We start from the raw sequence: 67,310 nt of genomic DNA on the forward strand, positions 1-67,310 counted from the left end.
AAATCCAACTGTACTAATGATAGATCGAACTGGTTTCCTAGGTAGTTTTATGGAAACTTATACAGTTTTTTAGTCGACTGCATATGTTCGTTCTGGCATTTATCAATACATACTTTCAATTTCAACAAAATATAATTGAGCTTTGCAATTTTCCTCTCTTTTTGGTCTTTTTTTAGCATTTACTAAACAACAGGTCAAAAGGTCTTTCTATTGGACAACAATTGAACTTTTTTAAAATCTTACGTTTTAAGAGATGGTTTTTCTGCTTCCATACTACAAAAGTTCAGAAAACAATTTTTGATGTTTGGAAAATTTTCCGTCTTTGATGTTCTATTTCTTGTCTTGTTGCATTTTTTACAAGTCGGAAATTGCAGAGAAAGTTGGGGCTTAAGTGAGCAGCTCGATTTTCAGTGAATAGATTTTGGTTTAACTGCTCCAACACTGTCTTCTAGCAGAATTTGATAGATCTTTTTGGTTTACCTCTATATATTTTTTTTGAAGTCCTATGTCAAATGAGTAAAGATTATCACGTTTTCGAAAGCAAACGTTTTCAAGAAAAACTAAACGTACCTTTTTCATATTTGCTTTTTTCTATACTCTTTGTCTACTTGATACCTAGTCTCATGACTCGCAGGCCACAAATCAAGCTATTGGTGATTGCAAAGAGCACAATTGAACATAGCAAATGCTATTAGTGCGTTGGTTATTGCTTTAAATTTTCAAAACTAGTTCTTCGCAAAAAATTAGTTTAACCTTTATGTCCTGTTTAACCAAAAGAATTGGAAATGAGTTTCCGATGTAAATGTATCTTGTCTGAACAACATTCTATTGGACAACTGTTGAAATTTTTTAAGGTCTTACGTTTTAAGAAATGGTTTTCCTGCTTCCATACTACAAAAGTTCACAAAACAATTTTTGATGTTTGGAAATTTTTCCGTCTTTGATGTTCTTTTTCTTGTCTGGTTGCATTTTTGACGAGTCGGAAATCGCAGAGAAAATTGGGGGCTTGATTGAGCAGCTCAATTTTCAGTGAAGAGATTTTATTTTAACTGCTCCAACACTGTCTTCTAGCAGAATTTGATAGATCTTTTTGGTTTACCTCTATATATTTTTTTGGAATACCTATGTCAAATTCTGGATACTTGTGGATGTTAGTGGCTTCCTATGGATCAACAAAGCAAAAGTTTTCAAAAAAAACTAAACGTACTTTTTTCATATTTGCTTTTTTCTATACTCTTTGTCTACTTGATACCTAGTATCATGACTTACAGGCCACAAATCAAACTATTGGGGATGGCAACGAGCACAATTGAACATAGCAAAATCTATTAGTGCGTTGGTCATTGCTTTAAAATGTCAAAACTGGTTGTTCGCAAAAAATTGATCTAACCTTTGAGTCCTGTTTGATAATCATTCTTTTTGTAGACGTAAAACAAATTCTGTATAATTAAAAAAATCAAAAGAATTCGCGAAACATAAGAATCTCTAAGAGATTTCAGTTGATAACAACCGTTTTTTTGTCTTTGAATTTTATGTTTTGGAAAACTAAAATTTATCTATTCAAAACTTGTTACCTGGTCTCAATTTTCAGAGGAGACTTATCTCGTCATTGTTGTTCAAAGAACTCGGAAATTAGTACAACTTAATTTTTTCTGATTATACCAGTGTTTTCAAGGCTTCGACAACGCTTTTCTTTCAAAATATAGTGCAGTTTTTGAGTTTCCTGTCTGACGTTGTCGTTTATTTTTGAGACTTACGATTTTTTCCTGATAATGACATGATTCGATGAATTAATACCATGGTGTGAGTGACCAGAAACCTAACTAAAGTTGATATCTAATTGTTGACTTTGCCGATTTTGACCCTTTTTTTGTCTACATGTTACTGAATCTGAGCAAGAACTGGTCCCATGTTCTTGCTAGTGAATAAAAAACAATATTATTTCGTTTATGTTTTGTTTGATCCTATTTTTACGCTACTATTAAGTAATTTTTTCAAAAGAATAAAAAATGAGTTTCCGATGTAAATGTATGTTGTCGCTGTTTCATTTTTTATTCTGTCGTGTCTCGTAGTCTTGAAAATTGCAGGTCTCATCGACACAAATATGTAGCTTTTTACTTTTCAAACTGATTTGAGTTGGTAGCAATTTTTTGTTTCTAGACGCCTCATTTTTGATCAGTACATGAGGTTTTTGAAAAATTTTCTATCTCTTCTACATTTGGTAGACCATAAAGCCAGAATTGTGGAAAAAGAGTTTTGGAATATAATGTGCGAACGGACATTACAGAGCCTATTTTCTTTAAAAAAATGCAAATGTGTCTTTTTATTAATCTATATTTTTACTAATAGCCACAGGTTTTCCCAAAACCCGGTTTAAAGATTTCAATTAAAAAATTATTATATAAAAAAATTTTTAACCTGATTGTAATTTGTATTTTGTTGTAGTAATTTTTGTTTTTTGCGTTCTATAGTCATATGCAAAGCGGAGGGACTGTATAACACAACGAACTTCAGGTTTTTTAGAGAAACATGTATATTTCTTCTGAGGGGGGTCCAAGATGTTACAGCTGAGTGATAAAAATGTAAAAACTTGAATATTAATAACCGTTTTGTTTTTGTGGGAGCTCAAGATGTTACAATTTGGTTACAAGGTGATTATAAAACTGATGTAAACAAAAATCCGATTTCGTAAGATAATACCTGCTGGGGAGTGTGTAGATTGAAAAATATTCACAACAGGAGAATTTACTTTCAAAAACGATAATCAGAGGTGTTTGTTTATCTCGATTGTTTTGCGGTTAAATTCCTTCAGGTTTTGGCTTGTAAACAAATGAAAGTTGATTTGAAAACTGAATTTTCCTCACTTAGATCCTCTGAGTCGTTATCATCAGTTGCCTAGTTAAATCCAAGGATCTTAAGATTTAATTTTTTCCATTTCTCAATTACAAAATTTACAAAAAATCTAACAGTTTTATTGCTCCACTTTGTTCTAATTAAAGTGGTAAAGATCGATTGTAAAAAATTTAAAGGATATACTATTTCATTTTTCTGTTGAATTTATTAGGACTTTCAGATACTTATTTAAATCGTTTACCTTTTGCATCTTTATTTGCACACGTTTGCGTGCATTGTTCACAAATTTCAATTTTCCTTTTATATTGAAAATATAAGAAACAGAGCGTTCTGAAAATCTGTTGCTTTAACTCCTTCACTGACTATATATTTTTGAGATGGAAAGAGATATGAGTGACTTCCGAAATGTTATAAGAAAAACGAGAAGGAACATTAGGTCTTTTTCATCAGTGAACTTGAGGAAATCGTGGTTGTGCAAGGAAAATTAAGTGGATGTGAAGATGGAAAGTGGGTAAAAATCGGATCACTTATAATTTCAACGGTTATTTTGGATAGATTTGGAACTCTGAAGGCCAGAGAAATTGAAATTGTTACAACAATTATGCAATATCGGGAGCAAACCCCTGAACGTTGAAACAGTTGGCTTTCAATGACGCGCAGTTAGGGGAATTCAAACACTATCAAAAGTAGCTCAAAAGGCATTCTGCAACTTTGAAATTATTAAAAAAGTTGTTTGGTTTGAAAGCCAGCTCGGAATGTATCGAGACCAAGAGTTCATTCGGGGGAGTTTGTGACTCATCTCTCTCGAAGAGGAAAACTTGGATGAATTATCTGAATTCGAAAACGAGGTTGAACCGGACGCAAACGATGAACAGGCGATTGATGGAAGCAGTGAAGACGAAACAATCAGAAGAACCGCAGTGAATGCAGCACCCTCTGCCAGCGTTTGCACACCTTCTTTGATTAAACGTCTCATGAATGCTCCCCAGAAAACGTTTAGATTTCGACTAGCGTTTCGGGATGTGATCGGTAAAGAGAACTGAGTGCCATCACCATCTACGACATCAAATGTGGTAAACATTTCTTGCTCGATCGAGAGGGATGACTCGGAAGACAGTAGCCACAATAGCATGCAGTTTTGGATTCCAGTTCAAAAAAGAGCGCACCGTCAACTATTTGAGAGTAGCTGCAGCAGTTGCAGTTCTACTACAATTGATGAAGAAATGAATATGCTGAGGCAGGCTAAAGAAAATAGACGCGTTCCAAATCGCGAAGCACTTTCAGACTGATTGATCTGTCTCAGACTATGGATGATTACTAACCAGTGATTTTCGTGAAGTGTTTGATTTTTCAAAAATTCATTTACAAGTATTCTGCAAAGAATCTCATTATTTTATTGTCATTAATTAAAAAAAGCCCGTGTTGCTCATCATAATTGTTTCTTAACAATCATACAAAGTCATATATGATTCTTAGTAATCATACAAAGTCATATATGACTTGTATGAATTCTTGACATTCATACTAAGATCATAAGAAAAATAAACTTATCCTAAAAAAACTGGCACAGCAACACTTCGTACCATAAGATCATATAGAAATTAAACAAAAGAGCAAAAAACGCCTACATTTACTAAAGCATCTTGGTAATCATACTAGGTCATATATGGTTTTATGAAATCTTGACAACCATACTAAGACCATCAAAAATGTTACCATTGCAGTATATACATGATGTTAACGTGTGGCTGACCTCCAAATACTACCTAAATTGAGGTTTTGGCCAGAGAAAGACATAGAGTCAAACTAAAAGGAATCAGCAACAAAGCAATTTATATTCTTACTATTTATTTTTATGAAAAGCAACATTTAGGCTCCGCTGGCCAGCTGGTAAAGGTCGGCATGGACTTTTATTATTGTCTGGCATGTAAGTGTACCCAATTGGACCTAATGGACTCAAATAAAACAGTCATATATAATATAATGCAAAAATGTCACCTCATATAAGGTTATCAGAGCTGTAAGTAGATAGAAAACCTCTTAAAAGCTGGTAGAGAAATTTCAATAGTCAAAATCGGTTTTTTCTTAGGTGCCCCTTTCCCTGTGCCCTTATGGGGATTTTCCCATTAGGTTGTTTGTCTTCCTTGCCTTTATATGTTATGGTGCTACATTTTGTTGTTATGGTGCTACATTTTGTTTTTTTAGGTTCTGGCTTATCCGTAACCTGTTTGTGTCTTTTTAGCTATGAGAGCCTCTGTTTTTTTCTTGGGCTGCAAAGGAAAACTCGCCTAAAGTGCGGACAGTTTTTCTTGCAGTTCGAGATAGTAAGAGGTATCACGAAAAAACTTGGACAGATTCATCATATTTCCTAAAAATCATACTAAGATCATATATGATTTCTTAAAAATCATACTAAGACCATATATTATTTCTTAATACTCATAGAAAAATCATATATGCTTGTTCGATGTTTCAGCGAACGCCATTGCTTATGGTTTCTGGGTTTTAATGCAAAGATCATTAATCATTTCTTAAAAATCATAGAAAGTCATATATGAAAAAATGGAAATCTTATTAAGATCATACTAAGATATAGTCTATGATTTGTATGGTATCATATATGATCTTAGTATGATTATTAAGAAGTGGCGACACGGGAGGTTTGGGTTAGAAAATATAGAATGAGCAAATTAAATTGAATATAGTGCATATAGGTCTTCCTCCTGCAGTTTTGGTTGCACAAATCGAACAGTAGGGTGAGAGAAGCTGATTTGTCTCTAGTTTCAGAGCTCAGAACCGAGCGAATCGCCAAACAAATGTTGCCAATTCTTTCGTGCTGGTAGAACCCCATTTGTGAACCAGCTTTATTGGAAGGGTCAGTATTAAAATTACAAAACATTTCGTTCGGTAGATTTTTTTGGTACATAGTCTGCCGGAAAATATCCCAAAAGTTTGAATTTCAGAATCGGTATTTGATAGAAAACTGTTTCAATTTGAGAACTGCATTTTTCGTCACCAATCCTTCTTTATCAATAAAAATAGTTGATAACAGTTCTCCAGCAACAATAACTTCAACTGTCTCCTCCAAATTCTCCTTGAAATATAGCTCAAGACGTTGACTTGCGGCTACAACATCCTGGTAGAACATCATAAGGTCTGACTGTTGAGTCGATGTCAAATCAAAAACTAGACAAAAATGGTTTTCATATTCAGAAATTTTTACATTGGGACGACCTTGGTGAAATTTCAAAGCTCTCATTGAAGTTATATAAGGAACGCAATTGTTCGAAGCGTCCATGTGTACAACGACCTGTTTCCTATGGAAATTTTAGTTTCTTAAAGACCAAATTTTTAATGGAAGAGGTTTGATTTTTTGTCTTTAGTGAAAGCACTATTTGTTTTCATGGCGATTGCTAATGTTAGAATAGATGCCTTGTTAAAAATGTTTTCATGGATGTGCTGATTTTGTCTTTTAGGTATAATAAACGTTTTTGGACACAATTCAGTCGAGTGAGTTATAGCGTACAGGTTCTTCCACCAACTGATTCCGTATATTTTTGAAGCTACTGTCATCAAGCGTAATGGTTCTTATTTTCAGATAGGTGCTGGTGATTTTTGCACTGATGTTTTCCGTACATTTGGTTCAAAATTAAAATTGAGGTCGAGATCGGATTAATTTAATGCGAACGTTTACATTAGGTAGCAATGATCCTTTGCAACTGAAAATTTTTATCGGGAGTTCTCCGAAATTTCAATCTCAATGAGAATGGCTGTTTGTCTGCTTAAAATTGCTGCATCAGTGGAATCTCCCGGATTAGTTCCATAGCTGTAACCCTGAAAACAGCTAATTGATTCTTTCGTGCCTTAGGTTCCAGTGAACTCAATTGTAATGAAAGTTTTATGTGCATAAATTCCATTAGTTGTATGAACCTGAATGTTGTTGCAGTGAACTTCACAGTTCGAGAAAATTGAATGTATCGAGTTGTTGACAAGAGAAACCTCATCTTTGGTCTCAACGTCTTTGTTTCCATCCTTTACTAATTTGACCTTCATACATAGATCAACTTTCCTCAAATCAATGAAAACATTCTGATGGGTTTGAATATGAAACTTGATGCTCGATTCGTTAAGGGAGTTTAATGGGAAAGTTTTTTGTTCGTCTCCTCGACTAATAGAATCTAGGAGTTAAATTTTTTCAAAGACATCTAGGCAGTCAGGGTAAACACATTTTGCAGTATTAAAGGAATTCATTTCGTTTGGTAAATTTTTGAAGAAATCTGAGCGACTGGTTTTTTGCGGCTTTTCATAGAAGTGACTTTCTTTTTTTTCTCAAAGATTTTTGACAATTTATTTGTATCTTATACGTATCTTTGACGGAGGTCCTCCTCCAAGTTGTTTTTAAAGGTTGGTTGAGGTCGTTCTCTTCAATGCTTTCTTACCGTTAGTTTTTTTACCTTTAATTACGTTTTCGAAATAATTTCAAGCGGGTTACACCTGCCATTTGAGATCAGCATTTTTGTACTGTTTTTATTTGTTACGGCCTCAATCATCGCTTGCAGTTTTTCGTTTAATGAAAATACAGTCCAGGTTCAATGAAGATTGGATCAAACTTACGACTAACTCCAGTGTCAGGGTTAACACTTGTAGAGTTTTCGCATAGTACTTCTATACTTACATCTTTTTTATCCTCAACGTACCCCAATTTTCCATCTGTAATCTTGTTGTACTAGCCTGGGTGCAAATTTTCAAGGAAAGAAACCTCCCAGTCTCCCTCGAACGCAAGTTGTTCCGGGAAGAAATACGTGAATGATGAAAGAGTATTCTGGGCAAAGATTTTTAAAGAAGCAGAGAATAGCAACTCAATGTTAAGACTATACATTTTCAAATGATGACTTTTCGTAACTCTTCTTCATAGTATTTTCTTTCCATTGTTTTTCTCTTTTTTTGTGTTTTAAGCAATAAGTCACGACAGGTTTTCTGGTAGCAAATTTAACCACTTGAAAAACTTCATCTGTGAACTGAGGCTCGTAACCTTTAGGAAAAGAGAAATTGTCAAAAAGTACGCATACATTGTCACTACCTTTCAGTCTAGGGGTTCTTTTTTGGAATTATTTTCAGTGATCGAGCAAAATGTTGGACTTTTTGAAAATCGCTGTTATTATTTTTTGGTGTTAAACCAATCGAGTTCTTTTTTCAACTGTTCCTTGTCCCCACAAAATCTTGCAGTTTGTTCACATATTTTCGCCTGTTGTTCTCTTCAATTTAACGATACATAATGTTGTTCAAAAATATATCGTTCAGCAAAAAAAACTTTCCTGTCAGTGTAAATGCTGTAGACGGTATTACCTGCATCTTCACAGAACCTTTTAAAGAGCCATGAATTCTTTGCCTGAATCAATCCAAAGTTTTCGGGGGAAAACGATCTAATTTTTTGTTGAACATAATTTAATGAAACAAGCTTTTGCAGTCTCCGCGCTCGTGTGTCTCATTTGAACAACGCTGCGTCACCCGTTCTATACAACTCCAAAAATTTTGCTCGCTCAGAAAGAGTAAGTGAACCAATCTTCTTTGTTCTTTAATGCATTCGGATTAAAGACCCAAATTGGTTCTGTATCAATGTGGTTCAATATAAGTTGATGAAAGTCCGTAAACGCTGAACTTCTTTAACCTCGAACAGTATCATTAAAAGACAAAACGTTTATGTTTGTGTCAATTTTATTCACATTAATTGTGTGGTGTATCGAAAACTTAATCCTACTTGAATCAAATAAAGCTTGTAATAGTTTTTTTCTTGCTGTTAGATTTTGAATGTGTCAAGAAAAAATTCCTTAAACATACAGTTTTATCAGCATAATCAGAGATTAATTTGTTTTCATCAACAGGTTTGGTTTTAACTTGGGTTAGTGTGATTGTATTTTCCAACTTCTTGTCAATTGATTGAGTTTCCCTATCAGCATTTTCTGTTGTAGTTTGTTTAAAGGAGCGTTCAGTAACGTTCTTTGTGTTTTTTCCAAGGTCAGATGATCTGTGGGGATATAAATTTTGTTGAAAACTTCTGTAGCACCAAGTTACACAAAAATTGGACAAATTCGAGTACTCTTGGTGATGCTAATAGGCAACATTTTTTGTGTCGGCGCTGTCTTTTTGTTTCAGGAAAATTCGTTTAAATTTCGTGAGAAAATTCGTTTCAGGAAACCTTCAAACGGTTTTACTTGATTCTTTTGAATGATTGCAAATTTCCTGCGACCAGATTTTGAGCACACTCGCAAAGAGATCTAAGGAACTCCTTGGAATAAATTTGAACGACAGCTTTCTGCAAGTTGAGAAAGAGCTTCGGTGTATAAAAATTCTGTGCGCTGATAATTAATTTCTGTTACTCGAGCGCGGCTGTTTGGGAGATGAAAAACGAAGGGAATGAGGCACTCTCTGAAACAAAGGGTAAGCTTTCTGGTGTGCACGGATTAAGATCAACCATTAAATGACCGTATTCATTCGAAGTGCATCTTTATTCCAATTAAGGAGTTGCTGTCCAAGACATAATTATTTACCTGGCACCCCAATCTGTTGAACATCTCTGGGGACTTGAACAGAACTATGCTAGCTCAGCATCCCGACATGTTGGACTATTGTGAAATAAATTATATTTAATGTATATGCAGCTCAACTTTTTATGACGATCAGCCGTCGCTATTAGATCAAATTTCTTTGATCCACATATCTCATCACATGAATCATCAAAAATAATCAGATAAGCTGTTCAATCGTTGGGTAAGTTTTCAATTAACTCAAAAATAAGGGTCTCTACGAATTAAATATTTGGAATATCTTCACCCATTTTTTTAAATAATGGTTGATAATATTTGTATAAAAAGATTTTGGTCAAGTGTTGGTTGAAAGAATCCATTGACAAGCATCTGATAAACATTTCCCTGATCCACTTGATCCAACAAGTGCCATGAAAATTTGATTTTTAGTGGAATTTTTTTTTCATCGTAGTTGTTTTGAAGCAACCTAATCTCAAAAAACCAAATGAAAGTGATTTTTGTTTCGTGTTTAAAAAATGTGTAATGAGTTTGCACTGGAAAAAATGATATTGCACTTTTGCTGCGATAGCAATAACTCAAGAGAAACCTTTTCCATCGATCGTGATTGCAATTTTGCAATACACCAATGACAAAAATTTTTCGAAAATTATGATGGCTTGTTCACTGTTGACGTTTCATTAAATTTTTCCGAGCGAGTTTTAATTTTACGTTTAAAAATTACCTTCAGTTAGGACGGGAAACGTCAGCATTTATCCTATAGAGCTTGTCAAAACCGCTACCCCGATTGTTACTTCCTGACAGGTGTTTGAGTAAGTTGTGCGAATTATGCTCATAATGTTTAAAATCAATAATGGAAGGCATTGATATAGAAAGAGGAGAAAAGGTCTCAAAAATTTTCACAAATTGTCCAAGGGTTTATTTTACCTTTTCACTATTAAAAACTAAATCTCTTGACCCTCCACTATCCACCTCATCCACAACAATACAGATTTTTGGTTCCTTACAGTTTTTAGTGTTTTCATCAAACTCTTGTGCTTTCTAGTAGAAGACTGGTTTGTATGTATATAAATTTATTTTTGAAATAACAAATACAGAGCTCAAAACTATTGTTGAAATTAAACAAACAAAAATTTTGAAAAAAAACACGTAACAAAAAAATTGTGAGAAATCTAAACTGCAGATTCGAGAACGAGTTTGAGTTCACGTTTGCATCCATGCTGTAACAAAATGCCGCACAACTTACCTTTTCTTTGAGCACAATATCTGTAGAAACTTTCATCGTGAGCTACTGGGTATGATGAACATTCAACTAAATTTTCTGATTCTTTGAACATGGAATTGAACTCTATTAGACCTCCACCAACGCAAATTTGTTAGGTCCAACTTCTAATTTTCCTATTTTTACAGCAGCAGCATCGCTGTTATTAGAGTCTTGTCTAAAAAGTTGATCAAAAGTATCAAAAACATTCGATCGAAGTGAGTTCTAAACAGATGATGATGGTAAATGTGCTGGGTTTTCTGTTTGCATTACAGCATTGTTGAACCGAATTCGAAATGGATTTCACGTAATTTGTTTTCTCGCAGATGCAAGGTTCTACTATCAAATCAATTACGTTCGGTTAGTAATGGTATTGAAAATCAGCGGAGTTCCATAATAAATTGCGAATGTTTTTTTAACCATTTGCACTGCTGTTGATCCCAGTGTTTAAAGAAGAACAATCTTAAGGTGATTGAAACGATAAGCTAATAACCGTTCCATTTCTGTTACACCATCGCGGCTGTTTGGGAGATAGAAAAACGAAGGGAATGAGGCACTATCCGAAACAAAGTGTAAGCTTTCTGGGGTGCACGGATTAAGATCAACCATTAAATGACCGTTTTCTTTCGAAGTGCATCTTTCTACCAATCAAGGAGTTGCTGTCCAAGACATAATTATTTACCTGGCACCCCAATCTGTTGAACATCTCTGGGGACTTGAACAGAACTATGTGAGTATTCTCTAGCTGAGAATCCCGACAATGTGGGCTCTCGTGAAATAAATTATATTTAATGTATATGCAGCTCAAATTTTATGACGATCAGCCGTGGCTATTAGATCAAATTTCTTTGATCGATATATCTCATCACATGAATCATCAAAAATAATCAGATAGGTTGTTCAATCGTTGGGTAAGTTCTCTATTAACTCAAAAATAGGGGTCTCTACGAATTAAAAATTTGGAATATATTCATTCATTTTATTAAACAATGGTTGATAATATTTGTATAAAAAGAATTTGGTCAAATGTTGGTTGAAAGACTCCATTGACAAGCATTTGATAAACTTTTCGCTGATCCACTTGATCCAACAAGTGCCATGAAGATTTCATTTTTAGTGGAAATTTTTTTTTCATCGTAGTTATTTTGAAGCAACCTTAACTCAAAAAACCAAATAAAAACTGATTTTTGTTTCGTGTTTAAGTAATGTGTAATGAGTTTGCACTGAAAAAAATGATATTGCACTTTTGCTGCGATAGCAATAACTCAATAGAAACCTTTTCCATCGATCGTGATTGCAATTTTGCAATACACCAATGACAAAAATTTTTCGAAAATTATGATGGCTTGTTCACTGTTGACGTTTCATTAAATTTTTCCGAGCGAGTTTTAATTTTACGTTTAATAATTGCCTTCAGTTAGGACGGGGAGTATTAGCATTTATCCCTTAGAGCTTGTCAAAACCGCTATCCCGATTAATACTTCGTCACAGGTGTTTGAGTAAGTTATGCGAATCATGCTTATAATGTTTAAAATCAATAATAGAAGGCATTGATATAGAAAGAGGAGAAAAGGTCTCAAAAATTTTCACAAATTGTCCAAGGGTTTCTTTTACCTTTTCACTATTAAAAACTAAATCTCTTGCCCCTCCACTATCCACCTCATCCACAACAATACAGATTTTTGGTTCCTTACAGTTTTTAGTGTTTTCATCAATTTCTTGTGCTTTGTAGTAGAAGACTGGTTTGTATGTATATAAATTTATTTTTGAAATAACAAATACAAAACACAAAACGGTTGTTGAAATTAAATAAACAAAAACATTGAAAAAAACACGTAATAAAAAATTTGTGAGAAATCTAAACTGCAGATTCGAGAACGAGTTTGAGTTCACGTTTGCATCCATGCTGTAACAAAATGCCGCACAACTGAGCTTTTCTCTGAGCACAAATTCTGTAGAAATTTTCATCGTGAGCTACTGGGTATGATGAACATTCAACTAAATTTTCCGACTCTCTGTACATGGAATTGATCTCTGATACGTCAGGGCAAGACAAAGCCTCCAGTTTGAAAGAGTGATACTTGAAAATAGTCGAAAGAAGGGTACACTTTTCAACACCTTTGGCATACAAAGTTAACTTCCGCTGAAATTGTTCTAGTAGACCTCCACCAGCACACATTTTTTAGGTCTAACTTCTAATTTTGCTATTTTTACAGCAGCAGCGTCGCTGTTAATAGAGTCTTGTCTAAAAAGTTGAACAAAATTATCGACAACATTCGATTGAAGTGAGTTCTGAACAGATGATGATGGTAAAGATGCTCGGGTTTTCTGTTTGCATTACAGCATTGTTGAACCGATTTCAAATGGATTTCACGTAATTTGTTTTCTCGCAGATGCAAGGTTCTACTATAAAATCAATTACGTTCGGTAAATAATGGTATTGAAAGTCAGCGGTGTTCCATAATAAATTCCGATCGTTTTTTTAACCATTTGCGCTGCTGTTGATCCCAGTGTTTAAGGAAGAACAATCGTAAGGTGATTGAAATGATGAGCTAATAACCGTTCCATTTCTGTTCAATCCATTTTTTTAACAATACCATTGGTAAAATATTTTACATCAACAGTAAGTTTCGTAGAATCCATTTTTGTACCTGATAATTAACAAGTTAAATGATCTGATCTAGTTGAAGAAAATTTGAGGTTTAGACGTTTTAATGTAAATGCAGTAATTGAAGACTGTAAAATGTCCGAGTAAACAACAATTCAAACAATCAGGTGCAAATGGGAACAAAAATGTTTATCCAGGTCCGATTTTAATTTTTGTTTTCATAAAGCCGCATGCATCATGAACCATTGCGTGCAATCGAAATACTTTAGACCACTTAAGCATCAGTTCTAGATATGAATCACCAACACCGATAAGCCCTCCATATGGACAAAGACTATCCACTTCCAGTAAATCAACAGAGGGACAAATAGTTAATCAGGTAGCCAGAAAAAATATTTTACGATTTGTATCGAACTCAAATCGTTGATAGTTTCTTAAAGTTTCACCAACATGAGTAATTTGCTCTAAATCCATTTGTTCTCTAAGTCACTGCGGCTTGAAAACATTCGGATGAAAATGATGAGACTGTATTAGGCACTGATTCCTTCCTAATGAATCCAGTTAATTTCTGGTATTCGTTTTCCTGTAGTTTGAGTGATTGCGAGTTCTCAAAAGGATATTTTTTGAAGACATTAAAGTCTATTATATAAAGAAAAGTCCGACATTTTTAGGACAGCATGTCTTTTACAATTGGATATTAGGACCTTTTCAAAGGGTGACACGCTTTCCGGAAGTAGCTTACCCTCTATTAGGCTGATTTGAAATTTTTTTGGAGAAGGAATTGATCTCAAAAATTTAATCATGAAAACTTCTAAATCTTGCTTCCCCTTCAACAACAAAGTTTATATCAACCTTGGTATTAATATTTATCATTGTAGCAACATGTTTCTACAAAAGAAATCTTAATAATGAGTCAAAATTATGTCATATGACAGACAAAATAGAATCATAACGCACAATTTTCCCCAAAGCTTCATAGAATGTAGTAAGATAAGAAATATTCGGTTTTTTCTTGCAAAATCTAGTTTTGTTTATTTTTTTGCAATGCTTTGAAGAGAGCAACTGTTATGTTTCAAACTATCTCTCATAATCTGCTCCATGATGTATTCAGAATCTGAGATAGTTTTTCTCATCTCCTATACTCGAATGCTTGTACATCACATCGTATTCTAATAAATACTTGAGTCGGATCGTGTCTGGTGAAAAATTTGAACGGGAAGAAAGTGCAATTGAAATCTTCTCTATCGTAGAATATCATAGAAATTCTTATTTTTTGTTTGTTGCTTTGAGACAGATCGCAGAAATTGTCACATTATAATAATCTTCTGTTTTCTGGAAGTTGAACTCACTATCTTTTTTTCGTGGCTCAATTCTAAATTTTTCGGTGCATGCAGCATGATCAACAAAAGAATCAAACTCCTTTTCAGTGTTTCTGAGTACGCTTGGTAAACGAGGTAATAGTTTTCTCATATCATGATTTGACAGAAGTAAAGTTTGACAAATAGTTAAGCAAGTACCCAGAGAAAATAATTTACGATCTGTATTGAACTCGAATCGTTGATGGTTTCTTAAAAATTACCAACATGAGTAATTTGCTTGGTAAATTACACCTCGTCAGAAACACCTCGTTTACCAAGCGTACTCAGTGTTTCTGAGTACGCTTGGTAAACGAGGTAATAGTTTTCTCATTTCATGAATTGACAGAAGTAAAAATTGATGAAGTTTCATTCGTTGTAGTCGAACGCGGAAAACTTTGTGGTGAACCCAATTCGATGTTTGATGGATTCCGTCTGCAGGTTTTGGAATTGAGATCCTAACAACGCGATTAGGGTAGGCAATAAAGTCCCACAATGAAATTCATTGAGTTGCATCTTTGAGAAACACAATTTCACAATATCTATTCAAAATGGATTTACCCAGTCTCTCCGGAGGTTCCTCACTGTTTTCGGATGCTGTTTTGTTGACAGTTTTGCGTTTCACTGTGGGTTCATAACACGATAAACTTGAGCACGCAGATTGAATAGTTGATCCAAAATTTTTAGAGTTATAAGTATAAAAATCATCCTGCATCACGAATTGAAAAAAAATTCCAAAGCTTAATTATGTAAATGAAGAGCCAAGTAAAGAAGGAGATAAAGGCTGAGAGATGTTGAACCGGGCGAAAAAATTTAACAAAGTAAGCTTTTGAATTTCTTGAGCTTTAGGTATAAATTGGTCAGCAATCTTTGGTACAAATTTTCTGGTTGGTTACCGATCACGCTGGTTTGCTATTGGTTGATACAAATCTTTCTGCAAAACAATCTACTATATTTCGCAACGCATCCACCTCATTGGACGAAAAGGGCGCTTAATTCCAACTCAACAAAACGTCATGTTGTGGAGAGATACATAAATTAATCTTATCATTACATTTGTGATCCGTTGATAATCCTCTATGCAAAATTATAAATGGCTTGTGGTAGTGCTGACTTACTGTAACAGCCCTACCCCATTATTATTCCTTAGGCAGTATAATGTTCCAGCTATTAATCTATTAATCTTATAGCGCCTTTCCGCTCAAGCTTTGTTTTACTTTCGTGCCACTGGACCATAGTGTATTTATTATTGATAACACAATTTGGCACGCAATTTATTTAGCTTTTGCGTGTTTCAAGAGCTAATTGAGAATTTGTTCCGTTGGCCATGTTCCTTCGCCCAAACGACACTTGATACTTTTCTGCTTACAATCCAGTTAGTTGAGCTTTTTCTCAACAAGCATTTATAAATAACCTATTCAGTTTAATTCAATATTCTGAAAACTTACTTTGTCGATTTTCCAAAGAAAAAGATAGAGCACAGAAAACAAGGTAAGATCAATTAAATTGAAGTTGTTAATTTCAACAAAAAAAAACTAAAACAACCCAATCTCGAATCCCGCATTCGCAATTCAAACGTTCGTTTTTTTTTTAATACCTACCGGGTTGTTATATTGTTGACAGGTTCGGGATTTTTTTTCCAAAATAAGCTATCCTGCAATTTTCAGGAACATCTGCTTTTTCTTTACCTTCTTTTCAAAAAAAAAAAAAAAAAGAGAAAAATAACTCAAATATTCGGTCGTTTTTGTGATCTGCTTGACAGATAACGGTTGTTCTTTTTCTTAGATGAGCAATAATTGCCTTTAACTTTAGAACGCTTTGACAAATAGGTACTGATTTCAGAGGCTTCTCAAGCGTTATCCGATTTATCGGAAAATAGACGCTCCTTGCTTCCGCAGCTTCTACATTCCCAGTGTTTGTAGGTCCCACGTAGTAAGACTAAGGGGCTTAGCAAGGGAGGTTTCGGCGGCTGCTACGGCAACCTCAACGATACATAACTTAAGACGAGAGACCTGAAATCCTAAGTTAAAAAAAGTCTCTGCGTTCTTTTCTGTTATCTCTTAGAGGCCAGCTTTTTCTGGTCCCCACAATTTTGAACAACCGATATCTGACTTGCCGGTCCAATCGCAAGGTTGGAACTTTGTGCAGCATTTTTTATTTCCATGTAATTAATAACAAATGGCTGACGCAGCTCTGGAAGCTAAACTTCTTCTACCGGAGCCTTTTAACGGAACAAGTGATATTCAGGCCTATATAACACAATTCGAACTCTTGAGTTCGTTACAAAATTGGCTAAAAAAAGCATTCAATAGTGATGGAACTCCGCAACACGACAGCGCTGGTCAACAGGTTTACATTGATAAGCGTCATACTATTTTTCCCTTGCGCTTACGAGGCAGTGCTATCGAATTTTATCAGTCATTAGATGACGCAACAAAAAATGATTATTCAGAGCTTAAAAAGCAATTTTTGCGCCAATATCAGGAACCTCCTGAATTTTTTCGGTCATCCCTTGCAAAACGTATTCAAGGCGAGTCCGAAAAAGTAAGTGAATTTTTAGCTGAGCTCAAACTTCTAGCTAATAAGGCTTATCCCCAAGACACGCAGGCAATCAGAGACCATATTGTGCTTCAATCTTTCATTGATGGCCTTCACAATATTCATGTAAGGGTAGAGTTAAGAAAGAACAAGCCGGCTGACATTAACGCGGCCTTAGAATCAGCACTCCACTTCGACGCAATTTACCGTCTTGAAGCAAATGCAAATGAGACTGCGCCTTCATCTACTTCTGTGAGTTCCATTGAAGCACTTTCGCGTAAAGTTGATAAACTCATGGCCGGACAAGTTAGTTACCAACCACGTTCTCGTCCGATGAACAAAAAATCGGGTCGCAGGAGCAACTCTCCTTACAGATTGTCTCCGTTTAACAAACGCAAGTCACCTACTTTCTCTCGTAGCCCATCGCAACACGGAGAACGTCGTCAATCTTCCTCTCCGCGAAAAACGTTTCTTGACAATTCACACAGTCGTTCAATCAGTAATGAAAGAAAAGTCAGGTTCACCGGACCAACTATTTGTTATGGTTGTAATCGTAAAGGTCATACTAAAAATAATTGCAAAAATTGTTGGAACTGTGGTTCTTCTCAACATCAGCGACGTAATTGCCCAGAGTCAAAACCATACTCTAACCGATAGCTTCTTCTATCGCCATAGTCCACCTTGAAAGAGTTTGTTCTCCATTTTTAATAACCCATGGCACAAAACAAGCGTATTTTTGGCATACAGTCGCTTCTTTCCAAAATAATAATCGCCGATAATATACTGCCTGCCCTGATTGATTCAGGTGCTTCAATTAGTGTAATTCGTGCCGATGTTTTTGGCAAGTTCAGCAACTTTGGCCCTTCGCTTACATTGGAAGCATCTGATATCCAAGCATCCGCCATAAATGGCTCTATGCTTCAATTTAAGGGTATGTGCTTGCTTCCATGTCGTTGGTTTAAAAATGGTCCCATGTTTTCTTTCAAATTTTACATTTGTGCCCACCTCAGTGTTCCTTGTGTGGTCGGTTTTGATCTCCTACACAAACAAAAATGTGCAGTAGACTTCTCTCGGGGTTTATTAGATGTAGGTGACGCAGTACTGGAATGTATCAGTCCGTTGTCTCAGTGGTTTGAGGATAATTCTCCGACAACTGAGACTTCGCTTTGTTCTGTAACTTCGCGTTTCCTTATTCCACCTCGAAGTGAAGCACTCGTAAAATGTAATCTAAAGTCACATCATGCGCATAAGTTTTCTTCAAGCAGTTCGCGTACTTCGTCTGACGCGACTGTGGGTTTGGTTGAGCCCCACGTAGGTTTCACCAGTTTAAACTCCCTTTTAGTGGCCTCGTCTCTTGTAACAGTTTCTCAAAATGAATTTTGGCTAAGAGTACTTAACCCTACTTGTAATTCCGTAACTTTATATCCTTCGCAAACTATTGCGCAAATCTTACCCTACAACGAGACTGTCCTTCAAACTGTTGGTTTCAATGCTGTTGACATCAATTCAGCTGAAACTTTGATGCAGTTGTTTAAATCAAAGTTCAGCACTCTCACTAAAAAACAACAAAAGGACGCTTTTAGTCTACTCAAGCAGTTTGCAGACGTGTTTGCTACCGACAAATGGGATCTAGGCTCATGTAATTTGCATAAACTGCGTATTCAGTTGAAAGATGACGCCCAGCCTAGCCGAGTGCCATACAGATCAATGAATCCTTCTAAAAGAAAAGATCTCAAGGATAAGATAACCAAACTCCAAGAAAAAGATCTCATATCTCCTACTCATTCCGAGTGGGCAGCTCCAACCGTGTTAGTTCCGAAACGTGACGGGTCATATCGTCTTGTTATTGACTATCGGAAACTAAATGCCCAAACAGTCAAAACATCGTGGCCTCTTCCGCGCATATCAGATATTCTAAATAATCTCGAGGGAAGCATTTTCTTCTCTAGCCTCGACCTTTGCAGTGGATTTCATCAAATGGAGATTGATGAAGAAGATCGACACCTTACTTCTTTCATTACGCCGTTTGGACTGTATCAGTGGAAACGGATGCCAATGGGTCTTTGCAATGCCCCTGGAGCATTTCAAAGACTAATGGAAATTGTTTTATCAGGGTTGACATATGAAATTGTCCTGGTTTATCTTGATGATATTATAGTCTTTGGTCGTTCTTTCGAGGAACACATACATCGTCTTCAACTTGTGTTCCAACGCATACGGGAAGCAAATTTGAAAATTTCACCTGCCAAATGTTCCTTATTCCAAACGAAGTTAGTATTTCTGGGTCATGTAGTCTCTGCTGACGGGATACACACTGATCCTGCTAAAATAGCAGCTGTGGAGAAATACCCAGTTCCACAAACTATTCGTCAGTTAAGATCGTTCATGGGCCTTGTTGGCTTCTATAGAAAGTTTGTTCTCAATTTTGGTTTGATTGCGAACCCTCTGTACCAATTGATGAATAAAACAACAACGTTCCATTGGACAGCAGACTGCCAAAAAGCTTTCGAGAAATTGAAAACAGCGCTAGTATCCGCTCCAATCTTAGGTTTTCCAAATGAAAAGGATCAATTCGTTCTTTGTACTGACGCATCGCTTACTGGAATTGGCGCAGTGCTATCTCAAAAACAGAAAAATGGTGAAAAGGTTATTGCATATGCTAGCAAAGTGCTGCAAAAAGGTCAAAGAAACTACTCGGCTACGAAACGTGAACTCTTTGCTGTGGTGTTCTTCACATCATACTTCAAAGAATTTCTTCTTGGGCAAAAATTTCAGATAATTACTGACCATCGCGCCCTCGTTTGGCTCTATTCGTTCAAAGAGCCTGATGCAATAGTAGCGCGTTGGCTAGAAAAATTAAGTATGTTCAATTTTGAAATTGTCCATCGGCCTGGAAAAACTATTGCAAATGCTGATGCTCTTTCCAGATTACCACCTTTGAATTTATCTGCTACTTCTGTCACATCTGTTTCTTCGTCTCCGCACTTTTCAGAAACGCAAGATCAGGATAAAACTCTGTCTGTAGTCAAATCATGGTGTCGAACAGGTGAGAAACCACCTCGATCCTTAATGTTTGGTAGACCATCTGCTTTGCAGTGTTACTGGCAGCAATTCGAGACATTGAAAATTATTGATGGTGTTTTGTACCGGCTATTTCAACAACTGGATGGATCTACACTTTTCCATCAGTGTTGCGTTCCACTTAACCAGGTTCAAAAAGTTCTCCTTCAGTTGCATGATTCACCTGCTTCAGGACATTTAGGCAATAAGAAAACTCTTGATCGGGTACGTCAGCGATTTTACTGGCCAGGATTGAAAAATGATGTGGACTCCTGGATCTCAGGTTGTGCAACTTGTCAAAAACGAAAGAATCCCAAACAATCACATCAGCAAGAAATGCAGCTCTGGGCATTCTATGAACCTTTTCTTTGCGTGTCAGTTGATATCCTTGGCCCTCTCCCAGAAAGTCGGTTGAATGAGAAATTTTATAAATACATCCTAATGATTGGAGACCATTTTACTCGCTGGTTCGAGGCTGCACCCCTACAGAACATCAAGGCTGAGACAATCTGTAGCACTTTCTTAGATCAATGGGTCACCCGATTTGGTGTACCTGAATATATTCACAGTGACAACGGTTCGCAGTTCACATCGCGCCTTTTCGCAGATATGTGCAATAAGCTGCAGTTAACCAGCTCAAGATCTACTCCTTACCACCCGCAAGGAAATGCAAAAGTGGAACGCATAAATCGCACTTTGGAAGATGGGTTGGCAAAGTACTGCGCAGAACGGCATGAAGTTTGGTCTGTTCATCTTCAATCTTTCATGATGGCCTATCGTTCTGCAGTTCATGAGTCGACAGGTCAATCGCCTTTCCGATTAGTTTTTGGGAAAGAAATGCGCATGCCTGTTGATATGCTATATCCAACATTGCCCACTCCAATTGTTGGTCATCGGGATTATGTTTTTCAACGTTTAGTTGAATCTTCCACCATTTTCGAGTCCGTAATTCAGAAAAACGGATGGGAAATGCGCCGACAAAAAGCTATCTTTGACAAAAAGAAGCATGGTCCTTCGTATAAGGAAGGAGACCTGGTGCTTCTTCATTCACCAGTGTGCTCACAGGGTCAAACTCCTAAATTAAAGAGCTTCTGGTCTGGACCTCATTGCGTGAAAAAGGTTATTAACCAAATTAATTTTGTTCTACAAGACGTCAAAACTCAAAAACAACAGATTGCTCATTACGATCGCATTAAACCTTTTACACCATCAGACCAGCGGTTGCGCAGAAATCGTTCCAACCAAACTGTAAGACCAAGTCCTCAACCCATCGTCCCTGAAGACGATGATCTTGTGTTGGTTGATTTATCTGAAAGACAGGCTTCTACCTCTGATAGGTTACAAAACACTACTAACCCTACAAGTTCCGCCATTCCGTCACCGCCAGTTTTTTTGTCAGAAAATCAAAGTGGTTCAGGTTCCACAACAGTTCCTCAACGACCGCGTAGAGCTGTTGCTGATCATGCACGGCATCCAGGATTTTTCCGTTTAGCTTATTTTGATTCAGACAGTGATGTTGAGTGATTTGTTTAGATGCTCTTTGTGCAGCAAGTGTTGCTGTTGTTCACTTGCCTAGTAGATTGCAGTTTCTCTACACTTGTAGGCTATGACATCGAGGAAGTTCTCACAACAAAAATTTACTCGCTTCTTCCGAGTGAACAGTGTACGCCTGATAAATTAAGCACCAAAAACATTACTTTTGGTGGTTTGGTTCTTCATGCGCCCGAAGTTGATATTCAAATGAGTTTTTGCATGTTTCAAGCTTCTTACGCTGTTACCGGATTAGCGCATTCTGCCCGATTTGATGATTCTGTGTATTTAAAAGAGTATTCTCGCCTAGTGCCTACTTTCTATGCATTAGAAACTTGGGTTTGCAGAGCAATTTGGAGTGGTCGCAATTTCAAACTTCCAGGTTTTGCAGATGAAAATTTTAAAATGACTGAGGGGGATCTTTTGTTTGATGGTAGACCATACAAACCTGGCAATTTCAAGCTATTTGACTATTCGTACTCTTTCATGCGTGGTGGCAAGAAAGCTGGAATTTACTTCACCTGGCCTGTGGATTGGATTACCCCAGGTGGATCGAAAATTCACGCATCTGGTGTTATAAACGCAAAATTAACCATCGGCAAAGTAGTCGCAACTTTGGACAAAACCAGCTCTCCATGGTCCTTAATCTTGACAGATCCCAATGAAAGATCCACGTCCTGCAGTTTTCCAGGTTCTGACTTTCAGCATGACTCAATCACCTATTTACCGCATTTCTACGGTCAGTGTGAGATTAAATCAATATTTGAGTTCTCTCCGGAGCATCCTGGCGTTCAGATCTCTTCTGCTGATTCAATGTATTTGAGTGGAAAAACTGCTTCCAGGGATGATTCCCGCGTCTTTTATATAGAACTTCTGAACACAACTGTTAGTGTTTGCTCATATAAGGTCCGACCAACAACCTACTCTGGTGTTTACTTTGTCATTGAACCTATAACGGAGCAACTTCCGGAAATAGATTACAACACAGATGCAATTCCAAACTTAGTCTATGGGACAAAAATTGAGTTTGTGCATGTCAACGCGCATCTTTCGCGTCAACGAATTGTAAATTTCATCAAAAATGAAATTTGCAATACGCGTCAGATGATCTTAAATGGACTCATTTCTTTAGCGTCAAACTTGGACAATCCTAATCTCTTCCTCGGATCCGGTTCCATGTTAGGCATACATGCTGAAAAAGCGGGAGCTGTTCTTTACGTCCACAAATGTGTTAAAGTCGAAGCTCGAATTGCAGACTTCCCCTACTGCACAGAGGAAGTTCCTGTTCTTTTGGGCAATGATACGCAAATTCGTTTCATGAATCCGATAACACAAGTTGTGTATCCAAACTATACTTTGACTGCTTGTGATCCCATAGCACCTTACATGTACCGCACGTCTGAAGGCATCTGGATGCACTATGGAGATGATTATTCGGTCGCACGTACGCCCGAATCTCTAAGTGTTTTCAGCCATCTAGATTTTAGTGATAACTTACCTTCATTACACACCGCTGGTCTCTTTTCTTATCAGAACTTGAGGCAGAGCGCAAAGGCTCGGGTTCTAAAATACTCGCGCCGAACAATTTCGGGACGAGAAGTATATCTTGGTCCTCGCAGCCAATATTCTCATCCTGGTTTAATGCATTTTAATCCAAGCGTTTCCGAAGAACTAGGAAATTTGGCGGCTTGGAAATATTTGATTGATTTGCAATCTGTTGCGAGTGGTGGTTGGTACTACGCCGAGAGGTGCACTGTAATTACGCTAACAACTTTAGCGCTTCTAGGGCTCTTTATCTATATATTGAAACTTGTATTTGCGCTTAGGCTCCTTTCTCATGGAGTTCCTTTCTGGACAGTTTTCCGGCTTCTTAACCCCCTTGCGCCTTTTACGCAGATGCTTCAAAATCACATAAATAATATACACGCATCTGCGCCTGTCAATCATGACCAACTTGTCAATGAAACTGATGGGAACCCTGATAATCGCACTGTAATAGTTGATTCAATTTATCCGTCAGCACAATTAAATTCTGCCCGCTACACAACAAAAATTTAAGCACAGGTTGACTCTTTATCGCCTATAGTGTTCTGTCTTAGAAAAAAAAAAAAAACTGCCGCTTTCTGATTTTTGTCTTTTGCTTCATTCAAAATTTTTTTTCTTTTCGTTCATCAATCACTAGCAGCCCTGATGCACTTCTGTACACAAATGATTGACATTGCTTGTTTTAGATGTCGACAAGCTCAGAGTCAATCAACACTATGCCTGCTTCTCCAGGCCCTGATATTCTTCTGGACACAGATCTTCTTTCAGGTGCTTCTTCGCCTGCAATTCCGTTGCTGGACGATAGTATGGACTCTCAAGCAGATACAGGAATAACTGGCAACTGGGCAAGTGATCAGTCGCTTGAGTTCCGTCAAAACCTCTCGCAAAATCGGGATCCTCAGCCGCACACGGATGTCTGCTCATCTGCTTCTTCGGATGAAATGACAATCATCTTTTGTCCGCCTTCCAAAAATATTCCAGTCGTTCAGACTGCTTCTGCAACAGCAGCTTCGGGTTCGAGAAGCAGCCCGCTCGAAGGAAGCAATTCACGCCAGGCTATGGGTCCACCTCGCAACGGTCCCTTACGCCTCAACGGTTTGGTGTATTCAGCAAATTTGCATGCCGTGTTGCGGGTTGTTGAATTTTACCGCAATGGGAAAGTTCGCCTTCAGGATCCTTACAATGCAAGGCGAAGGCCTCTGCTGGATCCTGCGGATCTAGTCGCTATCCCTGTTGACAACTCGGCTGAAAATCGCGACCTTCGAGATCAACTTATTCGACTTCGTCGATCTCGTGAGGCTCACGAGCGTGACCTTTACCAGGCTACCAATGAGATCGACAAACTAAAAGCTCGAATTTCCGAGCTGAATCAAATGCTAGATGATTCTCGGACGGCAAATCGTCTGCTCTCCGCGAAGGTTGTTACGCTGGAGAAAAAACAACCTAAAAAGCCAAAATCCTCTAAGGTCCGCAATGCAGGGGTGAATACGGACACTATGTCTGCCTCTGAGTCCTGTTCAACGACCTGTCGTCACCTCAGAGGTCTCCAAAACGAATTCCGCTCCCTGCGTTCTCAATTACTTCGGGGAAATCATAATCCACAAAACAAGAAAATAAAAAGGAAGCCTCGCTCGCGTTCTTCGAGCTCATCGTCCTCATCGGGTTCGGAGACAGAATAGTGGGACATGAGGACATGTCCTTCCTAAGCGGGGTGATGTAACAGCCCTACCCCATTATTATTCCTTAGGCAGTATAATGTTCCAGCTATTAATCTATTAATCTTATAGCGCCTTTCCGCTCAAGCTTTGTTTTACTTTCGTGCCACTGGACCATAGTGTATTTATTATTGATAACACAATTTGGCACGCAATTTATTTAGCTTTTGCGTGTTTCAAGAGCTAATTGAGAATTTGTTCCGTTGGCCATGTTCCTTCGCCCAAACGACACTTGATACTTTTCTGCTTACAATCCAGTTAGTTGAGCTTTTTCTCAACAAGCATTTATAAATAACCTATTCAGTTTAATTCAATATTCTGAAAACTTACTTTGTCGATTTTCCAAAGAAAAAGATAGAGCACAGAAAACAAGGTAAGATCAATTAAATTGAAGTTGTTAATTTCAACAAAAAAAAACTAAAACAACCCAATCTCGAATCCCGCATTCGCAATTCAAACGTTCGTTTTTTTTAATACCTACCGGGTTGTTATATTACATCCTCAATAATTTTTCAATTTTGCTAAAAACGTTGTTTTGATATGTTCATCGCTTGAGATTACTGAAAAAAGTCTTCTCAGTTTTGACAGTTTTAAAATTTCATGCTATAAGGATTCTTTTTGTAAGTTTAACGGATGCAACTTCTATTAACTGTTTTGTTGATAAAAATGAGGACAAGTTAAAGCCTAAACATTTAGAACTCAATGAGTTTTCCTACCAAAAAATGATAGTCCAACTAACACTTTCCTTTTTTCTTACAGACGTGTTACTCAAGTGAGCGGAAAGTTATTTAAAAAACTACAATCTGCCTCAAAATTTCATATTGGACTTTCAAAGCGTGCTTTCTGGAGACCTAGCATTGCAAAAACCGATTACTGAGAAAACTATTTAAGTTTTATCGAAGAATGTTAAGAACAACTTTATTCGAATCACCAGTAAACCTTCATCACTCTTCATCACCACCAATCTCTTCATCAGCACAACAACAAGATATCAATTCCACTGCCAACTTTCTGCAATCAGTTTCTACTATACTTAACTCTAGTATGGGTAACGATTTTCAGCAGTCTGTGTACGCTTATCATCGGACGCAACTGTTTTAATCTGAAAGCATTAATTGTTACATAAAATGGTAACTTCTAAGTCTGTTCAATGCGCAGTTTGCAAAAAAAACAATCCTGGTGGCAGGCAATTTATCAAGACACATAGAAACACACACATTTTGAAATGCACAACTTGTTCTGCTTCTTTAAAAACTAAACCAAAGTTACTCCGACACTCCCAAACGCCTCGATCCATTGTTAACTCGAAATCTCTTAACAAAATTTCTCATTCCGCTTCCTCTTCGACAACCTCAAATGCTGGGTTGGAAAAACTTAAATTCGTTTGCCTGATATGCCAATATTCTTGTCGCACCTATTATCAGCATCGACAACACAAAAAAGATCACAAAAAAGAGAACTCTACAAACAGCACCAATCTTGTTGATTTATCAGAGTTTGAACACAATGAAAAACTTCTCGAAGAAGTAACTAGCGTTCAACATTTTCTGAAGGATGAAAAAAATGAGCTTACGCGCATAAAAAATTACAATTTTTGTGTTTCTGGGATAAACACCAATTTTCTTAGGGAAAATTGATTTATGACAAGCTATAATGTTCCGCAAAGATTATTTTTTGCTTTTGGTTCAGTTCTTCAATGTGTAGATTAGGACGATGTGTTTAAACATTATAATCCTGCCAACTTCAACGGAGAAAACCTAATAATTAATGCAAAATCTTCGATGACGTTTTAATATTACAAATTGATGGTATCAGTTTTATTATGGACGTGAACATTCCACACTGAGCAAGTTTAAATATAGGGAAGAGCACTTGCCAGTACTTGCTTATCTCTGTATCTAAATCTTGTTTGGGTGCGCGTTCTCTTTTTTTGTTTTTTTTTGGTTTTTTTTTAAAAAAATTGTTTTACTGTTCTTAATTAGAAATTGGGATCCTATATAAGACCAGCGGTCTTGAGCTTCATCGTTTGCAGTCTGGAGACAATTTTTGCCGATCTTATAGGGCGTTGTTGAGACTTGTCAACAACTGTTGTTTGGCTTAGTACCCAAATGGGAACTTTGGGACGCTCCTCAATTAGACCGTGTCTAAGCAACGGCCTTCTTCCGGTTCTCTTAGTCATTTGAGGAATAGAGAACATAGGGGTCGGTTGTGACCAATTTCCTTCACTTAAATAAGAATTGATTGAGGGTATTCTCCGTAGTGTTACTTTTGTTAAACAGAAGCCATTTGTTGAACCATCAGAAGGGGTCACTTCAAAGTTAGTAGAAAAATGAATAGAATGATTGAATAATTTAAATATCTTACGCGCCTTTTTACCTTATCCGGCTTGACAACCTGCTACCTGCTTTTTCTCAGCAGTCATGTTGCGTTCACGGTTTGAGGATATCACGATCTCTGACAGACGGTTCATTTTCTCACATCATTTATCATCCTTACACTCTACACAGTTGAGAAAGTAAACAGTGTAATACGAACATTTAATTGATCCAAACTGTCAATCAATTCGTGTCCGTTTAAACCCCTTCAAGTAATTGTTTTAAACAGTTAGAGTGATCTGAGTATGTGTAAACATTACTCTGGTGACGTTTTGCTAAAAAAAAAGCAATGCAAGCGGAGATCATTTTTACACCTCCTTGGAACTTGAATCCCACAAAGATTGTTTAAAACAGTGAGAGTGATCTAAATATAAGTAAACGTTACTCGATCAATATTTCTTACTAAGCAAACAAACATAGGCAGTGCTCATCTTCATCCCCCCTTATATATTGAGTCCTGCAAAGATTGACTTTGAGTCCTGCAAAAATTGTTTAAAACAGTGAGGGTTATGTGAATATGTGTAAACATTTCTCTGGCAGCATCTGTTACCATGTTACTAAGTAATGAAACACAAGCAGCAATCAATTTTACGCCCCATTCAAATAAAGTTCATCTACAATGTTTACTACACTAAACGTATCGACCAATCAGAATGCCCTCCTAAAATACCGACACATATGCTCGCTATTTACTAATTATGAGCTTTAACATTATTTTGACACTAAATTTTAGCTTAATCATGGCGAAAAAAACTAATGAGCTGTATAAAAAGCCAAACGATAATATTCGTATATCAAATATATCGAACAAATACCTGTGTACAGTTTAAAGAAAAACAAAAAAGAGTGTTTCTCATGAGAAGAGGTATGGTCTCAAAAAAACTTTTAAGAAATTCATTATTAGATAGATGAAAATCTCGAAGTTCGTTGTGTTATACAGTCCCTCCGCTTTGCATATGACTACTCGCTGTATACTACTCTCAAATCTGAGAAATTTTTAATCAATGCAACCTGAATACGTTCCAAGCACAATAATTGTTTTTATTTGCTCTTGTTTTGATTGCGATTAAAAATATTTATGAGTACCTTATGATTTGTTTTAGACTTGAAGAGTTTCAATTTTTCTTATATTTTGTTTTGAAAAGGCGAATGTTAACAGTACCTTTCCAAAAAAAATCAAAAAGTATTGTCGTCAAGGAACAAATTGCTCGTCCTCAAGCTTTTCTTTTCATCCAACATTTAAATGCAGTCTGCAATAATTTTTGAACCAAAAATAGTCAAAGAAAAAATTTTCAAATTCACGTTGGTTCATCTGATGATTAAGTTCTGAACTAATTTTTTTTAACACCACCTCACTGACGCTTTACTTCTTTAAATCAATATCCATCCTGAGCTTGAAAGTTTAAGAATACTCACACAGTAAGCTTGCGCAATCATTGAACTGAAAAATAAACAACTTAATTAGGCCCCGCAGAGAATCGAAACTAGGTCGAAAAAACACCGCGGGATGAATGGATCAGACATTTTTGAGAAGAGTTTCGGATCAAACTTCAGAGGCATCTTTTAACTGCTTTATTTTCATTCGGTTTTCCTTTCAACTGCCACGGTAAGTGTAGGAAGGCACAAATTTATTATATTATAGAAAAATAGTTTGAGGACTAGCTAGCTACCTTTCTAAAACTAAAAAAAAAATAAGTTGAACAATTCTACAACAAAATATTGAAATTTTATATTTGGATATATAGCGTGGAAATTCAGCAGAAAGTCAATCAGCAATCGAGTAATTATATTTTCTGTAATTTCACAAAAATCGGCAATAACAATTATAGCCTAAATTATGGCTTAAACGTACAGTTGACAACAATTTCTTTTTTTACCACTGCTCAGCCCAAATTTCTCATCCATAAATTCCTGCGCCATTTTAACGAAACTTGTGAATTGAAGGTCGTATTAGAACTATTTTTGAGTTTTTCAGATTTCGTTTTTAAATTTTGACAATTCATTGACAACAGCATTCAGCCAGCGCCCCCACTGACACGAAAAAAGACTATTTGGTCCTTTTCAAATATTCATCCGACAAATGAATTTTTATGAATTTGTATCAATTTCAAACACAATAACTATTTCGATTTTTTTTTCGGAAATATAGCGCACAAATTAGTGAAAATTAGAAAGTTTGGGACAATCTTAGTTCTACTTTTAACTATTTTTCAGCACTTGTAGATTAATTCAAGCGAATGCTTTTGTTAGTTAGGTTTAAGTTAGATGTTACGTTGCCAATTTTAAAATGAACAATAATTTTATTTCAGAGCTCATTATACATAGAGGCTATAAATTGGCTGTTCGTTGTGGTCCGTAAAATTATCATTACAAATACAGAGGACGTCAGAAGAAACTTTTGCCGTCAATGTGCCTTCTAAAAGCGTCTAAAGCAAAAAACCCTCTGTAATTATCAAAATTATTGACTTAGTTCTCTAACAGATGAGGTAGAGACAGTAAACTCTCAAAAAGATCACAAAATGTTCAAAAAAATTAAAGAAGGAGAAAAAACCATTGTTATTCACTACAACCACCAAATCAAATAAATATTGCTACAATAGAGGGTCGTTGAGACCTTTCATTAATGGGAACATTAGACAAGATGAAGAAAAATGAAACAACAAAAACAACTAACAATAACTAACAAAACAATAACTAACAATAACTAACAAAAACAACTAACAACTAACTAACGGGGCCACAGCTGAATATCTTTTTAATCAACAAAAAAAGAACAAAAAGAGGACAAAATCAAAAATCTATAGAGTTTGTTTAAACCTAATAATTTCCAAGGTCTCAACAATATACTAAGAAAGACAAAACAAAACGGCTTTCAACAACAAAATACTAAAAGAGATGCTTATTAATGTGCGTTTGCACATATTATTCCCACCCCGCTCATTCACATTTTTTATTATGTACCAAACTTTTCAAAAAAACATATATTGTTCAAAGTTTTTTGTGTATAGAGTTTTAAAAAATATTTCAAATGCAAACTACTAAATGAAACAAATAATGCCCTATTGGAGAGCCAAATAAACCTACCTGTAATAAGACTCCGAGACAAGACAAACAAAAACATTAAAAACACTAATTACGGTCATACTAAATACCCGTTTTCAAAAAAAATTCAAGTTATTATCAGATAAATCATAACCTGCATGCACAAATCAACTTGTACTACACTTCAAAGCAGATGAGACCTGTCCGTAATGACACTCGGTAACATATGAACATAAACACAAATAGTAAGGGACAAAGTGCAATGTCAGACCGACCATTAGCTTTCATTTAAAAATACTAGACAGATTCTTATGTAACTACATTGGATTATTGGCGGGGACAAGGAACAAAATAATGCCAACTTGGAGAGTTGATGGGACCTGTCATAGATGAGGCTAGGAAAAATTTTAAACAGCAACTTCATTCATCAAAACCAAGCAATAATTACGACTAAATAGTAGTACCTACTTATTACAAACATCTGATAACAGAGTGAAATTAGTGTCAGATAAAACCAAACGAAAATCTAAATTGCAGTAGATAAGGCGTCAGATAGCAAGTAGCAGAAAAACGTAATTCCCAAACCTTTAGGAAACATTTGGTACTCGTTAATGAGACTATGTAGCAAGTGGACAAAAAGGAAAAAAAGGAAAAAAATTTGAAATACAATCAAAATTTCGAAAACCATTAATTTCAAAGACAATAAAAACATTAGCTCTCAAAGAAAAGTTTAAGAGTTCTCCAATACTGCCATAGGAGGCCATTCAGACCTGACCTTAACCAGTATATGTCATAGGACTACAAAAAGCGACAATTAAATCCTGAAATGCAAAAGTTCAGATAAAATTTTAGATAAACGGCGTGGCGGCCTTATAATCATGTAGTTCAAAAAATATTGATTACAGTCGTTGTAAAAGTTCAACGACTCATCTTCAAAGCCAACGGGAACCGACATCAAGGTTTTAATAAAACGGAAAAAATCTTGTAATGAAAAAACGAAGCATCAGAGCCACCAAACAAGTATTTAAAAAAACAACAAAAAAATTTTTTGTGCCTACAAAGAAAACACAACCTGTGTTTTGCAGCGACTTTGCTAAAATTTGCGATTCTGAGATAAATAGGATCTATAAAAATGGTAAACACGAAAAAATGGTTATTCTTTTTGATCCAAATCTTTTCAGAAAAAATCACAACTGTAATTTTTCAGCCAATGCAATTCACATAGAATTAATTGTTATTTCATAGGAAACCAGTTGTTCATCTCGAAAGTGGAGACTATTTCCGAAGGCTACAAGGTAATAACGCATACATGCAGAACAAAAAATTCCCCAAGTCTACGAATAAAACCATTGTTGCTTTGTTGCTGCCATTAAAACCATAAACTATTGAATGAAAAGATTATTGGTGTTCGAAAAAGTAACCACTACCAAACAATAACCAGTGTAAAAAGAATTATATAGTTTTTCGAAGTTATAGCCGTAGCACCATTACATGCATCATAAAAAAAGCAGTTTAAAGTTTGCTTTATCAAAAAATTGATGGTTCTTGTCGTTAACGGGACTATGTTACGAGTAATCATAAAGAAGAAAAAAGTGGGCACATTTCAAAAAATTACTCAAACTTCTTTCAAAAACATTTTAATCAACATAGAACAAAAAAATGTCGGATAAATCAGCTTAAACAAAAAAAAATTATATGCAGCAAGTTTTTATGTCTCCACTTGGACCTGTCATAATTCATAATACGTTATGGGACTACAAAAAGAGCGAAAATAACAGGCAAAAATTAAAGAGTTAAAATAGATTTCTAATAGTTTATGGACGACTGTTTTGGATCCGTCAGAAAGAATGCACTATTCAGAAAAATTACTATATTTTCCCTTGCAGTTCTGTTCAACGCCAAAGGTACCTGTTATTAACGTAGTAATCTCATAAGAAAACACAAAAAAATTTCAATAGACAAATGTCGAAAAGCAAAGAAAAACATTTGTAAACTCATGGTACCGAAGCCATGAAGCCCATAACCAAAAATTGTAATCTCCAGAAAGATTCAATTTCTTTTTTTGAAAGAAGTTGCAAATTAAGTTTAATTGGACTGAGCAACCATTTGAAAGAACTTAGAAATACGTGGCTAATTTCAAAAGATAACTGAGATCTTCGTAAAGAAGATATTTTCAAAGACATAAAAGCAACTATGTATCGACTGAAACCAAAAAAGGTTCAATTATACATATTAGGGAAGCGGAACGCATTTTTTGTTTTATATACTCAGCCAAGAGATTGCAAAACGATAAACAAATGCGGGCAGAACACAAGAATTCAATTTAGGTTAACAGAAACACTTTGATTGGAAGCCATTGAAACCACGAAGTTTTCTCTGAAATTATAATTTATAATAATTTAGCCTCATGTTCACGTAGATATGAACTGCTAAATAGTAACTATTGTGAGGAAACTAATTTGATTGTTAACAAACATTGAAAAGAAAACAAAAAATTTCCAAATCATAAAACGTTTTCATTGTCAAGAACCACGACGAGTCCCAAACTAGACTTGACATTGCTGTGCGTCTGATAAGAAGAAAAAGTCGACTCAAAAGTAACCAAAACAGGTAATTTAGCCACAAAAGTTTTAATATATAAAGAGTAATTGATGCATTTTGGACTATGATTGTTAAGGTTGGCGAAAAACTATTGAGACTTTTTTTCAGAAGACTTTTAAAAAAGTGGATATTCAAATGGCCCTCATTTGAGTTTATTCTTACAGGTGCCAGCAATTTCCAGCCCTTTCCTATCGGTGAATTAAAAAAAATGGGCTGAACAAACTTATTTTCTTTCCACTTGCGATGAGAATGAGGTCATTAACCCTGGTTTTAGTTTATAAATAAAACAAAAAATGGGCAAAATAAATGAAACCATTGATAACCAATCTGACAATGTTTAGCAAAAAGGTTGACAATAACAGAAAAATTCCAGAAAAGGTGGAGAAAAAAATCCGATAGCTTTCTAATGTTCACAAGAAATTTAAGCTTAGTAACTGCATAGCGAAAACGAATTTTAAAAAAAATGAGTTCAATTTTAAAGCTGAGCGACTTTTTGAATAATGCCAGTTACAACTTTTCATCATGAAAATATCAATCGTTCCAAATTGACTGAACAAATAAACCGTGGAGCATATATTTTCTCCCCCAACAAAGTGGGCCAGAAAAATTAGGTGCACCTGTCACTCCATAGGAACCAATTGTACTTATCAGTAGTTGAACTAAGTTTTACGATTTGTGATCAGTCCCTAGTTTTGAAAGATAATGAACAAGTCGATGAAATTGACTAGATTGGATATGTCTTGTGCGTTTTACAAGTATTCAGCAAAAAATTTTTCAGGAATGAAATTATTCCATCGCAACTCTTTTTGTTTGTCGGTTGATTTATAATGTTCCAAATGTTTTGATCAGCAGTTGCGTTTTTGTTAGTTTATGTATGACGCGAACTTTTAACATCGACATAAATAGTTTGTCATTTCTTATGAAAAATGTTTTTGGTAGCGACGCAAAATTCACAATTGCATAACGGTGTTTTTTGTTAGTTTGCAGATACATATCTATAGCATGTTATGAATGTTATTTTCAACCTATTTGTCAATATTGTTTGATAATGAAAATTTATCTTACCGTGATGTGATATGCTAAACTTTTTTTTCCTAGCGTGATGTAATATGTCAATCTTTTTTTGAAGGGGGTATTTATTTTCGATTAATGGCTCCCTGTGAGAACAAAAAGAGTTACTAATTGATGAGCAGGGACACTAGGTTCAAATATTTCTACAAGGGTTGCCTCCTTAACTTCAATATTAGTAATTTAAAAAGCAATCAAACTGTTTGTCGAGGGTGACGTTAGCAATGGTAAATTAACAGGCTGTTACATAGAGTCACAATTGTAAAAGAAGGTTCACTCTCTTTTCTATTTTTAGTTCCAGTAGAAAATGAAACAAACACTCATGTTAGTACCGGGTTTCCATTTCTAGTACTGATTGCTATGTAATGTTTTAGTACTGACTGCCATGGTCTCTATGAAAAAGTGCTTTAGTTTCTAATGAGGGTTAAAAGTTACTTTAAATGTAAATGTAAAACGAGTATCTATGTAGCTGTTCGTTGTTAGTTTTCAACGAGATCAACAAGAGGAGAACAGTTTGAGTCCAATTCTCATAGCTTTGCATCATTTTAAGACGCCGCAAAACAAAAACGTTTACAAGTTGTTTTATTTGGCTGCGTTTTTTGTAATTGTTTGATAGTTGAGGTTGTTACATAATTTTAGGTTCCCATTACTAGAGTTGGAAACTGTCTTTACTTCTTCCTGAGTTGTTTGTGAAACGAGATATGGGGCAGTTTTTTCAACGGTGCGGGAAATTTCCGTTGAAAAACCTTCGATTGCTGTGTTTGTTTTAGAAAAAATATAAACTTCTTTCCAAAAAAAACAATTTAATTAAATGAGAGCTATCATGCTGAAGAAAGCAGCAGTTTTCAATATTAGATAAATTACAGCTTTTTTTATGGCACTCACAGTTAAGTTCGGAAGACTAGAGCACGCAACACAACAACAACCACTTGTTTAGTTCAGAAAATGATTTTTGTTGTCAAATTGTGAGTTTTAATGTCGATTTGTTGAGTTTCTGTTGAGTTTTTTTAAATCAATATTGCTTTTCATAATATCTTGTAAAGACAAATATTAGTTCTTGTTCATTTGCTGGTTATTGCGCAGGATTGCGGAAACGGTTTCAACAAGGTTCATATTCATAAAAAGACTGCTAAAATTTTAAGGTTACAGAAATTTGAAAACGTTTTTTCTTAAAACTCCAGGTTTCTTATTTGTTACAAATGTCTCTAAAGAATATTTCTCACAGCTTTTGCTCCACTGGAATTTTTTTCTGCTCTCATTTTTTGGTCCAGTAAAAGTTTTTATTGAAAATTTTGGTCGAGCAAAAGCCTAGCTATTGAAGAATTCCGAGTGAAAACTTTTTCATGGCTAACTTGAGTTCAGCATGGTTTTTTTTATATGTGAAGGCTAAACTAAGAACGAAACAATTAATCATCAAGAGTCTTGGTGTTTTCTTTGATCTGTTCAACGGCGTCTTAGCGAGCATAAAATCCCAGGCTATGATATCTTGCTGCTCAAACAATTTCAAAAATTTGGCAAAAAGCATCAAAAATTGGATTCAGTTAACCTTTTCCAAAAATTTACCGCCTTAAAATTTTGAAGTTAAGATTGGATTGAAGTTATATTGGAGCCTTGAATTCGGCATTGACATTCTTGACAAAGATAACATTTCAATTGCTTAAATAGAAATATATCATTTTGCGCAATCAATAACTGATTAAAAAGATTGCAGTTCAATTAAGAACCTTTTCCAGGGAAGCCTAAGGGGTGCATAGTCTTCGGTAACATTTCTATCAATATAAAGTGTAATATTTTTTTTACTTTGTGCAAAAACATCATCTGAAATTGTGTGTTTGTTTTTATTATAGCAGTGAATGCAACATAATAGCTTTTAATACCGCTTTCTGGGTGCAAAATTGCAAGAACAAATTTTTTGAAGATGAGAAGAAATTAATTATTTAATCTGACAAGAAGTGTGACTACATTTACATCTGAAACGTGTGGCTTTGCTCCTCAGTGACATTAAACTGAACTTTCGGAATACAAGTAGGCGCTCAGAGTTCATTAGTTTCATAAACGCTAGTAAGTTGTCATAATACCAATAATAATTCACCTTTATATTTCTATTTTAATACGAACAAAACTGTTCATAATCTCAAAAAAATAGAAATTGGCTCATGACGATACAATAGATCTATCTATTTGCTAATAAATTTCATCACAAAAACGCTGCAGCCCCCCTTCCCCACAATCTAGTTGCAGTTTTAGTCAATTTGGGCACACAAATTTTATGCTCACACAATGGATTTAATGAAATATACAAAAGTGCAGCAATAATTGTTTCAACCTCCCAATTTACTTCGTTTTTTGTTTTTGCTATGTGGAATTGAAAATCCATTTAAAATTGAATCAATCCGTGCATATTTTCTAATAATTACTTGAGGAAAAACCGAGGTTTAAAAATTCATGTTTTTTACTGTTCTTGCCTTTTAAGTTTTAAAAGTGCCTCCTTTCCATGTCTACTTCCTGTGTATGCTCCTATTATAATATATGCGTAGTTGCCGCATATTGTTTAAGCTCTCAAACGTACGTGCCACAATTTACATTGAGTTACTATGTAATGGCTGTAACTGGGGATGCATAATGTCCATGGGGGGGGGGGGGGGAGGAGGAAAGGGTGACGGCAATGAAGTACATCCCAAGTAGTACATGTGAAACCTATTTATGTGTACGAAGCATCTAAAATACACATTTTACTTTAAGGATGGCTCGAAGAACATAAAGTTTGTGATTATGACATGCAAGGTAAGAACATGTCAGAAAAATGACTTAAAAATTTCAAAAGGTTTCTATTTTTTTTAATTCTTTGCAATATATTTATGGTATTCATTATAGTTAAAGTTGTTACTTATGAGTTTGTTGTTAATGAACTTCATTGGTTAATGTTGGTTGCGAAAGTTAAAGCTTGTGGCTAATGAACTTGGTTTTCCGAGCTCATTGCAACATTAGGTGGATTAAGTATAATAATTCAATAGCTATATTGAGACTAGAAGTCAAGAAATTATGAAAATGCATGAAGCCACTTCTGCGAACGAAAAAACTCAACAGGTTTTCATTTATTGACAGTATATTCTTTTTAAAAAAATCAGAGGACTCAAAGAAAATCATTTCTATCATCTGATAACGTGCTTGTCAATTGATGTCTTTTAGCTATAAAGAAAACTGAATAACAAGGCACTTGCGCTCAATTGGTATTTTATGGATAGGTGTTACATTTGGAGACACTGCAAGAAACAATTCAAAGAACTAAATGAACTGCTTCGTCTATCGTGAACCAACTTTTCACTAGCATATCTTTGCTAAGCCAAATTTTCTTTGAGTTTTGATTGAGTTTTTAAAAAATAACGCATTGCAATATTTCACTGCAATATTGCAGCCAATTTTTTTTTCAAAATAAAAGCTATTATCTTTTTTCAAACCTAGAGAACAGGCATTTAGAATGAACGAAAACAAAAGCAACAAATACAAAAAAACAGTAGCTTAAGGATATTTAGGTCTCAAGCATCTGAACACCGAATGCAGTCATCTAGAAAGCAAAACTCCGATCTTAAACACCTCGAGTTTTTTTTTAATTTTCTTGTGCATCAACAATTTTGATTATTCAATTGTTATCAATGAGGTAACCCAGAGTAGATCGCAAGAAAATAGTTCACAAACATTAAATCGAAAATAGAGTAGCGCAAGGATTTGGTTTCAAGTATACAACTTGTAAGTAAAAATGGTAGTTTACGAAAGTTGAGAAACTTTTAAAACAAGTTCTAAATAAAATAAAGCTCCATTAACTGCCCACTAAAATGTCAATCTCTTGAACACTCAGAAATTTGAACTTCATATTGAGAAAAAATATCCTAGCGCTCGGAGCTGGATGGCAGAGTAACCAGCTGAATCAATTCAATGACGTTTTGAGATCATAAAACTTTTTTGAGCAACTTCTTTTTTTGGCTCAAAAAACCTTTTACAACACGTTAAGGAGAACTCAGACGAAACACTAGAAAAGTTAGGATACCAGATCCAAGATCATACAACTTAACGTTCTTTTTAAGGAATTGAAAAGCCTTCATTTGGTTGCAATGCTTAACATTTTTGCCGAATCTTAGACACCATATCTGAAATCATATTGACGTCTTTAGATTCCATATCTAAGATTATAATGGCTTCTTGGATACCATATCCAAGGCCATAAAATGTTCCATCAGTGGAAAAACCATCGAAAACGTGCTGCTCTGCCTAAACTACCAACTTCAGGAAAAATCTTGAAAATCATACCAAAGATGATATATGGCTTCGTAGAAACCATAGCAAGATCATCCAAGAAATTTTGCTTAGACTTGGATGGAACCATATATGGTCTTAGATATGGTATCTAAGAACGGTCATCCCAGGTTATGAACATGGATTGTCCTAGCGTGAATTTCACAATTGGATGTTTAACTTCTAGACTTATCATTGGTCCAGAAAAATTGTCTAAACAGATGTTCACAGAACCAAAAGAGTGAACTTAAAAAATGTCATTGACTAGCTGAACTAATATGTTTTTAATGAATGAAGTCGAACTTCCCAAGTTCCGTGCATAACATAAATAGCCAGAAAGCAAAAGATGGTCAGAAGAAATCGGCATTTATTTGCTCTGCCACCAAACTCCGGGTTGTAGCGTAGCATTTATTTCCCTAGTACTAAAATTTTCAGAATTTTATGCGCACGTTTCCTTGACATCAGGATGGTTCAACTATTTGTAGCCTTCTTCCCAATTTGCTATAATTAAGGTAATGGGGAGTTTTAAGCTCTAGCCCCACCAAAAGGGGTGCTATAATTGGTAATACATTTCTGAGGTTCCAGGAGGAAACTATTTCTAATTAGACCGTTCCAGAGCAAAAAATTCTCTGATCTGACTCAAGTGCGCTCCAATGCGCCCCTGATCAGACTCTTATGCGTTCTGGAGGTTACCCAGAAGTATCATGTTTGCGCTCGACTAAGTCTGATCAGAAGCCGACTCAGCCTTGGACCTCATCCTGGGCAAGACTAAAAAAAATCTAAAATAAAAATTTCTATTGTTGCTCGTGTTATATGCAAGATATGATTGCATTCACAAACTAATTTTAAGCTTTTGCTGCTCCCGTATTTGATAAATGCATTTTTCATCCTGTGTGCTTGTCAAAATATTGGGTTTGAAACCGTTCCAATCACACATTGTTGTACCATATGATCCGCGGGTTGCTGCTGCGTTATGAAGCATTTTCTTTATCCTGCGAAATTAACGGAATCGAATTATAATACCGATCGTGTAAAATATTTCAATGCCAATTTGTGAAAAAAAATATTTTTCCATGGAAATCGGATCTTTCCCATTATAGACTACCATTGTAGCCCCCTCCCATTATGTTAGATCTATATTTACCTTAATTACGTTATAATTACGGGGGGGGGGGGGGGGAGGAGGACCTATAAATAACGTTATAGGTCCACTAAGTGTTTGGGGCTATAACGAGAAATATCCTGGAAATCGATTAAAGCAGTACATGAAGAGGTCGAACTGTTCTCGAGGAGAAAATAAGGATAAAATTAGTCACTGATAAAACTTTTATGACGTACAACAAAATTAGTTATGACGAAAACAAGAACTTAATTTCCACTAGCACAATTTATCTACGCAGCACGAACGCTTATACAGAACTTTTGAACAAAGCAGGCGCATTGGCGGAAGAAAGAGTTCTCTCTAATGTTCATTTTTATAGCCAATAGTTACCAATCCAATCAGAGCTGAACAAAGAAAGTTTATGTATGTTTCAAGTTATTGGAGAACTGCTTAAAAGGTAAGTGGTAGCATACATGTTAACTGAATAACAAACCTGATTTTTAAGAGTGTGAACTTAATAACTATGCTGAAGGTGACTAGGTTACTACAAAACAGCATATTGGAAACAAAATTTTGGAATAAATTTTCAAAGATTGTCATTGCATTATTGTTTCATTTTTCGTAATATGAAAAACTGATGTCTTTCTGATAAGCCTAGTTCGACCAGACAGGCCGTATGCTTCTGGGGAGTTTGTATGAGATATATATGCAACTACAAATAAACTGTCCAATTTCAGTTTCCCCGTTGTTTGATATCTTTTTTATTTTCAATTTCACCCTGAGTTCAAAAATCGCTCGACAAAATTTAACAATAAGACGCTTAAGACGCTTAATCTCGGTTGTGTTGATTAGTGGCTGATGGCGGGTCAGAAGGACTTAGGCATTATGCAACTTATCTAAATTATAAATATTCAATGAAAGAGATCTTAAGTTGGAAAATAAGTGATCTCAGAAAACTGAAGAATCTAGAATCTTCACTTTTGCAACCAAAGGTTAATTTTTTGTAGTTCTTATCACTGTACCACAGCGTAGTTATTTATTTGGTGTACTTCTGAATCACAAAGTAGTAACTATAGAAGAAACATCAACAGCAGTACTCTGATGACAATTGAAAAACATAGCAGGACAAGTCCTGACGTACAATTCAAAGAATTTTCATTGACTAAACAGAAAACTAGACCTAGAACAGACTATGAATGGATTGGAAAACCATTTAGAAAAAAATCCGATCCAAAAAATCGAAAAAACAGTAAAAATCAAAGTGAAATTGCCGCATGTGAACAAAAAACCACTACCGATAAAGCGAATTTTTGTTCGAACACCATTTTCTCACTCTACTTTAAAATTTGAGCAAAAAAATTTCACGCCGCAAAACCACTCACTTTTTCGCTCCATTTCCTGTTTCGGCGTAACCAAAATCACTACTCCAATTTGACTTCAAAAATCATGAAAATGTGTGAACAGATCTTAAAAAAAAAGACAGCGCCCCAATACAATTCAAATTCTTGGAATTGTAAAAAAAACTGTAAGTTAAAGACTACATTCATTGATTTCTAGCTCGAAAATTCTAAGGAATTTTAGTTCTAGAAGATATAATAAAAGTACAGCAAAGGAAACAACGCATAACCCAAAATTAGAGATCCGGGCCCAATTGATGATGGCTTCTTAAATATTACATCTTATACTGGTTCTCACCCGGGTCGAGGGGTCAGCATTTGTGAGCGGATATTTTTGTAAGAAATCCGCTGAATGTGTACAAATTATGTAAAATTTGTGCTGATTGCCCTGAAAATGAAAAATAGGCGCTGAATCCGCTGAAATAAAATAATTCCGCACATTTCAGCACATTTACATAAATCAGGATTTGATTCAACTCCTTTCTTACATATTTTCAGCATTTGTGAAAGTTTCAAATTCAGCGGATTCAGCACCTTTCTTACAAATTTTCAGCACTTGTGAAAATTACACATTCAACGGGTTTAGCTACTTTCTTACATAAATTCAACACTTCTCTTGCAAAACTTCAGTAGCTTCTGAGCACTTTTCTTACATATTTTCAGCACTTGCAAAAATTTCAAATTCTGCGGATTCAGCGCCTTTCTTACATACATGTTCATGCCATTTTATTGCTCACTATTGCTTTTAACGTAGTCAGCATGTACGGTCCTTCATTTTTGACATTTCTGCAGAACCATTAATCAATCAAAAATCTGCGTTGGTTTTTCAATTATAATTCACATTTTTCAAAACAGAACTGAAAAACGTCAAATGTTCATCTTATCTAACGGAAGGAAGACAATTATACTTAAGCTTCCTAGTTTCAATCAATCTGTAGGATGGGTGCTGAAATTGTGTAACATAAGTGCTGAAATTACTGAAAATTATGTAAGAAGTGCGCTGACAGCCGCTGAAAAATATTGCCAGCGGATCAATCTTGCATATTTATCTGCTTAATGTGCTGAAAAAAGCTGAAATTATGAAAGAAAGAAAATTCAGCAGATTAATCGGATTATTTTGAAAGATTTATCCCCTGAAAAAAAATCCAGCGGTTGTCAGTGCATTTTTGTTCATAAATTTTGACCAACTCCTTGACCCGAGCATCGTCTATTAACTTAGCTGAAACTAGAGTTCAACTTAATATAGAGTTTTAAAGGTAAAGAGACCTTGCAATTAAAAAACAGGCACGCAAGCATTAGTAGTTCCGAAAACAAGAGCATGTTGTTGCAATTTGGACGTAATCAATGCCAATATACGTAAAAATAAACTAATACACAAAGCCATTTAAAAATGATCTTACTATCTTACTATGAAATTGTAAACAGATCAAAGTGTAAGAAGTCTCGACCTAGTACCCATACAATTGAAACATACCATCCTAGCTTCGACATTTATCAATTTTGTTTTCATCAAGAAAACTTAGAGTTGTTTTGGGGGTAGTAATCGACCTACGGGATGCAAAAAAAAACAAAAGTTCACGTCGGATTACAAGTTTTCCCGAGAAGTGTCACTCAGTCACTGAGCTGTTCTGTTGTATGAACTATCCAAGTTCAACCAAACTCGATTTTTTGTATCTTTGTCTTTTCGCCGTTGTCGTGAACATATTATTGGTGTAACTATTTTGAAAACCAAGAAAAAAATTGTCCACTTTTGAAGGGAATGAAAATTGAGATTCTATTTCGCACATACGGATTGCCATATTGCAATTGATTAACAAATCTTTTTCCTGGCGTAAAATATATTCCCATATCGGTTGACTTCACATTTTTTATCCTCAGAAAACTACGCAAAAATTTGTAAGTTAAACAAAAATTCTGATTTAAGTAAATTAAAAAAATATGCTTCAACAAAAAAAAAATAAAACAATAGAAACCATTTTATTTGGTAAACAGGTGAATTTAATAGGTCGTAAAATCACCCGCAGTCAATTTTTTTTTATTTTGCTTTGATCGAACTAAGAGATATGTTTTATATCTGAGAAAAATGCTTCATTTTAACGTAAATGTAGAACTTTTTGTAGTTGCCAGTTTGCGGGATTCTTCAATTTTAAAGAGACTGTTTAAAGGTTTTGCTTAACGATATTTGCTGCGTCTAACAGGAAAATTTTAATTTGTTTTCAAAAATTGATCTGTTATGCAATTGTTGTTACTTAAGAAAAGAGTAGTTTCCAAAATTAGTTTTTTGTCACATGTTCACCATTCTTTTTTAATTAAGCTAAATTATGTAAATTTTATTGAAACTCAGAAGATCTGAAAAGCAACTATCAATGAACTGATTACTTCTAGGACGCCAATTTTGACAGAGTTTTGTATTTACGTTAAAACAATTAGTTTAACAGGTAACCCTAGTGATCGAAGAGTTTATAATCTTGCAAAGGAATGCATACTTTTTGCAAGCATCTTGCAAGAATTGAATCTATCTCGCAAGGTTCTTGAAAGCTTATAAATCCATCTTTTAAGAATCTTAGTTTATTCACTACAGGAATGAGAACGCAGAAAACGGCAATGGTAATGATCAATTAGATGAAATTGTGTCAGAAAATTTTCTCGAGTCCAGCTAAAAAACCGACTTTGGAATTTCTCCGGTATTGTCTTCTCACGCCAAAATACTCAGAAATATTATCCAGAATCTAAAAACTTGCAAGAATCATGCATGATTTTATATCAGGAGTCAAAATTTTTCTATGGGTTTCAGTTTTGTAAATTATTTAATAAACAATAATTTGCCTCATAGGTGTTTTCTAAAACAATACTACCCTGATTTATTTTTTGCCTGGTTTGATATCTTGCAAGAATCGTGGGAATTATTCCCGGTGATCTTGCAAGATCAGTGGGAATAATCACTAGGGCATAATTTCTGTAGAAAATTTCTTCATAAAACTTGGGGCAATGGTACAAACTCAGCATTTAGAAATTACAATTAGTTGAGAACTCAATTCGTAATAATTTTAGATGTAGAATTTTGATTGATTATTTTGTTTAAATTTATTTTTGTCAACACCTGTCAACTGCAAGGCTGTACCTGGTGCCATGGCGTTGATAGCAAATTTTAAATTAGCATAGGGTGTTCAGAAGCCCACTCTTTCCTTACAGTAGTCTTTTTACATCAACGCCTATCTTGTAAGAAAAATTATTGTTAGAAATACGCTTTTCCTTAGGAAATTGTGGGCCATTGTGGTTTCAAGAAGCCTGCTAGATTCATTAAACAGTCTTGTAAGGTCTAATAGGGAACTAATGTTCTGATTAAAGCTCCATATTTCACAGAAAAAGAATAAAGAACATGAAAAAACCTTCTGTCCGATAATTATAGCAGCCTACAACACATGCACCGCCGTTTCATAGGAAACAATAAAAAAGCAACCAGATTCTGCCAAGTTTGTTTTTTTGCGAGGGTGTCTATGACACAGTGGTGCATTTTTTGTAGAACTTAGAAAAATTTAGAAATATAGTTTCTACGATTTTCGAAAAGTTAGCAACCACTCGGTTAGTTGGTCTTCCAATATGCGCGGAAGAAAAAGCTCTCAGAAGAAAAGTAAAATTGTACATTTTTGCTACCAGTGTTGATCTCCATTAAGATGAGTGATGTGTGATACATTTGCGTAGATGCTCTCATTCCAATCGAAGTGGTACTTCAAGACAGGAGCAGACACTTACACAACATCTCACCCTCTCTCAACAATGCACACTCAGTTCGCACTCGTACTCACATTCTTCATCCTCGTTGGATTCCTGGGAAACTTTGCCACTATCGTCCTTCATCACAGGTATGATATACACTTATATACAAAAATCAATAGCATCGTCAAACACACCCACCCCCCCCCCCCCACACACACACACACACACACACACACACACACACACACACACACACTCACACCACAATCCCACCCAACCAGATCTTGATGGCGTCAGCAGAAGTTGAAGTAGTTAAAATTTTGTGTCTAGTATATTCAATAAAGCTAAACTCAGGTATTGGAATTGTGTAAATGGAACCCAAAATTATTTCAGGTCCAGGTCGAATAAGGCACACAACATCCTCATCCAAGGACTGGCCTACTCTGATCTCATGATGATACTGGGCTCTCAAATTCCCACATGCGTCTCTGCATTTTGGGGCAAATGGGCTTTCTTCGGCAGCATCGGTAGGTCAACTGTATTTTATTTACACTAGCAAGTTTATTAGTTTATAATCGGTGCAGCATTGACAGAGATGGCAGCTTGTTGAGATCGACAACTTTCTTTTGCAGAAGGAGTATAGACATCTTTTGTCTACTTTTTCGTTATGTTCTCTTCACGGTGCTTCTTATAAGACCGTTTTTTTGGCAACCTGATCGTTGACGTTTGCTTTTTTCTTGAACATGTATTTAGATCGGTTGATTTGTCTGTTGCAATTGGTTTGTGCTGATGTTTGTATTTCGATGAAGCAAGATATAATAAATTATTTCATATTTTGCAAAATCTTCCTTATTTTCAGGAAAGGGCGAAGATCATTGAAATTAGTTGCTTTAGCTTGTAAAATTACATAAGAATCTTGGGACTGAAGCTTTTGAGATTTGCAGTGTTTAATGACATAGCAAAAATTCTAGCTTGTCATACAAAAAGGACGTCTTTCCAGTTCAGAGTCTTCGTACGAGCTCGTTTAGGGTGCATACCTTTTCACCAACTCACAAAGGGTCCGTTCAAACTTACAAAGAAGAGCATTTTTATATGTTATTTTTCATTAATTTGAATTTGTTTGAAGAAATAAATTTCACAGTCAATCCTTACTCTAGCTAGTTAAAATTTTTCTCCGGAGAAACCACTTGACAGGCCACCGGACATTTTGCTGTCCTCTCTAGAATGATAAAATTTGTTAATTACTCAAAAAAATTATTAATTACTTGACACTGTCTTTATTTGATCAGTCAGAATTTTTTTAATTACTATAATTATCTTATTAAACAGGTTGCATGTCCTCGGCTGGTTTCGGAGCCCTGAGTGGTTTCACTTCCATTCTCATAATGAGCTGCATAGCTTACAACAGGTACAAGTGTGTATTGCACCCCTTTGCTTCCCTCTCCCTCCAGTATGACAAAAGCAGAGTGGCCAACATGCTCATTGCCTCCTTCTCCACATCTGCAGTACTGTCTGCTCTGCCAGTCGCATACAATGGATACTTCGCTGCAGGCAAGTGCTTTAAAAACAAAAATAGCACGTACACTTGGCAAAAATTTATATGCAGACTAAACAAAGTGCGGAAAGATCTGTTCATTCGTTTGAGGTCGCACGATTTTCTCTCGCTTGATAGTAAGAACACGGTTTTTCTGTATTAGGTCCAACTCGTGTGTTCACAAGAGAAAATTACTCCTGTGATAATAATAGCAAATACTGTTAAGACAAAAATTTTGTGCAGTGAAATACAGACGCGCTAGCTATGTCTTAGAATAGCAACGCAGGATAGAGTATAAATTAGCAACGGGAAGAAATACTTTAAGATATTGAATTTTAGACAACAATAATTTCAATCTTCAAAGTACAATCAGCACTATTTATTACAGGTTGAAACCCCCATCAATGTACTAAAAATGGTTGAACTGTACGTTTACAAGGATCGATTGAACAATTTCCTTTGAATTCAAAAAGTCGGGGCCATTGCGAGCCACACTTACTTCCCTTCACGTTGTGTACTGGGAAACCCTGTGTCCCGTTCTCAGCGGGATAGACTACCGTTAACACATCCATACATCCATTCAGATATTTTGTTAGCTCTTTTGATTCGACCAAACAATTATTGTCTCATTTCACCAACTGGACAAATGAATTGCTGTCGGCCTAATGATTAAATCTGTTATAATGTTAGTTCCTTCAACTTAATGATCTTAATCGTGCTACATACAATGCCGTCTACAGAGAGTTAACATAGCCTTTAGCCATAATTTAGGATAAACAGGTTTTGGTTATTTTTATTTTTAAATCGTTGTTGGACAAAAACTGTCATAGCAAATGACGCGTCAGAAAAATATGTAGTTCGCGCCGTTGATATGTATGGTTTGCGTAGACTCTTAGAAATTGGAACTTTTAATCTCTACCAATCGTTTTGATCACTCTGGTTTTTTCCGTGTTAGGACTCAGAAAGCTGCATGTGAAATCTTTGACAGGTAAAATTTGTCCATCTGTTCCAAACCACTTTAGTGGGGGGAGGAACTATATACTCAAATGGATTTTTTTTGTTCAGTCAACTTTGGCCGATCAATATATTCATCGTACAGAACTGTGAGTGGTATCCTCAGAAAGCCCTTCCAGCGTAGAATATGGATCTAATAAATTTTTTTGATGTTCGCACCTTTCAGGGAGTTAAAGAGGTTTAAAGTTTATTGAAAAATAGAAGGATTTCCGTTGTTTTTATTCACGTTTTCCGGAGTTTTTGCCAACATTTTTGTCATTTTTGCTAAAACATGATAAAATTGTTGAAAAAAAGTGTTTTTGGTTTGTTTTCTAAAAGAAAAAGAGCGTTGACGAAAATTTTCATCTAATTTTTGCTACTTATTTTGACAAATAGCAGCCTTATTTCATCGAAAATGAAAAAAATAAGCCACTTTAGTCAATTTTGCTTAAATCTGCTATAACCGAACACCTTAAAATTGCAGACAGAATTTGCTTCAAATCAGGATAGAGCTAATTTATCTCTCCACTCTCATTGAAAGTTTTCTGGGATGAAAAATTGGCCGGTTTTTAGCTAATATATCTCGATAATTATACTAACAGCATCATTTTTCAGATATATGATATTTTTGTCAAATTATCTTTATCCATTAAAATGAGAACCATTTATGTTCTAAATGAAAGAAAAACAATAGCAAGGCCAGTTTTGGTTCGATCGTGGAATTCTAAAATCCAAAAATAACCCGGATTGTATACAGCGGTTGTCTTTTTTTTCCGAAAAAGTTTATCGACTTTTTTTACGTTCATTACAGAACATAACACTTCATATCAAAGCTCACCATTGACATTGCAAGGTGGCTTAATGAACAAATGCCAGTTAATGTTCGAAAGCTTTTTTAGTTGAAATCTTTTTGTCGTTGTGAGTTTTAAACTAATTTCTTTTCAAAATAAACAACGAATTTTGCTTTAATTTTTCTTTTATTGTAGACAACGTGCAGTTTAATTTGAACAAAAACAGAATGCATCTTCAGCTTAAACAAATTTCTATCTATATGGCGGCATTACGCTTTTAAAGAAAAGTTTTCTGGCTTCAAAACTACTAGTTTCACAAAATAAAAAGATTTGCCCATTTTTCAGGACCTTTTTCCTCTTCCTTTATTACATTATGAAAATATTGATAGGGCACTTGTCACTTTTTTGGTGTTTGCATTTTGAACTGATATTCTTTTAAGGAAAAAGTTATGGTTTTAACGGCTGCGACACCGTTTCTAGAAGAATTTAGTGGCAATTATTTCAGTTTTGTCTTTAATTGCCTTTCTTCTTGTAATCGTACGAGACTTTAAGAGGTCTCCCAAGAGCATAAACCTTTGTTATGCAGGAACAGTGGAGTCTACATACTGATTTAGCTGTTAGCTGATGGTGTTCATGACTTTATATCTAACTTTTTCAAGAAATAAATATACTTTTTAACATTTGATATTGGTTTCTTTTGCGTATTTCTTACCTACTCTCATGAATCACACGTGAAATATTATATTTGTTTAGTGAACTAAACAAAGGTGTTTAGAAATTTCAATTTACAGCTGACAGATTTTCATGAACGAATTTGAAAAAAAAATAATTTGAATAAAAGTTTTGCTGTGAATATTTTGCTTTTTTGTATTGTTGTTGCCCGGTATTAATGAATACAAGTCAAGTATCAATTATATGGCGTTAAAAAGAGGCGCATGTGATTAAAGCCTGTTTTTTAAACTGAGTTTCTGGTCTTAAGTGCTTCGACTCTTGCTTTTTGCCAAAAAATTTTTTAAAATTTTGTCTGAGTTTTTGTCTTTTTGTAAACATATAACACATTTTGGTTGAGGACATGTCGCAATGGCTTCAACTGGCGGAATAAAATAACCTAATTGATGATTTGAATAGATAGTTCATGGTTTTGAAGACTTTGAAAACTATTGTTTTCAAAAAAATTTAAAATTTCTTAAATTTGCACGTTTTCGGTTCTTTTTTTTGTGTATGGTGTATGTCGTTACTTACATATTTTCGTTAATTACAAGTCGTATCACAAAAATGGCGTTAAAAAGGCGCAGTGGAACAGATCTAAATTTGTCATCGAAATAATAATGGTTATAACGTCTTTGACACCGATTTTTCTATTTTTCTTTATTTTTGATATTTGTCTGTATTTGACGTTATTTTTTAACGTATGTCAATTTCTGATTAAAGACAGGTCTCAAAAACTTTATTTAAAGAAATAATTCAACCTGTTTAATAATCTTAATTGGTTGCTGATTGTTTGATTGACTTTAAATAATTGTTTTAGTAAAGTATCTTTTAGCTCTGCATCTACTGTTTTCATTCTGTCTATTTGTTACAAAGTCTCACGAATCACAGGTCAAATATCATACTTCGGCGTTTATACCAGACGTAATTGGACAAGTCCATTGTTTTATGGAAATAATTTTTGTTTTAATAGCTTCGACAACGGTTTACCGCAAAAAAAATTAAATAATATTTTTTATTTTGTATGTACGTTTTTTGTCTGTATTTGAAGTTAATTTTTAAACTTATGAAAAAGTCTGATTTGTTGGGAATCTGAGTGTAGTTTATGTGGGGGAATAAACAAACATGCTTAGATATTTCAATTTACAGCTGACAGATTTTCATGACTTTGAATAAAAATAGTTTTGAAAAAAAATTTTGGCTGTGAAATTTTTGCCTTTTTGTATTGTTGTTGGCCAGTTTTAATAAATACAAGTAAAGTATCACTTATATGGCGTTCAAAAGAGACGCATATGAATAAAACCAATATTGCAACTGAAATTTTGGTCTTAAGTGCTTCGATTCCTGCTTTTCGCCAAAAATTTTTTAAAAAATGTCTGTGTTTTAGTGTCTTTTTGTAAACATATAACATATTTTAATTGATGACATGTCGCAATGGCTTCCACTGGAGGAATGAATGAAACAATCTATTTGAAGATTTGAATTCATACTTCATCGTTTTCAAGACTTGGAAAACTCTCGTTAATTATCTATTTTCGTTAATTACCTATTTTTCTTTCTTTTTGATAATTGTCTGTATATGACGTTTTTTTTAACGTATGTCAATTTCTGATTAAAGACAGGTCTCAAGAACTTCATTAAGAAATTACTTGAGACTGTTTGATAATTTTAATTGGTTGCTGTTCGTTTGAATGACTCTAAAAAATTGTTTTATAAAAAGTACTTCTAAACTCTGCATCTTCTGTTTTTATTTTGTCTATTTGTTAGCTGGTCTCATTGATTAAAGGTCACATATCAGATGCTGGTACCAAAACAAAGTGAAATATAACATATCAATTGATTTAAGTAAATTCAAAAAGGTCTAAAGGCTGCGAAACTCGGTTTTGGTAAAAAAAATTTTTTGACTTTTTTTTGTTTTTGTCTGTGTTTGACGTTCATTTTGTGAACGTAAGACATTCTGATCAAAAAAGTCTCAGTGTTTTCATTTAGAGGAGTAAATAAACCTAATCTTTGCATCAATGTATAGCTTATCATTTTCATGACCTTCAAACTAATTGTTTTCGAAATATACAAAATGTTGTCTTTAACTTGGATCTTTTACTTTCTACTTGTTACCTAGTCTCATCAATGAGTGGTCATATATCTTTTTTTATTCATAGGGAATAGGGTATGGTATTAACGGCTTCGACCGCGTTTTCTCGCAAATTTGTTTGAATTTTTTTCTGTACTTGCTATTTTCTTGCAGTCGTATGAAATAACTCTTAATAATGACAGGTCCCAATGTCTTATTTTTTAGAGATATAAAAGATCGTATTACAAAAGCACCTATTGATTTCAGTTCACCTCTAAGTGTTCTCATTACTTTAAAAAAAATGAGCTTTTTTTGTCAACCGTTTTTGTTTTGTTACGGGGCCTCCTTGTCTATTATACAGTCAATCTCTCATGAAGAACATATAACCTAAAAAGATATGTGAGCACTCTTTGATGAGACTAGGTAAGAAGTAGACAGAAGAAGAGCCAAGTTAAAGACAAAATGTTGTATTTTTCGATGACAATGAAAATGTCATGAAAATGATAAGCTATACATTGAAGCAAAGATTAGGTTCCTCTAAATGAAACCATTGTTTTTGTCTACTAATTACCGAGTCTCATTAAGCAGCGATTCCAATTTTTTTCTAGTGGAGAACAATAAACTATTTATTTTGTTTAGTTTAGGTTTTATCTGTTGCTATATAGACTTTGGTATTAAATTTTTTCTACAGATAGACATCGATTTTTGGATTTTATTGAGGGATGTTATTGTTATTTGTTCGTCTTGTCTCGTATTGTTTATTATGGCAAACCTCCTCGGCCTTCTAGAGCGGCATTTTTAGGCCACTGAGTGATTTGAGTTGGACGAAATTTTTTATTCATACACCAGTTATTTTCGAAAAATACATGCATTTTTAAACGTTTCTCATCCTATCCTCATTTGACAGACAATTAGGCCGAAATTTGGATGAGCGGGGTCCAAACATTTTTGCCAACGCACATTACGGGGGCTTCCTTGTCTATTATACAGTCAATCTCTCATGAAGAAAATTTAACCTAAAATCTTTGATATCTGTCATAATCAAAACCATGTTTCCAGAATGCATTTCTCAAAGCAGATGGCAACATGAGAATTACTAATTATGATATTGAAAATTATGTTTTCCAAGACAAATGGTGAGTTGTGTTCATTTAAGAATACATCGAGCAACCATAAACAAATCATTTCGTAAAATTAATTCATTAAGTTTTCCTCGAAAACGAAAGAAAAAAATGTCCGTAGCTCCAGGTTTCTGCTGTTGGTGCTCATTGAAATATGTCATGCATCACAAAATGTGGCTCCTAAAAAACCAACTCAATTACTTTTTTTTTAATTTTTTTGCGACTTTGAAGAAATTGAAGGCCAAGAAATTGAGCACGCAGTGAATCTTTAAAATTATAATTTAAAATTTGCGGAATTATAATCAATTGCTTTGCAAATTTTGTTGCTGAAAAAGCTTTATTTCAGGTTTAGACTTTTGCTGTGTTCTGGGCTACACTGAGCTAACTTGGTTGTCTGTGAGCACCCTGTTTGCAATGTACTTGATAGGGTTCCTGTTGCCTCTCTGCTCCATCTGCTACTTCTACTTCTGCATATTTCGACAGATCAATCGAGCCAATGCTCAGATTGGCAGCTCCAAAAACCACTCCAATAAAGTTAGTGGACCCATTTACCTCCCTCCCTCCCTCCCTCCCTCCCCCTCCCCTCCCCTCCCCCACCCCATACGTTATGCAGCAGCACCCTAATGGAAAACGGTTCATTACATACGCTTGTTGTAATTTACCACTTGTCATTGCGGGTGCAAATAATATGCATCCAGTAATAAACAAAGAGATGCGGTGGAGCACAATAGAACAAGATCCGTAATTCAAATGAAGGCATAAGCCTGGTGAAAATCGGAACTAATACCCAGTGCTGAATAATGGTCAGATCTCAATGTCAATCACTGTCATTTTTGAACTTTTTATAGTTGTATTTAATCATTGTTAATCACAGCGTTTGTTATTTCACAAGCATATACATGGAATGCGTCCATATAATGTCACGTGTCCGTAATAAAAAATGAAGTGTCAGATCGAGCATACTCTAGACTCACGCTTTCTTGTAACCCTTGGAGAAATGCGCTAGAAGAAATTGGTTGGGACTCTGTAGACCATAAACGAATAAATTTGCTTTCGGAGTATTAAATATTTCCGAAAAACGTTGTTACAAATTGGCCATCATAGATTATGCCCACGAGCATTTAGAATTTAAGTGTTTTTCTATATCAAAGATACGCCTCTCTGACGAAAAGGGCGTGCAACATTTACAGAGAAAAACAGAATTGAGAGCTGCCATGACATCTTTGACATGCGTGGCCGTGTTTGTACTCTGCTGGACCCCCTATGCAATCATTCTGTTCATCTGGCATCTGCCCTTTGACCTCACAATCGAGTTCCGTCCCATGACCATATCACTCGCAGCAGTCTTTGCCAAGATGTCTGCAGCCTGCAACCCCTTCATATACGGATCTCTTCATCTGAAAAAGTGAGTCAAATATGAGCATAGCACCTAAGCTGAGAGCAGAACATCATAAAAAGACCCAAACGGTCGAGGTTGGGAAGCAACGTTTGGTTTTGCGTAAGTGGAACTTTTTATTGTGTTGACCTCTCAACTAGGGCATCAAAGAGTGAACCGATAGTTGATAACCCCTGAAGCAAGAGTTCAAAATCAAAATTTGTGTTAAATGAGTCTAAGCAGGTGCTACGGGAGGACTACTGTCTTTAATTTAAATATCAGTGACAAAATACTCCCGATAAAAGAAATAAGTTGTAATTCATGCCTCTTTGTTCATGTGCTAATGGTATGTCGGACAACACATTAATTTTACCTCCATGGAAACCTTCTGTCGCTACATTTGCAAAGCAAGGTTCTATTTGATATTCTAAATGAGGATGCTCCAGCATTATCTTCATTCTGAACGCCCTTGTTCACAGTGTTTTAGACTTTTGGACCTCTCATCACATTGATTAGTTGGCATGTGAACCCTACGGTTCCCATTTCGACTGAGTTTGGGATTGACAATCTTTAAACAAGACTAGATAAGCATCAATGCGATACCTGCCATATAACTCGGTGTCATTCCGTATTAGTAGGTTCACTAACTGCTACTTCAAGAAGGGACGACTATCTTCCAGCAAATGAGAATAGTTTTGATGACTAAGGACAACCAGTTGTGAAATTATTAATTAGATTTGAAGCTTTTGTACGCTAAGTTTGCTGTTGGGGCTTTGCTTGGACTTACTCTTGCTGCGTTGGTGTTCTGTTCATTGATTTACAGGGGTAGATTCAAAACATACATTTCATAAAAGTCTATAGATATTCCTAAATGCTGAAAGTTTTTTTCAGCTAAAATGTTCCAAATAAAAACAGAAAACAATGAATTGCTACGAATCACAAATTCGTGTTACAGCTATGATTCTTCTCACATCTGCTGGAAAAATTAACAATTGGCTTGTGTTAGTGACAAAAGGGAAATGAAAGCTCAAAGAATTACCACAAATATTTTTAGACCGGGAAGTAAAAGTGTAATAGTCTTGTCAAAAATGTCTGATTTTTGATATTTTAGATGGAAGACGTTGCGCGATTCCCTAAGGTCACGCAATTCATCAACGAGGACAAGTTATCGAGATGTCAGTGGAAAGCATGCGACAAAGCAGCTGAGCATTCGTAAGAATCCTATGGAAAACCATCATAAGTTTCATAAGAAGGTATGCAGGAAACACACGGACATATAATTGATAAAAAAGTTAATTGGATTTTGGTGCTCTCATATTCGATAAATCAACCTCTGGAATTTTTATCAATCAATATTTCTCTTTGCAAAAACTTTATTTTTATTCAAGTCAGTTAGCCGAGAGTAAGAGCATTGATGCTAATTAAGCAAAAATCACAAATTTGCCTAATGAAATTTTTGTATTTGGGGTTTTATGGGATTTGAAATGGTCGAGAAAGGGCAAACGGCTAATTGTGCTTCATATATATAAGACTTCTGTCTATAACAAATAGTTTTCATTTGCTTTATGATATGATCATTACGCAGACCCCCAACTGAAGAAACTTGTTTTAGTCACGCTTCATTTTTCCTTGGCAATTGCATGCTGCTTTGACCTGAGACACGCAATGGGAGTAATTTAGAATAATGAAAACAATTGTTTTATTGATCCATTATTTTTCGAAATGCGGAAATATATATATGAGAGAGGCTGGCTTCTTTTCTTCGGTAAAACTTTCAATTTTCGTTTACGTATCGTAGAGGGAAAAAACATTATTTTTCAGACCTTATAGGCTTGTTTGAGTCTTATGAACAAAACGTACAATTTTCAGCTCAAGACGAAAGAAGGAAGCTGTTTAAAAAAACTTGGAAGGCAAACTGGAAAAAATTGCGAGTTTGAGGGGGGAGTATTTTAGTAGCTGCAACAGCGAGCTATCATTGGCCTGCTCTTGCTTTTCAACAATTCAAAGAAATTGGGATAAAGTTTCCTCGGAGTTCCGCAGCTAGACATACCATTACTTTAAGAACAAAGTTCCAGGATGGGTCTCAAAAAGCCAAATTTTGAGGTGAACAAGTCACATTTTGGAGTCACATAAAGAAAGCCGTTGCCAATTTGGTGATCTTCAAAAGAAAAAATTTCTTTTTTGGAAAAAAATTTGTCGTTTTCAGAGTTCTTCATCTGTTAACGGTCAATGAAATGCAAAGGCTTTCAAAATAAAAACGTGACATAGAATAAGATCATAGAATAATACTGAAATACAGAAAACAATTTCCGCAAAAAAAATCGTTTTTGAGATTTTTTGCGTCAAAAACTTTATCATTTTTTTAATTCTTAAACAATTTTAGTCATTTCTTGCATTTGTTTTCTTTCAGATTTCCAGTCAGTTCTCGTCTACACTGCAGATTGGTTTTCTTGCTTTCGAAAAGAATGAGTTAGCTTTGAAGTCCGATGTGATAAGAAATTAGTCCACTTAGTAATGCTTTTTTCTATTTTTTCACAAATATGTTGAATTTTTTTTCTCATTTTATTCAATTGGGTCAAGGAAACCAATAATGAGCTCGAAGTTTTGCTCTTGCATCCAAATTGACTTCAAACCAGAAATCTTCAGCGTCGCTGTTATTCCATTTTCAAGATTATTGTTACCACCATTTGACGTCACGATCACTTCAAACGTGTATTTTGTTCATTCGCTCATGCACTTTTGACTGAATTAGGTGAGTGAAGCTATATTGCAGCAATCTGAGAGGACATTTGCGTGATTAATTTTTGGAGAGCAGCTGAAAGAGCAACAATAAGTTAATGTAACTTCTCTGCAATTAAAAGAAAAAACTTTCGGGTCTCCTTTTATATTTTTAAGACTGCTAACCACCGCAAATTAATTGTTTTGGAAATCTGCCAGCAATATTTTTTCGAAGTGAATTAGACAACAAAAAACTATTTAAAAGAGAAACAATAGTAAAATTTCATAACTTTATACAACAATTAATTTAAGAAAAGGAAAAAGATATTTTTCTAAGGGTTTTTCTCCACATTTACGTACGTATTTTTTATTTAGTTGTAAATTTTAATAACAAAAACAGAAAATTTAATAAACTATGGTAATGGAAATCATTCTACAAAAAGCTAAAGTATATAAAAAAGCAAAAAAGATAAATTTTTTCTTTTTTCTATGTATAATTGAACTTAATTTTGAGACTATATAGAACCTTGCATTCAGTTTTCTATTCTTTTCTAGACGAAAAATGAACAACTTATACTCATGATGAAAAATAAAAGACGCCATACAAACAATTTTCCAGAAAATAAGCAACCGACCAAAACGTATTTGGAACATTTCATTCATAGCTTTGATGAGTCCGCCAGCTTCATGATCGAAACTTAATATTTGCAAAAAACATCTTCAACTCAGCAAAAAAATGGGAATCTTGATACTGTCGCTTTTTTGAATACAGTAAAACAAATTTTAGGGAAAATACTTTAAATTTTTGATTCAGCTATTTCTTCGTGATGTTTCCGATGAATTGCAAAATCAAATTTTACAAATGGACTCACTCTGAATGTGATACTTTCTAACCCTGCCACCCTTGTGTAACGTTTTTCAGTAAGGAAAAGGAAATCATAGTTTATGCAACATTAAAAACATAGAAACACTAAGATCAACCAACTGGGAGAAAAAGAATTTCAATTCTGAGAATTGAATTGACTGTGATACTTGCGCTCTTCAGTTGCTCTCATAATGAATAGAGTTTGATTTAATAAAAATTATGTAGGAGTGCTTCATATGTCAACTTCAATCAGTTAGAAGAAATGATATTTTTTGCTTTTAATTGAATGTTTTCTGATTTACTGCAAAACTCAATTACAAGCAACTAAATGAAAAAATATCGTCGTACAGTAATTCAACGTTAAATTCTGAAGTAAACTGCAACCAGAAAAAAGACACAGAAAAAAGAGAATAAACAAAGAAAAGAGTGATTTTCGAGAAAACAAAAGAAAGAGTACCTTTCCTAACTGAGCTTTAACTTAAAAAATTCTTCAATTGATTAATAGTCTCTTTAAATCTAAAAGTATGAGTTAATTGATATAATGCAAGCGCATTTATTGATTGATGTAATCTGCATGATCAATATTCCCGAAAACATGACACCAAATATAAACTTGAACTTCTCTTCAAGAAAAAGAAAATTTGACAAGTGAGATTGCGTACTTGTTCTTGAGTCGCGTTTATGTTCTATGTCCTACTTGCGCGGCGAGTGCGCTTTACACAATTTCTAAATGAATCCGCTTAGCGAATCGCGTAAGGATTATTCGTTTACTTTACTCGATTTGTAAAGACAGTTGATGAAGAATAAGTTAATTTGAGCAACTTTACGCGAAGTGCAAAACTAAGAGAATGAAGATTAAGGCAACTGGTATTCCAGAAGTCATAACAAACGTGAACAATAATTTCCCGCTATGGGAGATGGGAACACCAGACTAGCATGTGAAATAACAATGACTTATACACATGCCCCTCAGGAATAAGTACACTAAATAAATTAAGTACATCGTATGATAAATTTACTGCACTGAATTAATTTATGATGTATGACATTTCTCCCGCTTCAAAGAAAATTAAAATTGCATAAAAGTAAAAGTTTAATAACAATTTGAATAATAATAATACTTATTCACCGGTTAAATAGTATCAACAAAATATTTACTGGTTATCATAGCTAGTCATAATTAATAATGTATCAAGTTTTAATTAATCAGAGTTTTCACATGTCTTCTTCATCAATGATTAGCTCATTTGAAGTGCTGAGATCGGCTGGTCGTATACGGGGGTCCGTCGGTGACACCTGTCCTATGATAGGCGAGGGAAAGTCGTTTGCGATAGGTTCAACCCGCGTAGCTGTATCAACAATTGTTTGTACAACCGAAGGTTGTATCGATTCGATGTCGCCGACGCGTCGCTTCCTACGAGGTGGAGCAAAGTTCGGAGGACACGAATTAGTGGAGTCATCAGATGAATCTTCTTTATCATATCCATAATATTTAGGACCTTTTCTAGTCCGTTTTGTTGTACTTGTCAGAGTATGGGGTAATGTTGTTGTTGGAACTGAAGGAGATGATAAGAGTGCTTCTTGTTGAGTATTTGTAGGAAGGGGTGCAATTAATACTTCTCCAGTTATAATTTGCTGTTTGGGAGCAGCCTCAGGAATTTCGGGTATTACTTGGGAAGCGAAATTGTCCGGAACTTTAGGCATGCGTACTCGCATTGCGCGAGCAATGTTGGATTTGTTTGAGGATACACCGCTACCAGTTTCTCGTTTTCGATGCTTCATTTTTCGGTCTCCTTTTTGTATGCGGGTACACTCTTTGATGTGGCTAAGTATCTTAGCCTCAGTTGTTTTCTCGTGCGTGCGGGGTCCTCGACGGTTTATGTATTCGGTTAATTTGGTTTTTCGTTCTTCCCGAGTACCAAATTTTGCAATATCACTGTTGCGCACTGTCACTTCCATCTTTCCCGGCTCGCGAATGACCGAAGTGTATTGATCGGTCTTTTGTACTACCGATCCTGGGGCCAACACCTCATACAAACCGTCCAGATTCTTCTTGGATCTTTTATGAAGATGTTTCTTTCGGGCAATGTTTAACTGTACTGCGTGTTCTTTCAATGGAAGTGGACGATGCGCTTGCGTGGTGCGAAGGAAACGGGATTCATTATCAGTTGCTAGCCGTTCGCGAGTTGTGGCATCCTTTGTCGCCTTACACATATTGCGTTCAATTTCGTCGTCACTCCGGCTGTTTCCCCAGTGTTCCTCCGGCAGCAATTCATTAGGGGTTACAGTTTCTTCATCTAAATAATGATTCAGAATTTTTTCATAACTTAAGTCAGATGATTTTGGTTGAGTACTTATATTACTAAGTGGTGTATTGGCTTTACGCCCAAAGTGAGATTCGAATGGCGAAAGCTTAGTTGTTCTATGTTTACATATGCGAAGCTAGCTGGTATATAATTGATTTTAATGCTGCTTTAATGGTGAACGAATTTACTTCTTTATTTGCGTCTTTTATACATGCCAAGCGTTGTTTAATAGTACCAATAATCGTTCAACTAAACCTATTGCACGATGATCGTTTGCCGGAGCTGGTATTAGTCTGATATTATTTTTTGTACAAAAATTTTTTACTTGGTTACCTATAAGACAACGAGCTTGGCCTATTCTTAAGGAACTAGGAACTCCATGAATTTGTATATAATTATCTAAGAATTTTATGACATTCGAGGAATTTGCATTATCAACCAATTCTGCAGAAGTGTATTTTGAAAATCTATCAATGCATGTTAAAATGTATATTTCATGTTCTTTTTCGTTATTAATGGGCCCTGCAAAATCTATTTGTATTTCTTGGTTTGGAACTATACATGGTGTATGTGCTTTAAATTGTTTTGCGGGAATGACAGATTTTAAATTTTTACCGATAGCAGTGCATGATTTGCACTCTATTGCTTTGACAAGCAAATCACGATTCATGTATGGCCACCAGCAGTGCTGAGCCATACATATCGCCCCCAGCTACCTGGGTGACTCGCATGTAAGTCGTCAAGGAGGGCATCTTTGAGTGCATTCGGAATGGCCACCTTCTCGTCCATACAAACACACCCGCCAGTCACATGAAGGTCCCGCCAATAGCTATGAAGATACGGGTTGAGGGCCTTTAGTCTTTCTTCATCTCCCCGAATTGTACAGTCCCGAACCTCTTTCAGAACTGCGTCCTTGCTTGTGAGTGATGCAATTAGACCTTTGCTAAATACTTCTCCCACCACTCTCTCAAAAGACATTACTTGGGGACTATCCGTTAGTGGGGTGCTTAAATTTGAATGCGAGGAGGATCTGCGTGGCGTACTTGTGGTTGCATTGTCTGTGAATGACACGCGAGGCGAAGCTCTGGTTGTTCGGGAGGAGATTGATTTTCCCTTGAGAGATGAAGCTTGTTTACTCATTGTTGATGAGAGTTGAGTTTTTTCAATTAAGTTAATTGACAAAGAGGAAGACAACTGAATTTCAGGTTGAGTTTGGGCAAAAAGCACTTGTTTGTTAATTGAGCACGTGAGTTATTTAAAGTATTTGAGTGTGGCTTATTAAAAAAGGTAGGAATTTGAGGCTGATTTTTGATTGACAAGTGAGAATGACTTAATGGAGTAAATTTGGAAGTATTTTGGTAAGCGAGTGACGCTTTTCTTGTGTTTACTAGCATTTGAGACTCAATTTGTACAGGATTAGTTGTAAATGGTAGACTATGTGACGCAAATTTAGAGTGAATTGGGTAAATAGTAACTTGCTTTGCAAAGGAGTCATCTGAGGAATGCATTCTAGTCTTTTGAGTAAATAATAAAGTATTATGCCGGGCGGGTAATAAATTGTTAAAGGAAAAGCGTACTCGCGATGCGAGATCGGAGGTGGTATTAATTAAATTAGAAGTGTTAACTTTTGAAGTAGGATATGTATGTGCGAATACGGAATCATTTTGAATTGAATGTACTCGCTGATCATGTGCACTAGTACAATTAATACTATTAGTGGAATGGAGAAATGAGTTATGTTTTTGATCCGCGAATGATTTAGTATTATTAGTTAAATGTACGTGCGGGGCGTGTGTACTATACGGATGATTGAATTTAAGGGAGGTTATATTAGAGTTGTATTTTCGCGCCGCGAGATTCGAACTATCATTTGTTAAGCGTACACGCTGGGCGGAATTTATGTCTGAATTTGAAGTTTGTTTTGAATAGAATTTTGAACTATTGTTTCGCGGGGCGAGTAAAGCACGAATTTCAGTTTGAGGATTTGGTGTTACGTAATTTATGGTTAAAACTTGTTCTGTATTGGTGGTGGAATTTTTATTTTCACCATCAATATCAATATATAATTTATGAAGTGAATTAGCTGAGAGATTGTGTTTTCGTTGAAGCAATTGAGCATCAGAATGTATGCTCGATAACGTTGCAACTAAAAACTCCTCGTCATATTTGGAAACACTTTTTGCTGGTTGATATGGATTTCGAGATATGTAATCAACTAGTCCCATTTTCGCGCCAGGTAGATGCTCTATTGAGAATTGATAAGGCAAAAGACGATCAACCCATCGTGATAACCTACTATTGTAACTTTTATTTGATCGGTGTTCTTTTAAAATGGAAAGTAATGCGCGGTGATCAGTGATAACAGTGAATTCTTTACCATACAAATAATTTTTAAAATATTCTATGGACCATACTACCCCCAAGAAGTTCTAATTCGTTTATACTATAACGTTCTTCACTACGGTTTAAAAATCTTGATGCAAAAGATATCGGCTTCCAACCGTCAACTGTTAGTTGTTCTAGTGCTGCTCCCAATCCGGAGCGAGAAGCATCACATTTGATTCGTGTTTCAAATTGGGGGTTATAGTGAATGTTTTCTGTATGATTTGCTATGCGAGTTTTAATGGCATTAAAATGTAGTGTATGAGTGTCAGTCCAAATGTATTTGGTGGACTTACGAAGTAGAGGTCTTAAAGGATGGCAAAGTTGAGCTAAATTGGGAATAAATTTACTAATATAGTGGACTGAGCCGAGAAATGAGCGTAATTTTTTAAGTGTATTAGGTGGTTGTAATATGACATAATAGAGGATGTTTTTGATTCCAGTGGCGATATCCCAGATTGAGTTATATTATATCCTAGCCAGGAAATTTGTTGTTTCGCAAAGTGGCATTTCGGAAGGTTAATTCGAAGGTTATCTGCATCCAATTTTTTAAGACAATCTAATACAAGTTGGAAGTGATCATCTTCTGAACCTTTGCTAACAATTAAGATGTCGTCTAAGAAACAAAATGTATTTTAAAGTCCAATCAGGGTGTAATCCATTGCCTTCTGAAACTCGGCAGGCATGTCTGTAAGACCGTAAAATCCCGTCTTGAATCGATATGTGCCTGTCATGTCACCACTTACAATATTAAAATTACAATGATTAGCAGTTTCAGGGTGTAAGTTTAGTTGGCTGTATGCATATTTAAGATCTATAGTAGAGAAATATATTTGTTCCGCTGGTTCTGTTTTGTAGTTTGTTATTATTTGTGATATCGAATCCATAAGTGTTTCAATATTTGGCATCTGATATTTGTTCTTGTGTAATGCTTTGTTAAGAGTTTTAGAATCTAGTGCTAACTTTATGGTTTGATCTCGTTTGACTGTGATTACAATAGGTGAAATAAAATATTGGTCAGAACAGTTATTCAGTTTTTCTATATGTTCCTCTACAAGAAGTTTTTTAATTTCATTATTTACTCGTTCTTGTAAATTAATGGGTACTCTTCTACCCTTTTGATGTTTTGGCTGAAAATTTCGATGGAATTTAGATTTGACAATGTGTATTTTTGAGCGACCAATACGTGTAATAAGTTGGGGAAATTGTTGTGGGATACGTGTTTTAAATGGACATTGAGATGTGATAGTGTTGACCATACTACCTTCATGTTTTGGGATTTGAGTTACTGAGATTCCGAGAGCGTCAAATAGATCTCTACCCACTAGTGGTTTTAGCCCATCACGGGCTACTACAAATTCAGCTTCTTCAAGTCGCCATCCATTGCTCGCAATTGGTGCCTGTATCATACCCGTCACGTTTATGGGTTCGTTTGAAAATGTTTTGAGTTCCTGGGGAGGCGCTATCATCAGCCAACGAGCAAGGGGAGAATTTTCCACAATTTCCGAAGCAAGAGACTCGGGCAAAATACTGCATACACTGCCTGAATCAATGAGAAGTCCAACGTGGGTATTACCAATTTGTAAGATGGTGTTCTTTGGTTCGATCTGTATTGCGTTACTTGCGATGCTAGCGACCATATTGTCATTTGAGCTATCGTAGTCCGATTCGCATTGCGGGTTATAATTCATATTTTGTATAGCGTTTACCGTTTGGTCAGTTGTAGTTTCTTCAACGGAGTTAACATTAGAGCGGGTAGATTTATTTGATGATGACTTCGGTTTCCTGCACACTCGCGAAAAATGGTTTTGGAGGCCACAATTATTGCAAGTCTTGCCTCTCGCAATACACTTGACTTTATGATTAGCTGACCAAGTTAAGCCACAGTTCCCGCAGAGTTGGTTTGGTGATCGAGGAAAGCTAGATGTAGTTGGCCGTTGATTCGGTGGTCGAAAAGATCGTTGAGGAATTATTGCATTAACTTGCGGAGCAGATTGCGAGTTTGTAATTTGTAGTTGGTTTCTTTGACCTAATTCCATATTTATGGCCAAACGTAATGCTTGGGCTGGTTCTAAAGTTTCTCGCAACAATTCCCGTTGAATTTCTGGATCTAACATATTTGCAATAAATAAATCTCTGATGAGGGTGTCTTCTTGACTTCCGAGCTCACAATTTTCAGAAAGTTCTTTCAATTTTCCGAAGAAATGTTCGATGGACTCTCCTCTTGTCTGTTTTGTGGTGAGAAGTACATATCTATCAAATGTGATATTGCGCTGACGAATAAATGCTGTTTCCATGATTGTCCAAAGTTCTGCTGTTGACAGACTGTCCATCTTGAGGTGTGGGTTTTGGCTACAAACAATTCGACGTCCTTCAGTGCCCAAACTGAGGTATAGCATTGACACAGTCTTTCGATCGGCCTGTGCCCATGGTTTGTCTCCGCACATTATTCCTATCTCCAGTTGTCTCTGACACCGATTTTCCCAGTTCATTTTTGATTGAGCGTTCCTCGCCAATCTTTCCCTCTCCGATTGTGCCGATGATCCTGTTATCGTAACCTCATAGATCTGTTCAAGTGGTAGTTGCACTGTTTCGGGTTTTGGTTCCAACAAAGTGTCTATTGTAATATTTTCCTTCGCAAGAAGAGCTAACTTGGCCTGCATCTGCCACTTTTCCCATTTCAGCGGCGGGTCTACACTAGGTTTATCCCAAAATGGCTCAATGCCAAGTGGGGTCCGCTTCTGAGCTGCTGACTGCGCCATGTCGTACGCAAGTGAGATTGCGTACTTGTTCTTGAGTCGCGAGTTGCGATTATGTTCTATGTCCTACTTGCGCGGCGAGTGCGCTTTACACAATTTCTAATTGAATCCGCTTAGCGAATCGCGTAAGAATTACTCGTTTACTTTACTCGATTTGTAAAGACAGTTGATGAAGAATAAGTTAAATTGAGCAACTGTACGCGAAGTGCAAAACTAAGAGAATGAAGATTAAGGCAACTGGTATTCCAGAAGTCATAACAAACGTGAACAATAATTTCCCGCTATGGGAGATGGGAACAACAGACTAGCATGTGAAATAACATTGACTTATACACATGCCCCTCAGGAATAAGTGCACTAAATAAATTAAGTACATCGTATGATAAATTTACTGCACTGAATTAATTTATGATGTATGACACAGTCAATTCTAACTTTCAATAATATGTCTTTATTCGTTGATTTTTGCAAGAAATTCTTTCAGGTTCAAATTTCAGCAGTTAAAAAAATTTATTTACAATATAGATCACCAATTTTATGAGTTCTTAAACAAATGCATAAAGATCATGTCCAGACAGATAATTTTTGTTGATTAGAGCAGGCAAAGTACTCCCAGCGTTCCGTTTTGATAAATTACTGTCTGTTTGTTTAGTTTATTATGTGTTTGCCACTGACCGCTCTTATTGAACATGGTTTTTGTGAAAAGCTATTCAACATTGCGTACAATATTTGACAATAGTTTACAGTTTTCGTATAAAACAAAGTCGCACGCAATGTTCATCTGAAAAAATGCTGCAATTGCCGCTTTGCAGAACTGATAGAGCTTTTCTTCTCAGAACAAATAAGTTTTTAAACCGAAATTGAAATAAGTGTTGGAACATTCCGTGCGAAGCAGTCTTGCACGAGCCTTTTGTTTTACAAAAATTGGTCCTCAGAAGGGTGGTTGGATAAAATTGTTTATATTTTTTTCATGCAGTTTTCAACACATTTGCATAAAGAGATAAATACTATGGACGCACCACGAACTTCGTTTTTATTTGATGTTCGCCTAATTTCCATGAAATCGAAGATGGAAATTTTGGTCTATTCAGGCTTTCCCTAAATATCCCACGCCTCCGTAATCTGCCACCCATTGAGTTTAGATGGTCAAAATTGTGAATAAAATTTTTAGCACTGCTTTTGTGTGGTAGTCGCCCGAAATTAGTGATGCACAAAATTTTCAAGAAGATACATCTACAACAATTACCTCAATTACTACCATTCATTTTGCACTCTGTCTTAGAGAAATTGGACAGTAGGCGAGAACTTGATTAATCTTAGAATTAATGTTAAAATTCTTGACTTAGATTTTGTGGAACACCAATAATCGGTCTCCCACTTTTTCACCCCTATTCGTTTACCCCCCTATCATTTAAACCCTCTATCTTTTATTCACCCCTATCTCGGGCTATGGCCATGCCTCAGCGGCCCGTGGGACTTGATATGAAACTATCACAACCAAACGTGGGAGTAATTTATCCACTTATTTATGACAAAACTTGTCTTTAATTGGCGGGATGAAATGGTAGAGGGGTGAAATGATAGAGTGGTTAAATGATAGAGGGGTGAATTAATCGGGGTTAAATGATAGGGGGTTAAATGAATAGGGGTGAAAAGAAGTAGAACCCAATAATCGAACACCAATCAAACAAAGTACTCGATGGCCAAGTAAAGTTGTTTAAGTTCCCCTAACATTTGTCTTCATAAAAATTGAGTGCAGAAAGTATTACGGTTTTCTCTAAGATTATTCAAGTTTATCCACCTCCGTGCTGCTCGACCTAACACCAGGCCTCTAAAATATAGGCAAATAGAATACACACGAGTAAAGTTCAACGAAAAGTGATAGGAAATGTGTTCGATCTTATAATCGTTCACATTGGAAAAGCAAACTTTCACAATTTGTGTTTAAAAATTGTGTTCCTCTATATTGCCGGAAGAATCTGCACTAGTTGAAATCCTCTAAGTTACCTCAACTGATAGAGAGCAGTAATATCTGAGGTTGTTCTATGCTTCTGCCTCCCAAACTCTGTTCGCTTTTAATTTCAATCGGACTGGCATGAAGCGTAGATCAACAGAGATCAGCAAAACAAAGGAACCATTTTTATGTTTTGCTTCACGAACAAAAACATTTTTCCACATCTTCACCTAGCTTTTCTTCTGTGTTCCCATCTTATGTGAAAAATGTAGCTTTGCAGCATGTCTTGCTACTAATACAATTTCTCACAAAATCATTTGGGCTGACTAGTACTTTTATAACAAGAATGAGATCTGATGGAACGAGACAGATTAACTGTCTCAATTATCCTGACACAGTTTTTCACATTGTTAATAGGCGCAAATTATCGTCTAAACTAAAAACTGGTTTCAAGACATTTTTGGAACATAAAAGTGAGAAATGCCAACTTGTATCCATTCTTCGTCTTTATCTGCTTACCTAGGCATAAAAGCATTTAAAATGGTCATAAAATGACAAACTTTTTTCAGCATTTTGTTTTCCGCAGGTCTCTCATATGTATTGCAATTTTTAAAATTAAGATCACGACTATAGAAATTTTGCTGGACCTGCAAATTTTGCTGTGTTGTAATATAACGAAGAACAGCTTGATAACATAGCCAAAAGATTGCCGGAATAGCACTGGAGTGCCGTACAATAGAGATAGAAACAGATACAGATCTAAGTTGAAAAAAATCGACGCCACTCAAAAAGTTAATTTGAAAAACAATCAGCGATAACTTAACAAAGCTGGTTAAAATTCACTCCGCAGAAGCCTTTTCATTAGGGACCTTCATTACACATATGAGTTCCCTTGAACTTAAATTAATTCAAATTAAACTTAAATTTTGAAGTGCAAAAGTTAATTTATTAAGTGAGGTAAGTCACGTTAGATCAAACTCTAATCACGCAAAAAACTTTTGCTTGAGAGAGAGAGAGAGAGAGAGAAATGACGTCACGCACAAAAAAAGCCGTTAGTGAGAGGAAGAAGTCATTCAGAAAAATTGACTTTTTCAGCTTTGCTGTGTGAACAAAGGTAAAACGAAAAAGAGCGTC

At 35.5% G+C, this 67,310-nt stretch overlaps 1 protein-coding gene across 1 annotated transcript; it reads left to right on the top strand.

Moving 5' to 3' along the window:
* The first annotated feature begins 29,085 nt into the window (after positions 1-29,085).
* LOC142335313 (rhodopsin-like) lies at positions 29,086-54,573 on the top strand. Its single transcript, XM_075383760.1, has 7 exons — positions 29,086-29,162; positions 44,585-44,745; positions 44,993-45,126; positions 45,929-46,150; positions 52,164-52,351; positions 53,008-53,222; positions 54,304-54,573. The coding sequence occupies exons 2-7, from the start codon at positions 44,585-44,587 to the stop codon at positions 54,470-54,472; spliced, it is 1,089 nt and encodes a 362-aa protein (XP_075239875.1). The 5' UTR covers positions 29,086-29,162; the 3' UTR covers positions 54,473-54,573.
* The last annotated feature ends 12,737 nt before the right edge of the window (positions 54,574-67,310 follow it).

Source organism: Convolutriloba macropyga, chromosome 2, assembly GCF_964194025.1.
Source record: "Convolutriloba macropyga chromosome 2, txConMacr16.3, whole genome shotgun sequence".
NCBI lineage: Eukaryota > Metazoa > Xenacoelomorpha > Acoela > Convolutidae > Convolutriloba > Convolutriloba macropyga.

What these genes read in the sequence shown, in the direction of transcription:
- LOC142335313 (XM_075383760.1), top strand. Translation starts at nt 44,585, where the DNA reads ATGCTCTCATTCCAATCGAAGTGGTACTTCAAGACAGGAGCAGACACT. An exon ending in GGCTTTCTTCGGCAGCATCG is followed by an intron (nt 45,127 to 45,928) that starts GTAGGTCAACTG and finishes CTTATTAAACAG; the next exon opens with GTTGCATGTCCTCGGCTGGT. An exon ending in CAATGGATACTTCGCTGCAG is followed by an intron (nt 46,151 to 52,163) that starts GCAAGTGCTTTA and finishes GCTTTATTTCAG; the next exon opens with GTTTAGACTTTTGCTGTGTT.